Source organism: Trachypithecus francoisi, unplaced genomic scaffold, assembly GCF_009764315.1.
Source record: "Trachypithecus francoisi isolate TF-2019V2 unplaced genomic scaffold, Tfra_2.0 Lachesis_group1, whole genome shotgun sequence".
Taxonomy (NCBI): domain Eukaryota; kingdom Metazoa; phylum Chordata; class Mammalia; order Primates; family Cercopithecidae; genus Trachypithecus; species Trachypithecus francoisi.
This window is the reverse complement of record NW_022681454.1, coordinates 10343257-10415345: the sequence shown is the minus strand read 5'-3', so window position 1 is coordinate 10415345 and position 72089 is coordinate 10343257. Positions and strand designations below refer to the sequence as shown.

General features: G+C 42.5%; 1 protein-coding gene across 6 annotated transcripts; it reads left to right on the top strand.

Moving 5' to 3' along the window:
• The first annotated feature begins 16762 nt into the window (after positions 1 to 16762).
• HS3ST1 (heparan sulfate-glucosamine 3-sulfotransferase 1) lies at positions 16763 to 63168 on the top strand. Of its 6 annotated transcripts, none has more exons than XR_004437815.1 (4): positions 17969 to 18099; positions 47622 to 48687; positions 55249 to 55414; positions 62905 to 63168. XR_004437815.1 is itself a non-coding variant. In XM_033213760.1 (4 exons), exon 4 carries the CDS (start codon positions 47730 to 47732, stop codon positions 48651 to 48653), a length of 924 nt encoding a protein of 307 aa, XP_033069651.1. In that variant the 5' UTR covers positions 18032 to 18099; positions 29171 to 29259; positions 40284 to 40539; positions 47622 to 47729; the 3' UTR covers positions 48654 to 48713. The 6 variants fall into 6 exon arrangements, 5 of the variants coding, with proteins under 5 accessions (XP_033069650.1, XP_033069647.1, XP_033069653.1 ...); XM_033213760.1 differs by lacking the exons at positions 55249 to 55414; positions 62905 to 63168 and adding exons at positions 29171 to 29259; positions 40284 to 40539 and having other exon boundaries at positions 18032 to 18099; positions 47622 to 48713; XM_033213762.1 differs by lacking the exons at positions 55249 to 55414; positions 62905 to 63168 and adding an exon at positions 50276 to 52084.
• Positions 63169 to 72089: the final 8921 nt, after the last annotated feature.

Here is a 72089-nt window from a genome sequence, read left to right as displayed (position 1 = left end):
TATTTTCATCTCTGTCTATCATTTGGACTCCTAAAAGTCTAGACAAGGAGAAGAAGAATCATTCTCCTTGGATCGAGTGTCTGCCCTCCCAAGCCCAGCCTCCTGAGTTAGAACTCACCTCTCCTCCAAGTAACTGAGAGCGACTGACTTTCCTTTCTGAGCTTCAGTTTCTTTATGGCCTTTCAAAGAACACCATAGCTACTTTGTCTGAAATCAAGGCTGGATGCTATCATTAATTAACTGCATAAATTCTGTCTAGGCATTTAACCTTTCTGAGTTACTATTTTTCTGTAAGTAAAATTAAAGGTTTATATTAGAGTTTAGCTCAGTCCCATTTCTGATCTGTCTATAATTCTAGGGACGTCCATGGGCATGACTCAAATTGTTCATAGTATATATTATGCCTCAGCAGTAACACCTTAAATGAAATAGCCTGAACCTAAAAGCTCCAGTCTAAGAGGAGGGCTCACATGCCTAAACTCAAACATCCCTCTGCTTTTAGAGAGCAGGCCCAGTGTGTGGGAAGTGAGCTCTTGGATTCTCTACTTCTCTATGTATAGTATTTAAAATGCATTAGGAGTGAGGGACTCCAGAAGACCTCTCTCACTCTGGCAAACTTAGCTGCATGCAAAAATAGCATACTGGACAAACAGAAAAAGTGAGTCATCAGCTTCTCCCTCAGGCCCCCGTGTCCAGGGTCTGAACCATTAGAAATGAAAAGCAGGATTCAAACTAGGCTCATGGAATCAAGCAATTTTCCAGGATCTACAAACCATAATACTTACGACTTCCTTTTCATACATAATGTGTGCACGGGGCTTTAGTATGATGATGATGATAGTGCTCAAAGATGAAAAGAACCACAATGGAAATAACAAAATGGCTTGAGGTGTCTTCCTTGGCATCCCCCAAATCTATTATTTTGCTGAAGTTCACACTACCCAATACACGTTTTTTTATCATTAAAGGAGCATAGAGCATTAGATTCTTCTTTAACAGGAGGTCTATGAGAACTGGACCTAGAAAATATAGAAAAAACAGAAGCTAGATAAAAATACTTCCCAGTGAGAGTACGGAAGTGACCAAAACTGGGAAACCATGCTCCAATGATGAATCAAAGTTAGAAGGTTTGGAGGGCAGGAAGTAAATATTCACAGCTGGATATGGAACCAAGAAGCCCAAAAGGAAGGCACAGAGGAGAACTGGCAAATTGGAGAAGATGGGTGAGCAGAAAGTCAGTCTGGGGAAATACTAGAAAACAGCTCTACTGGCCAGGCATGGTGGCTCACACCTGTAATCCCAACCTTTTGGGAGGCCGAGGTGGGCGCATCACCTGAGGTCAAGAGTTTGAGACCAGCCTGACCAACATGGAGAAACCCCGTCTCTACTAAAAATACAAAATTAGCTGGGCGTGGTGGTGCATGCCTGTAATCCCAGCTACTCAGGAGGCTGAGGCAGGAGAATCACTTGAACCCGGGAGGCTGAGGTTGCAGTGAGCTGAGATCGCTCCATTGCTCTCCAGCCTGGCGACAAGAGTGAAACTCTTTCCCCCCCGCCCCCCCCAAAAAAAAAGAAAAAAGAAAAAACAGCTCTACTACTACTACTACTACTGATAAGTGGCCTTTTAACATTCTCATGGTGTAGGCCATGGAAATTGTCAGGAGTTCTATAAGTCAATACAACCGTTCAAAAAGAGACAGCAGGTTAGTGGGCTTTTTTTTTTTAATTTTTTGGCTACATGATGTCATAGACTTCCAGTTGAATTTGGTTTCTACCATTTAATTGTATATTGCTGATAAATAATTTACAACAAAGTTGGCAGCATAAAACACCACACATATATTATATCACAGTTTCCATGGAGCAGGAGTCAGGCCTGGCTTTGTTGAATCCTCTGCCTCAGAATCTCATCTGGAAGCTGCAATCAAGGCTTCAGCCAGTGCTGCAGCCTCACTTCAAGGTTGGACTGGGAAAGCATCCTTTTCCGGGTCCATTTGGTTGTTGATGGCATCCTGTTTCTGGCAAGCTGTCAGGTAGAGGGCCTTGGCTTCTTACTGGCTGTCGGCTAGAAGTTGCCCTCAGTTTCTGACTATGTGGCCTCTCCCAGGGACAGCTCACAGCCTGGAAGCTTGGTCCTCACAGCCAGCAGGGAAGCAATGTTGCAATCACATCAAATATAACCATGTACCTGCAATCACATATATTGCATCTCCTTTGCCATATTCCATTGGTGAGAAGCAAATTACAGGACATGTCCATAGTCAGGCCAAGGGGATTATCAAAGAGCATGATTACTGGGAGACAGAGGTCATGGGGAACACCTTACAGTCAGTCTGTATGTCACACATTGAGTTTCTTGTTGGTGTGTGCTATTGATGCTGCTCTTCTGTTCTCCTTGAGAAACCAAACAAAGACAGCACAGTACTAGAAATGAGCTACCTCTCAGAGTGAAGTATAGGCTGCCGAACCTGAAAATGGAGCTCTTTAGTCACACCAGGGTTAATGAGACACAGTTGTTTCTCCTTTCTGTGGACTACCTGCTGCATTTCCTTTTCCAGAAACCAAAGCCTTCATTTCCCCAAACATTATAGACAGAAATCACTAACTAGATTAAATGAGGGGAGTAAGCAAACAGGGAAGAGTATAAAGATCTACACTTGGGTTCCCTAAACCACCTGCACAAGTTGCGGCAGAGCTTGGCAATAAAGCCTTGTGGAAAAGACAAGGTATTTGGTTGACTAGACATGTGTCAGCAGCATGATGCGACTGCCGAGACCAGTGAAGGCAACTGGAGGCTGTGTTAGACTCGGTATAATTGGTCTAGACAGAGGAGACACGCCTTCCTCACTCTGTGTTACTCTGACCACACATGGAGAATGATGCTAATGGCAGATTTCATGTGCTAAGAGAGACATGCATCAAGAGCACCTGCAAAGAGGACCCCCAGGAAACCAAGGACATTAAAACCATGGGAGATAATAAAATGGATAAGGACTGGGAATACCCATTCTGCAAAGACAAAATCCTAAGCTGAATAGTAGCATGGCTGTCAGGCACTAGAGGGCTGTCATATGGATGAGATATTGGATGGTTTTATATGAGCCTAAGGGATATAATGAAAACCCATAGTGGAAGTACAGGAGGATTCAATTTCTGCTAAGAAACATTCTCCAGTCAGCACAATTGTCAAAGCAGATAATATATGCTTCTTATTGGAGGTCTTCACTGAGTCATTCACTTATTCCACAAACATGTATTAGCTCCCAGACTGCCAAGCTCCAAACTATGCAGACACCCAACAGAGAAGATGCATTTCCTGAATGCACCTTGAATAAGACAAGCAAACAATTTCAATACAAGACTAAAAATGCTAAATGCTGAAGTAACCAACAACCCCCAAACCTCAGATATTTCTTTCTTGCTCATGTCACATGTAGGAGGCTACAGCTCAGGTCCCATGGTTCTAGGTGCCTTCTCATTCTGGGGACCAAAACTGCAGAAAATTGGCACAGGAAAAGAGCAATGAAGCTGGTGAAAACTTACAATGCCTTTGAAAACGTCCTCTCAGAAGGGGCTAATGTGCTCACCCTCCATTGACTGAAGAATGTCACTTGGCCAAGCCTGGCACCAGTGACAGAAAAGCACAGGGGGCCACTGAAAGTCATATAGCAAGGTGCAGGTATGTCTCCTCCTCTATGGAGACGTGGGAGCAGATGATCAGGAAAAAATGAACTAATCAACTATAATGTCCTTGGAGATACGCTGGGGGAGGTGAAAGAGAAAACTCGTCCTTTTCCCCAGAAGAAATCAGAGATTGTGTGGAAAAGATAACACTTCAGAAGGATCTTCGAAGATGGTGGCCATTCTTCACAGGCTAGGACTATCACTGTCACTTTCGAAAGTCACTATATTCACACATACATGCATTATACAGAGTCATACATTTTAATGTGAATGTTTATAAATGAGTTAGCACTGGTCTAAGCAGGATAGTTTGATTGGCTGGAGAGAAAGGTGAAAGAGTGAACAATCAAACTTTTCACTTGGGGAGAGAAATCTACAGAAATTTAAATGAGGTAAATGAAATTTAACAGTTGAGAAATTATAGCTATGAAGATCTAGGTTAATCTGGGAACGAAAGTGGGTGAATCAAAAGAAAAATATAAGAAGCTGGATTTAATTAAGAAACCTAGAAGGAAGATATTAAGAGCTGTTGTCCATGAGGAATAATACATGAAAAATTTTTCTGTCATTTTTGGTTCTAAGGCCTAAATTATGGTTTTTCCATCCTCCCCACAAAACTGTATCTGTGAAAGTTCTGCAGATAGAAGAATAACCACGCTGATTGAAGTTTGTTTATTTCTTTATAGGAGATTTTTATTGTCTGGCTACTGAGAGCAAAACAATTTTCACTAGGGTGGAAGATAAAAATTGTCCCATTTTTCTTAACTGTGGCCAGTGAACCAAGGGAATTTGGATGAGACAAGAATGGGCACTTGGCCTAAAACACTTAATTGCTCACATTGTGCACCCTTTAATTTTTAATATATTTTATTTCTGCATTCAGGGAGTAGTTTTTACTTTTGTTGTTGTTGTTGTTGTTGTTGTTGTGTTGTCGTCGTCTTCCTCTTTCTCCTGCTGCAAAGCTATTCTTCTAAAACTTTTACAATGAACACACTAAATGCCAACTGTACCATGCAGTGCCTGTGAGAATAAGTGCTTCCCTATTCATTTTCAGCTTGAAAACTGCCTTCTTCTTCTCCAAGGAAAAATACAATTTTAAAAATTAATGTTGGGATCATAACAAAATTATCACAGTATTTCCCACTAAAGCTAGTACTGGGGCACAATTAGGGGCCAGCAGAGTGAGTTTCAGCACTTGTAGATTGGTAAAGTTGTTGTGCAAGGCAAAATACGTTGAATGGAAGTTAGAAGGCCTCTTTGGATTTCTGTGTCCACAGTTGCTAGCAACGTACTTTCGGCTAATCACAATAACACTGAGCACTTACTCTGTGCCACGTTTGGCTTGAAGCTTTTATGGTACTAACTCATATACTCCTCACAACAATATCCTATGTGCGGAGCATTATTGTTTCTATTTTATACATTAAAAAGTTGAGTCACAGCCACCTATCCCAAATATATAGAGACTTTATAGAAATCAGTAACAAAAATACAAACAAGTCAATAGGAAACAATAGGCGAAAGACAAGAATAGGCACGTCATGAAGAAGAGATCTGAATAGCCATTAAACACTGTAACTAATTAAAAGTAAACTAAACTAAAAGTATAGCTAAGTAAAAGTGTTCAACTTCATTTGTCATCACAAAATCCAGTGAAAACCAAAATGACACACACTACCCACTCAAAAAAATGGCTAATATTGCAAGGACTGATACTACCAAAACCTTTGAAAAAAAGCAGAGAAACATAACTGGTAGGGTATGAGTTGGCCTCACTTCTTTGGAAAGCAGTTCAACGTTAACCACTTAAGTTGGGCATGTGAAAGTCCTGTGATGCGACAATCTTACTCTTAGGTTTACACCAAACATATGCTTGAAATCGTGTACCAAACAGCATATATATGAGTATATTAGTCAGGGTTCTCTGGAGGAACAGAACTAATGGTATATATGTATATATGAAAGAGAGTTTATTAGGAAGAATTGGTTCACACGATCACAAGGTAAAGTCCATGATATGACTTCTGCAAGCTGAGGAAGAAAGAAGCCAATAGTGGCTCAGTCTGAGTCCAAAAGCCTCAAAACCAAAGAAGCTGACAGTGCAGTTTTCAATCTGAGGCCAAAGATCCAAAAGCGCCCAGCAAAATCATTGCTGTAAGTCCAAGACTCCAGTGGCAGAAGAACTTGGAGTCTGATGTCCAAGGGCAAAAACCACCCAGCACAGGAGAAAGATGAAAGTCAGAAGACTCAGCAAGCCAACTTATCCCACCTTCTTCCACCTACTTTGCTTTTGTCTGAGAGAGGACTGCTGGCAGTGGTTTGGATTGTTCCCAGCCACATTGAGGAACATGAGGTCTTCCTCTCCCAGTCCACTGACTCAAATGTCAATCTCCTCTGGCAACACCTTCACAGACATACCCAGAAACAACGACCAGCCATCTAGGCATCCCTCAATCTAATCAAGCATCACAAAGAATGTGCATGAAATGATGATTTGTGAAAGTCCTAACTGGAAACAGCACAAATACCCTCAACAGAAGGATGACTAAGAATATTTAGTATATTCATACCATATGACATGATTCAGCAATAAAAATGAGCCTTAGCCCATGCAACAACATGGATGAACTTCATAACAACGTCAAAAAAAGGACTGAGACACAGAAGGATGCTATATGACGGTAGTGAAATAAAGTGTCAAAGATTGAAAAAGTAAGCTCTAGTTTTAAAATTCAGGATAGTGGTGACTTTGGGGAAAGCGGAATATTATTTCTAATTTTTGTAAATTTCCCAATTAGCTATAGTGAACAGGTAGTAATATACAATAAAACAAATGCAAAAGTAAATTTTAAAAATTCAGCTTCACCCTTGAGTGCTGACATGTGGAGGCTGAAAAGCAATGCAGAGTCCTCTCGGGTATCATCTGGGCCTGCAAATGCTTCTTTCTCCCGTCTTGCTTTCAGCAAGTTCTGTGGAGAATTTTGCTATTCGAAACTTCTCCATTGAAACTAAACCTGTGCTTCCTGGATGCGTGTACAGATCCCATTTCCTTTCTGAAGCTTCCCCTTTTCTGATCAGCCAGCTAAAAGCAGAACTCCCTTAAGCCCTTCCATTAAAGCCATGTTATTTCCATAAGTATGTCAAACATTTTGAGAGTTGGTACCCATTTCTAGAACACAGTAGTATCCATTTCCTGACTGTTTAAACGATTTAATAATTGGTAAGTGCTCAAAATTTGATTTGGAGTTATTTTACTTTCTTTATTCCCTATTATAACGTATAATATAAAAGATAATGTAAAAGTCACACAAAAAATGATGAGAAAATGTTCTAAAACATGACTTCAGCATGCTGTTTCAAATGTTAAAAAATAACATTTTTTCTTTACTTTAAAACGAATTTTAACATTTTAATATTCATGAAATGAAGATTATCTCAAGATTGATGGCATTTTAGCACGGTTGTTGGTCAAGCAGTCTACATGATGTTGATGTCACTGCCTGACATTGATGGCCTTGCTCCTATTGGTAGGCAGACTCTAAGCTGGCCTCCAGTGATCCTAACCTCCTGGTATTTATGCTTTTGAGTAAACTCTTCCCTCGAGTATGGGATGAACCTAGTAACTTGGTTTTTTTGTTTGTTTGTTTGTTTGTTTGTTTGTTTTTAGGCGGAGTCTCGCTCTGTCGCCCAGGCTGGAGTGCAGTGGCGCAATCTCGGCTCACTGCAAGCTCCGCCTCCCGGGTTCACGCCATTCTCCTGCCTCAGCCTCCCCAGTAGCTGGGACTACAGGCGCCCGCCATCTCGCCCGGCTAGTTTTTTGTATTTTTAGTAGAGACGGGGTTTCACCATGTTAGCCAGGATGGTCTCGGTCTCCTGACCTCGTGATCCGCCCGTCTCGGCCTCCCAAAGTGCTGGGATTACAGGCTTGAGCCACCGCGCCCGGCCTGTTTGTTTGTTTTTTGAGACAGAGTCTCACTCTGTCGCCCAGGCTGGAGTGCAGTGGCGCAATCTTGGCTCACGGCAACCTCCGTCACCCAGGTATAAGTGCTTCTCCTGCCTTAGCCTCCTGAGTAGCTGGGATTACAGGCCTGTGCCACCCACTCGGCTTTGTATTTTTAGTAGAGACAGTGTTTTGCCATGTGCCAAACTGGGCTCGAACTCCTGACCTCAAGTGATCTGCCTGTCTCGACTTCCCAAAATGCTGGGATTACAGACGTGAGCCACCACACCCGGCCCTAGAAACTTGTTTCTAACAAACAGAATATAGCAAATATAACAGGCTATCACTTCTAAGATTAGAGTACAAAAAGACTATGGCTTCTATCTTGGGCATTATCTTTTGCTATGTTACCTACTCACTTTGATGAAGCCCGTATGAACAGAGGTCACACGACGAGATGCTAAGGGAACTTCTGGAACAGCCAGCAAGAAACTCAGTCCAACAACCTGCATAGAAATACATTCTATCAAAAGCCACACTAGTTAGCTTGGAGGCAGATCCTTCCCTGGCGAGCCCTGACATGACTGTAGTCCTGGCTACCACCTTGATTACAGCCTAGGACGCCAGGAGCCAGAGGACTCAGCTAAACTATGCCAAGACTCCTGACCCAAAGAAGCTGTGAAAGAATGAATATGTGTTGCTCGAAGGCACGAACTTTGGAGGTAATTTGTTTTTCAGAGAAAGTTAACTAACACACTCATGCTACCATTACTTCAATTGAGAAATCAGTGTTATTTGAAGTACGTATGGTGAGTATAACTGCTCTTTAAAACATAATTTAAAATGCACTATGATTTCACCTTGGAATGAAAAGGTAGCATATATGAAAGTAAACAAAAACCAGAAACAGAATACTGGGGTATACTTGTAGCTTTATAAAGTCAATGCCCTTATTTCTAGGAATAACCAGGAAGTATATATTCTCTTGCAAAGCAACAACCAAATCTTTGTGGGACTGTATTAGTTTGCTAGGGCTACCATAAACACAGTGTCACAGATTGGATGACTTAAGCAACAGAAATACATTATCTCTCAGTTCTGGAGGCTAGAAGTCCAAGAGCAAAGTGTCAGTGGAGTTGGTTCCATCTGAGGGCTGTGAAGGTGAATCTGTTCCACGTCTCTCCCTTTGGCTTGTAGATGGCTGACTTCTGCCTGTCTTCACATGGTCTTTCCTCTGTCCTTATCTCTGTGTCAAAATTTTTCCTTTTTATGACAACACAAGTTATATTAAATTAGTGTCTACCCTAATAACCTCATCTTAACTTGATTACCTCTGAAAACACCTGTCTCCAAATTTAGTCACATTTTGTGGTATTGTGGGCCACAACTTCAACATATTAATTTTGGCAGCATACAGATCAATCCCTAAAACCATGTAAAGTAACATTTCGTAGGTTCTGGGGATCCAGATGTGTACGTCTTTGTGGGGGCCATTATTCTGCCGACATCAAAAGTGAATGATGAAAGAGAAACCATGGGGACTTTCCTACTGCTGCAGTATGAATGGCATGTCACCCCTGTGAATGGGATACAGCTATCAAATACAGAAATAAAATAACGTGCCCTGAACAAGGAACACCTCCCAGCCTCGATCATTCAAACAAAAATGGACCAATTGTTTGGTTTTCCATTGTGGGCCTCTTCCTCTTGCTCTGCCCGTTCAAGGTCACTTGCTTTGCAGGTAAATACAAGTCAACTCAGGAAACATCCACAGCTCTGGGTAATGGCACTATTTGAAACCAGTGGCAGAAGGAATATTCTCTGGATTCAGTTATTCAACATGTATTGATGTACAATATGAATACATATTGAATAATGAACAATGAATAATGAACAATATTGAATACAACATATATTGATATACAATACAATATATTGATGTACAATATTCCATATGCCATATACTATTAGTGAGTTTCAACTGCACATTTAACCTAAATCTCAAAATATTATTTTATTTAAAAAATGAGGTTCAGGGAGGATATGTAAGTGGATTTGAAGGAAAGAGATTCAAACATAGCAATATCTGACCCCGAAATCTTGTTCTTTGAGAACATTCTTCTTTCACTATGATTTTCAAGCATCAGTGACCTCTGGAGCAGATGTTGTTTGTTCTCAAGAACTGTTCCCTTAAAGCAGGTGTTCCCAACCCCCGGGTTGTGGACCAATACTGGTCTGTGGCCTGTCAGGATCAGGGCAGAACAGCAGGAGGTAAGGCAAGCCAGTACTGCCGTCCTGAGTTCTGTTTCCTGTCAGGTCAGCGGCAGCATTAGATTCTCATAGGAGCCAGAACCCAACTGTGAACCATGCATGCGAGAGACCTAGGTTGTGCGCTCATTTATGAGAATATAATGGTAAATGTAATCAGCTTGAATAATCCCCAAACCATCCTCCACCCCACCCAGGTCTGTGGAAAAATTGTCTTCCTCAAAACCAGTCTCTGGTGCTCAAAGGTTGGAGACTGCTGCGTTACAGAGTCTGCAATACAGAGGTCATTCATTCAGAGTACTTAAGAGAGTTGGGGAGCTTTTTTTTCTGTATTAATTCTTTCTAAGGAAGGTAGAAACATCTGATTTAATTCCTTTTTGTAATAACAGCACACATACATTCAGTGCGTACTCTGTGTCAGGAACTTGATGTGTGATAATACGAGAAGGGTATCATTATTTTTCCCCATTTTCCAGAGGAAGAAACTGAGGTTAAGTAATGTGTGTGAAGTTATAGAGCTAATGTTGCAAAGCTAGAATCTGCTGGTTTCAGAACCTGCCCTCTTGGGGTTTGTGATGTTGACTGCGTGTCTATTTTGGGGGAGCTCACTTCCTGTTCTTTTTCTACTTATAAGTAGGACCTAAAAGACATAGGCTACAAACACGATAGACTCACAAAAACATCAAGAAAAAGCCATAGCCATGGTAACAATTAAAGAACAGGACAGTGCATAATGAGTGCTAATTATGGGCAAAAGATAAGTGAATTAGGAGCCAGACAAGAAAGGGATACAGAAAGCTCAACGGTTTTGCAGCTTTAAATCAGCCACAATGAATAATACCCCTCTTCCCTGCTAATGCAACAAAGACTGAGACAGATGAGAGCTAAGTATCTCCTTTATTACCAATAGAGGCTGTGATGGAGGGTATAACTGTGACAGAGCCAAGATACCCACTAGCTGAACCCCAGAACTAGGCACACTGACCCAGGGAGGAAGAGGCCACCCCAGACCCAGGTAGATCTCTCTCCTACAGGGAAGCATCCCTGAGGAGCAGCAGAGAAGCCTCGCAGGCTAAATGCTCCCTGATGCATCTCATTCCCAAGAGGAAGGACAGAGCTGATGGAAGCATTTATAGCCATTCTTCCCCAATTTATCAATAAATAAGTCCTGCTATCTCCTGAGGCAGGCAGAGTGTTTCTGCCAACTCAAAGTGGCTTCCAGGAAGAGGTGAATCCATAAAGACAAGCAGACTCCATAGCCGGAAAGGGCATTATATACTCCAAAGAATACACCAATACTTCTCTAATGTGTAGCTCCATGAGAATAAGGATACTGTCTCCAGCTTGCTTATGCATCTCCAGGGTCTACCCTAGTGCTGGATGGAGACTAAGAGCTAAAGAGTTAAGTGATGCTGGAATGAATGTGTGGCCCTTGACAAAAAAGCTGATCTGAAATACCACATAAAATCAAGGGCCTCAACGTGAGATCAAGTTTGCTGGAAACTGCATCTCTATAACAGCTTTTATATTTAAAGGATGATTATAGGTGGGGAGAGAAAAATAATTACACTGAGAACTGAGCTTTCAAGCATAGCATTTTCCTTTGTCAATTAGTTGACTCAGGGCAATTATAACAATATCAGGAATATAGGATTTAAATACCTTATGGATAGTTAAATTCCTGGAATGTAAGTACATGTTAAAGGCATGAAGAACTCAGATCTCTTCTTCATTTGAAGAAATGACGTAAAATATAGTGGAGTCCTCTTTCTAGTTTTATTAAGTGTATATGTGCAGGTAGAGAATGGAAGGAGAGAATTCTATCATGAGACAGGAAGAAAGCATAGAACTTGACTCTGACCTGTTTCTAAATCCAACACTGTTAGTTGCAAGCTGGAACATAAAACCTTTAAGAAGTTACTTCTCTGTACGTAAAACTAGGGGAAAGGAAAGGAGAGTATTCAAATCTCTCAGCATACAGCTACTCAATAAATGTCATGTTTTTATTTGCTGCTTCATTTCTCTTTCTTGTTTCCCATACCATCTAATAGATTTTTCTAAGATTGCACAAAATAGTTATTTTTCATTAGTTTACAGAATTACTTTACAATAATCATTATGGTGCATATATTGAAATATCCCAACTTGATTATTTTAAATATGAAAGCTTTTTTTTTTAAATTTAAGAACTAACTGCTGGTACATATACATCATGGAATACTATGCAGCCATAAAAAGGAACCTGATAGTGTCCTCTGCAGAGACACGGTTGCAGCTGGAAGCCATTATCCTCCACAAACTAGCACAGGAACAGAAAGCGAAACGTCACATGTTCTCACTTATAAGCGGGAGCTGAACAATGAGCACACATGGACACAGGGAGGGGAACAACACACACTGAGGCCTGTCAAGGGGGTGGAGGGAGGGAGAACATCAGGAAAATTAGCTAATGCACGTGGGGCTTACTACCTAGGTGATGGGTCAATAGGTGCAGCAAACCACCATGGCACATGTTTACCTATGTGACAAACTTGCACGTCACATCCTGCACATGTATCCTGAAACTTAAAAGAAAATTAATTTTTTTTAAAAAAAAAAAGAACTAATTGCCTAAACTTCAAAGCATTCTACAAAATGTTTATTTCCACCACAAAGCAGGTTTATATATGTATATAAACTATATATATGAACTATATATAAACTATATATAAACTATATACCTATATCTATATCTATATCTATATCTATATCTATATCTATATCTTATAAGTGTCATTGTAAACATTTCCAAAAGAACAGTGTTCCAAAGTCTATGGAAAGAGAACTCTACTATTGTCTAAGAGACTTCTTGTGGCATTAGTGCTATTTTAAATCTAGAATTAAAACAAGGCTTTGAAATGGAAAGCCAGCACCAATGGTTTTCAGGGACAATAGGGGCATACTCTAGAGGACTTCAGTGGGGACTCCAAGACAGAAGGCAGCTGCTAGAAACAGCATGTGCTGACTGAAGCTGAGAGTTCAGAGTAGGAGGTAAAGGTCTGAGAGTCACAGTTCAAATGCTCCTTGGACCTTCCTATTACAAATAGAACTAGGAACTCGTGAGAATGATTAGACTGAATTGTAATTTTTCTGTTCATGCACATCTGTGAGCTCCTAAGTGAGGGACTGAAATTCATTCTTCTTCATAAATCTCTACCCACGTACCTAGCACAGAGGCTGCTATTTGGGAGGTATCTAATACATATTGATTCAACTGAACTGATGGGCCTGCCAGGAGAGAAAACTTTTTTTTCTTCCTGAAGAGTGTGAGGTTCCCAGTATCCTTGAATAAGGCCCAAAAGAGCAAAACATCAAGATCTACTCATCAAAAGATCAGCCAGCTTTGGTCCTAAAACCTAAAATCAAAGAGAGTACCACAATTTACCATTGCCCTGAAGGTATTCCAGCACTCAGCAGGGACTAGTAATTTGAACAAGGGGACCGCTTCAAGCCTGAAATACTGCAATTTTTGTACCACTGATGTGTGTAATTTTGGCCACAGTTTAACACAGGATAACAAATAAAAACAGTATTTTATTTGTCTGTAGTTATTTATCTAACACAACAGACTATAGGCTTTTTTCTGAAATTGTATTTAATGTGATATTTTACCTAAATTAACTAAGCATTCCTCCTCTGCAGTATCCTCTGCACAGGGCCAAAGTCTCCATTAGAAGTCTTAGGCACATTGCCCAGAGCTTACGGTGCCTTGAAGGCTTCCCAAAAATGATTTAATTTCTTTCAAAAATCAGAAAAATATAAACTTTTAGGTTAAAGAAGATATTTAAATAAAGAAGAAAATGTATTCACCTGTATGCTAATGCAATCATAAAATATAATTTTAACTTGGCAAGGCAGGGAGCGGGATTCGTAAAGGAAAATATCATAAAAGTCATAACTGGACCTTGTAACCACATATGCCAAGATGTGTCAAAGTTGGTGTTATAAAGTAGATAATCTTGAAAATCCTGTTTTTGGAAGAAAAAAAAAGTCAGTCCATTTGTCATAGATGGATGGATTGTCATTACATACACAGAGACAAAATTGGGAGTTGGGATGGAGTGGTGGGGGAGGCAGGAGATGGGTGAGCTGAGTTGGAAGGAACAATGATCCTCCGTGTTTTATGACTGTGACCCTCATTTCCTCTCTCACTAGCAGACTGCTCTAGCTAATTAGCAAATCAAAAGAAATAGAAACAATTCTAGACCTCAGCACAATCAAATTAGTGGAGTTATTTGAGGATATCATTTTCACACAGTGCAATCATGCTCTCTTTGTTTTGGTCAAACGAGTGAAAATTATCTTTAAAACCCGACGCCCTTCCCTCTACCCAACTGGCTCTGTGGATAGTGGCATTTCCTATCTGCTCTCACAAGTTTTACAGATGATCTTTTTCTATTAAGACAGGAATGTACAATGTACAATTAAACAATACCCAACAAGCTTCCCTTTTAAAAATTCATTTGACTTTTAAGGTGATTCAGCAGTAAGAGCCGTTAGTACATCATCTAAATCAGGACTTGGAAAGTTTATTAAAATTGGATTTTTAACCTGATCCCAATTTCCTTTGCAGATAAAGAATCCCACTGGAGTCTTTAATATTCATGCTATTAACCTGAAAGATTCAAACAACCATGATGGGAAGAGAGGCTATACAGGGCTGCCCACTAGACTAGGGTTACAAATAAAACCCCATTGAGTCTGGGCAGGTAGACTACTGTGGATTCTGGACAGCTTCAAAAGGAGCAAATTCTCTCTTTTTCTCCTCTCCCCTCTACCTGACCTCCCCTCTCCTATTACATGTTTTGGGGGAAAGAGAAAAGTGCTCTAGACTCAGAGCACTGGACTAGGAGTCTAGTTTTTACCGGAAGGGCAGTTTCCTCCTCTAGTGCTCTAATGAACTCCTTCAATTATAAAATACGGAAGTCTGGGCTAATAATCTCTAAGATTGGTTGAGAAGATGCACTTTGGAGTCAGGTGAGAACTATTTGAATATCAGTCCTACCACTTATTAGTATGTCACCTTGAGTGAGTCACTAAACTCTTCTAAAGCTCTGTTTCCCCATTTATAAAATGAACAAAAGGTACAGCTCATATGATTCATTTTGCATAGTACCTGGCACTGTAAGCCTTATACACGTTAGCAGATGTTATTACTGATCATTGCCCAAACGCATAGGTCAGTGGCTTTTGTTTCTATTTCATGCCTTTTCACTCCTTGAGCCTTTATCTTCTTCAGAACAATTTACAACTGTATTAACTGATGCCTGTGAGTTTCTGTAAAGATAGGCTGTGAATGTTAGCCTTGTTTTTCTTTGAGATAAGATTTTATGCTCTTTTAGGGCAATGGAGATGTCTTAATTTTTCACCTCTCCCTTGGTAACTGACATAGTGTTATACACATACCAGGTGCTCAATAAAGACTTGGAGATCGTAAAATATCAGCAGTACAGAGAACTTCCATGAAAACCCTCTCATTTTTCAGTTGTTGGCACAGAGAAGAAGAATCTTGGGCCACACATCTATGACTGACAGCCACTTCGCCAGTCCACTACCACCGTGTCTTCCAGGAGCCTCTCTTCTCATGCCTCTGGCTTTGAAACAGAAATGTGTTTGACTTAAACCCTGACTCCTCCAGGGAAGTTCCATTTACAAACTTTTTTTTTTTTTTTTGAGAGCATAGTATATTTCAGATACCATACAGGATTCTGGGCTTCAGATACCATGCAGGATTCATCATTAAATCATGATACCCAAGCTCAAGGCATTTATAATCTATCAGGGAAGACAGATCCCTAAATAGATGTTTCAATAATGTGCTTGTGTTGTTACAGGAGAGCTAAGCTCTGGTACTATATGAACTTCTGGATAGGAAACCTAACTCATGACCAGAAGACTTTAGGAAGAGCTATTTAGGAGCAGTGGCAAATGCCTGGACTCACACATAAAGCTAAGTAAGAACAAAATAGCCAGTTGATAGTTTTATTCATCTGCATGTAAGAACATTGATTATTGAACAATGAACAATTGCTCAGATTTTAAAAGAAATGAGGAAAAGTAAAATGCTAGTTCTCAAATTCCTGTCACTTCACACATGTGCCCTGCAGTCATTGCCTGCAAATGGAAACTTCTAACAAAAACTCTGGGCTGGAGACCTGGGGTTCCAGTTTCTTTCAAGGTCTTGTGGTAGGGAACTAAGTAGGTCAGTAACCTGCCTTTGGCTTCCAGGGCGCAAACAGAATCATTGCTAACCCCCTTTGTGTCTCACAATGGGTAATGAAATTCATACTATGGCACCAAAGCACTTTGAACTCTTTAGAAAAAGTAATCATATCAACTTAGAGCATCAAAACCGCTCCGTATTTTGAAGGACTCATGATCTGCACTGTGCTTGGCTGCTGGTGGAAGCTTAAAGACACCAGTAATTGGCAGAGCTTTATCTCAGACTTCCATTTGACCCTCACAACCTCATACATAATGGGGGAGAAAAGCACTTCTTTTAAATCTAATGTTAGTTGAAATGCTAAGGCTTTCAAAGTGGGGCTTTAAAGTCACTTTGTAGAAATTGTATATATATTTTTTAACCTAAAATAGACATGCCAACATTATTCTGACTGAAAGAAGTAGACAAGGTCATTCAACTCCTAAAAGCTTATTTTCCAAAAGCACAGTTAGGTCTCAGCTTTCGGGGTGCTTCTGGCTTTATCAAAAAGACAGAAAATACTGGTCACTGTGTTGTTTTCTCAAAGTGCCGAGGGTAATCTGTGTATGAGTTAAGGGGCCAATTTCCTATAGGAACCTTCTCTTAGATGGGAGAACATTTTTAAATTAAACAATGTTGGTGAAATATATTTAAAGGTAAATCACAAATTCCAAGTCTTCCAAATATTTATTTACTAATATGTAAGACACAGAAACTATAGAAATCTCATTTAAAGGAAGTTACTTTGATGTACATTTGCTTTTTGCGGGGTATGATTGTTGTTTGCCCTTGAGGGCAATTTGCTTTGGCTCAGGTAAGCAGGCAAGCCCGTTTCTCCAAGGCGATTCCAACTCCACGCCCCTCAAAACCTTAACTCTTAAATTGAGTTATTGGGTGCAGGTCGGTTCTCCCACAGAACCTCCCAGCTTCCGGAACAGAGGGGCGGGGCAGAAAGACTCTGCTTTTTATTTTAGAGCTGACGTTTGCAATCCTAGTGCACTAGCAAAAAAAAAAAAAAAAAAAAAGCTGAATTTTCCGCGCTCTCCTGGCAAATTGGCGTCCGCTCTCTGACGCGAAACCAAAGGAGGAGTGTTCAATGGCGACAGGGCGCTCTTTGAAGCCGGCTCCTCGCGGGGATTCCGGCCCAGGCCGCCGCCGCGGTTCCAGTCCGGCTGCAGAGCGAATTGGAGGGGATGGAACCTCCTGCTTCCCGCAGGGCGGAAGGAGCGCCAGCGCCTAAGGTGGGTCACCTGCCGGGAAGGGAACACTGGTGGTGCAGACGCACGTGGGAGGACCACAGGTCCCGGGTACAAGTGCCGAGCTGGCGACTTAGGGAAGAGGTAGACTCGATCTCAGACCAAGCAGGCTTGAGGGAGTAGACCGGACGTCCCAGGTTTGCAGTGACGGCGGAATCACCCATCCCAGTCGCCTCACCTTCCTGGAGCGCTGGTCCTTTCCCTTGGACTGAAACCCGAGGGGCCGCCGCAGCGGGTGGGTGAGACCGATTACTCCGGGACCCGCCGCTGGAGCTGCGTGCCAGGCGGGGCTGTGAGGAGCAGCTGTGCACAGAGCTGTGCACCAGGCACCTAGCGGGCCGGACTCGGGGTGGCACCCAAGCGGGCCGGACAGCAGTGGGCGCTCGCGATCCTCCTCTGCCCAACGCGCTCTCCCTCCGGGCCCGGCCTCCTCAGTCCCCTCCTTCTGCTCCTGCTCCTCCTCCTGCTCCTCCCCTCCTCGGGATTGAGCACCAAAACGCCCGCCTGCAAGGTCCTAGGCGCGCTGGCATCCAGGAGTGGCTGCCACCACCACCGGGTCTCAGTGGGTGCCTGCGCCTTCTCCCCGCCCGCCTGCCCCGGGCCGCTCAGAAACTTGCTCCACCCACCGCGGGTGCTCGGCAGTACTGCCCATGGCCCAGCCCAGGAGCCTATTTAGGGCGCCGGACGGGCTGGACAGAGGCGCGGCTCAGGTGAGTGCGGCGCGCGCGGGGTGGGAGAGTGGCAGGACGCAGGTGTGGGGTGCTCCGAGGCGCCCTAGTCTGGCGTTCTGGACTTCGGGCAAGTGCAGAACCCAAGAAGAATCGGGGCTGGAGCAGGTGGAGTGGATGCAGAGGGAACCAGGAAGAAGAGGCTGGGGATTTTCCCATCCTCCTCACCTCTTGCCCTAGCACCTCCGCTCTGGAAGTCCCGAGGGACCGGTTGATCTGTAAGGACAAGGATCCAGATTTCTGACTCTTACTGGGTTAGGTGTTTTTCCCCCCAGCAGAGTCGGGAGGTTCGCTCCTGCCAGCTGCTTGGCGACTGCAGGTTCAACATAGGACCCTGTGGGGCAGCGAGAGCGCAGCACTCAACGGAGCCTGGGTACCACCTGGGGCCAGAAACTGGGGCGATGACACAGCCCGCAAAAGTAACTCGGTCGAGGGAGCCTTTGGGGGTGGAGAAGCCTTGGTCTGGTTTGCCTTTGCTTTTGGTTGGAGATAGGCATCTCCCAAGGGAGAAATTGAGGCGACAGCCCTGACAATAAGTAAACCTGCCATCCCCAATGCTAATTACGTGAGGGTCTTTTTTTTTCTTGTTACTTTTTACTGATATTTTTTCCCCCTCGTGGATTTCTATTTCCGGGCCCTTGGGCAGCGGATAGAGGTGAGGGATGGCGGGGCGCGAACCTGCGGTTGGAGCGCCTAGCCCCCAGATCCCAAGAAGGGTTTTATTCGCGGAACTTGACCTCGCCAGGTGCGCTCTACCAGCCAGGGGGCGGACCGCGCGCTGCTCCTCCTTCTGGCCCCAGCCCGTCCGGGGAAGCGGAGGACAGACCCAGAACGTAGGCGGATGATGGGAAGAAGAAGCTAGAGCCAAAGCCGGGTGCCGGCGCGGGATGGGGTGTGCTGGACTCTTGCAGTTATTTGCCGGCGCTATAGGTCTTCCATCTCTTTCCCTCCCCTGGGAGCCAGCGATTCATCGCATATTCAGGACGCTCGCTCTCTCGGGCCGGGGGTTGCATCCTTCTCTCTTCCTCCTCCTTTGCAGAGCCAGTGGTACCCTTGCCTCGCCTTGCACGAGTCTCGCTCCTCCCTTCCCCACAACGTTATCATGAGCTATTTTTATCTACAACTTATGCCAAGATGCTTTTGGGGGGATTCTAGGGAGGCCACTCCAAATCCACTGTCTTTGCGCTGCGCTCCGAGAAGCAGTCTCTTGCTAGCCTGGAGCAGCCTCAAGGAGTGGCGGGGAGGGGGGCCGAGAACGCAGGAGCCAGTCCGCCCTCTTCTCCTCCCTCAGCCCTAGCCCCGGAGGGAAACCCCGCCACCACCAGTTCGGTTGCGCCTTCCGCCACTAGCCCAGGAAGAGGGTCCCCAGACGAGTCCCCACGCTCTCGCTCTCAGGCACTGGGTGCTCGGGGACTGCTGAGGCAGCAGCCTGGCACAGGCAGGATCCTTCATTTCCACCCGTGCGTTTCTCGCTTTGCAGGCAAATCTCATTTTATGTTGTTGAAATGCTTCCACCCAAGGGTTAATTCCAGGAATTCCATCTTTAAAAAAAAAAAAAAAAAAAAAAAAAGGAGGGAGAAATAACCCAACTTCTTCTGCCTCCCTGCATTTCTAAAGCAAAGCGCATCCTTTGGCGTTCGGATTTTTTTCTTGCTTTCTGCATTCCTGGTAATATTGGGTAACACTGGCTGCGATTAGAATACGATTTACCTACTAAAATTCCAAGAAAGGCGCGCTTGGCTGCAAATCCCTGCCTTACCCTTCCCTTTGTGTATCCAGCGCTTAGATTTTCCCCCACAGGATTGCAGAAATAACATATTGAAATGGACCATTGTGTTACATAAGGTTTTCTCCAGCGTTAAGCGGAGAAAGAACAGCTTCTAAAAGAGTCTCTCCAGGTTTTGGTTAGCCCAACTAACTCTTTCAGCTGAGTTTGACAGGGATGGACAACTTCATGACTAAGCACTCTTAAGTGGAAGCAGTTCATTACAACAGCAGCATAGATGAAGATTCCTTAGTGAGGTTTATTAAGCTGTGCTTCTAGACTGTGGATCCTCTGTGAAGCCACAGGGTATACAATGCTCTGTAGTTTTAAGATGGGAGATTTTTGTTCTGAGAAGCTGGTGAGAAAGTGGCACCTTGAGATCGCATCGGAAAAAGCAAAGGGTTCTTTACTTTCCTGCCATTATACCTAGGATGAAGCCTCAAGTCCTTCCAGGGGTCCCCCAAAAGTTGGAGCATGTGCTTTTCTTATTAAAATAAGAAACTATTTGACTGGAAAAATCCGGGGGCTGGTGTCTCTGAAGGGAAAAGCCACATGGAAGCTTTTCTGGCCTTGAATTGAAACTTGATGTTGACTAGGAAGGGGCTGGAAAGATGGCCTGGGTGGTGTAAATTGTTTCATCCCTGCACAGTGCCTTTCGAGACCATGGCATCTACCCACGATGGCATATCCCCAACGTGGTTGCTAAATCGTGTCTGTCTATGGGAGCTAAGGTTTGGAGGAAGGAACGGTAAGATGTATTGGGTGTCCTGATGAAATTGAGCCTGTCCCCTGGGTCAGTGCTCAGGCACCAGGTTTCAGGGCCTGGATCTAAGCCTGGGTCCCTGTGTTAGAGACAGTTGTTGCAGGAGGAGTGGTAACATTTTAGCAGCTTCCAGGGAAATGCAGTAACTTTCCAGCTAGCGTTGGAAAAAATCAGTGCTAGTCCCCATTTTTTTCCCTCAACCTGACTACTTGACCTAGTGCTTTCAATTGAGGCTACTCTTTTCTTACGGCAGAACGCAAGAGAGTGCTAGCTGGATTTAAAGTCAACTTCTTGCCGCATGACCTTGGGCAACAATTTCTCCCTCCCTGAGCCTAAGTTTCTTCCTGTGCAAAATAGTGATGAAAAGATTATTATAAGAAAGTGAGAAAATGTATACGAAATGCATCTTGCCTATTATAGGACACTTGTGCAACTGTAAAAGGTAAAAAATACAAAAAAAAAGTTTTATCGTAGGTCTATTTTAATGTTCATTTTAATCATAGTTTGCATATGTCTGAGTAAATTACATATGCTAAACATTAAGTGGGAGAGATTTCATATAATTGGCCAGTCTCTTCTTGTGATCACTCCACCTGAATGCTACAAGCAGCAGACCTCACTGCTTCTCAGAATGATTCCTTTCTTGTTTACAGGATCACAGTCAATTTTTAGAGTTCTTTTCCTTTTAACATAATACACGTTACATGTCTTAAGAAAATCTATTTGAAGAGAAGGCCCTGATGTTAATTAATCAAAAAAAGGAGAAAAGTCACAAATGGGGAGGGATTCCATTGGGGAAAAGTAAAACACGACCAGTGTCACCAGATGACCAGGGCTCCCGTTGTCTGAATCTTTCATCAGTATAATGCACTGACTCCCCATTGCATTTTAGGTGTTGTTCCAAACTGTCTCCAGAACCTAACTCAGTGCCTGCCTGGCACTTAGAGATTCAATAAGTATGTTTGGAATAATTGAATGAATGATTGGACTGAATCTTCACAGCAACCCTGGAGAGCAGATGGTGTCATTTCTATTTTAAGGATTTGGAATCTGCCGATCGGAAAACTTAATTAATTTTCTAAAGGTACAAAGGATTCCAGACTAGAATTCAGGCCTGTCTGTTCTTATTCCACTCTGCAGTCGTGCCTGTAGTGCCCCCTCTCTTCAGGCTCACTTAAAATCCTTCTAAGCAGTGGGAACCAAACATCCTATTTAGGAGACACAACCTTCCCTTCACAGAAGGATTTTTTTGGTGGGAGAGGGGCCTCTTTCTCCTTGTCCATATCTCCCAGCCCTGAACTAGGGCTTAGTTGAATGATCCCACCTGGGGCCTGGAATCTTGAAAGACGAGCCAAAGGACACAGGGACACTGGAGTGTTTGTTTACCACCTTGGGTCATGGATCAAGTGGCATCGGCAGCAGTAGGCATGTCCCAAGCTGTGGTCCCAGAGGTGCCTTTTCTGCAACACCATCTTGATGTGCCCCTGGTGCCCGGGTTCCTTTCATTCCTTGTCATTTTCCAATCCTGGCTTTTCAGCTTCTCGGCAATTCCTAGAGGCAATCCACAGTCTTCAAGTGAATTCCCTTTCTCCCTGACTTAGCCAGAATTGCAACCTGCTGATGTACAGCTTCTCCCCATTCATCTTCAGGCCTGTCTCCAGCATGAAGCATCCTTAGCTTCCTCTACCCTTGGGGAATGAAGTCTATAGCTTTTTCGGATCGTTAGAATAATTTCTACTGGGCCGTAGTTTGTCAATAGTTATGTGCTACTACAAGAGGTCTAGAAAAATGAATACATTATTCTTCCAAGCAATAGCCTGAACATAACAGAAATAGATCCCAGTAGGCATCTTTCTTTATCTCTAATACATGCTTTTTGGTAGTTTTCCAGCAGGGGTCGCAAACTCTAATGCCTTCAGCCAGGCAAGTAACAGCTTGAGTGGAACAGGACTTGGGCCCTGTGCCTGGGTAAATGGGGGTTGTAGCCCAGATCCAGCACAGGGGTTGCAGGCGGGACTTCAGGTCTGCTCTTGCCAGATCTGGTTATGTTTTTTTCTTTCTTTTTTTTTTTTTTTTTTCAAGATAGACTGTCAATTCACAGTTTTATGTGAAATCTACTCACTTTCAAGTGCCAGCAGCTAATTCAATATTCCTCAATAACACCATGTGGGCCAAACCAAACATTTCTGTGTGTAAGCCTTGTATCTGTCACACGGGCCTCCAATGTATGGTCTCCCAGTTTCCAGGGATATAAGGGAAATTTGGAATATGAAATTCAGGAGAGTATGTTATTCAGAATATCGAGGCAAGAGTGTAGGGGCATGGAGTGCAGACGGTGCTCTGGTTAGTTACTGTTTACATTTACAGAGTGAACCTCTGTTCGGGGATGTTCCTTCTTCCTATCTCTGTGACCGTTTACAGCAATCGCATTTACTCCTTTAACACATGTTTATTGAGTTCCAGCCATGTACCGCGCATTGTTCTGCTCACTGGTGACACAGTAAGGAACAAAACAGATGGAAGTCCTAGCCCTTGTGCTTGTCTTCCAGCGGAGGAGACAGACAAAAAGCAAGACAGATAAGCAGAATCTCTCCTAGTTATATAGTGATGTGCTAAGGATTAAAAAATAAATAAAAACTCGGGGAAAGTGATAGGAAATATCAGGATACTGGGGAGGAAACTTAGGCTGTTAGCCAGGGAGCTTGCAGTTCAGTCTCTAGCTCAACATAACCCAAAGTTAAGTTTGATTATTCAACATAAATATTTTCTATGTGGGAGTTTGATTGTATCCTGGGACTATCATCTGGTGCGTAGTTTTGGATGTTAGGCTATACTCTCAATTTTAATAAAATTGACTATTGATCACGTTTATTGTCTGCCATGTACCTGGCATTGCATTACGTATTAGAGTACATTGATGAACAAAACCAATCAAAGAGTACTCTGCAAGGAAATTACAGAACAGCATGAAATACATTAAACATGATCTCAAATGATTAGGCAACTAAAGTGATTGAGGACTGTGGTAAGGATGCCTTAACTGTTGAGTTTTCATACTCAGAACTCTGACGTTCAGCAACCTTTTTTTTTTTTTTGACGGCGTCTCACTCTTGTCGCCTAGGCTAGAGTGCAGTGGCGTGATCCCAGCTCACTGCAACCTCTGCCTCCTGGGTTCAAGGGATTCTCCTCCCTCAGCCTCCCGAGCACCTTTTTAATTGATCTTTTATTTTGTTTCAGGAACAGTTTACGTCTGTGCTTCTTAACTTACTTTAAGCTTGCTCCCATGGTCCATGGAAATTTTTTTGAGGCTTCAATTTCTTTATCTGGCAATGATATTTTTATTATAAAATTTCATTTTGCATTATGAAAAGTATTTAGTTTTTAAAATGTGTTCCAAGTGTAAAATGTGTTTGTGCCCTTTGAGACTGTGGTACACCTTCTCCCAAATCTGCCCCCACCTTTGCTATTGATTGTTGTTCACAAGGCAGTTGTGCAGGAGATTAAAAAAAAGTTCTTGTCATTGATGAATCTGCCATTGAGTATGGGAGTCGGATAAATAACCGAGTCTCTGCCTGTCTCATGAGATGGACCATCTCAAGAATATTTCCCTTTCATCATCCTATTTCTTTCTTTCATAGCGATAATTTCTTCAGTAACATAGTTGGGTAGCAAGTATGTTTATCTGGAGTCACCTTGTTACTTGATTAGCTTATTTGCTTACTTTCTCATACTCTCCCACCAGAACATGTGCTCCAGGAGAGCAGGGGCCTGGAAGTATATGTTTGCTCCAGCTTCTAGAACAGTATATTGCTCAGAAAAGAAGAAACAGGCAGCATTTCTGTCTGGGGGAGTTAGGAAACGCTTCATGGTGGAAGAAATATTTAAGAAACGAGAGAGACATGGTGAGAACAGCCAAAGACGAATGATAAAACATAGTCAAAATTGCATAGCCCTCAAGCCTTTGTTGAAAACTCGTTTGTCTATTTTAGGGATTCCCAATACGGTCAGTCCAGCTGAATAACTGGCATATTAATACAAGCCTTTTGCTGAATAGATCCTGGTCTGCTTGTGCAAAAGCACTCTGGCATGAAAAGAATGTGGTAGATAATTCCTTACTTTCACATAATGTGACAATACCCACCACCTACTTTATCTCTGGTACCTAGTCCTGTGAGGGCCGCAAGGGAGCTCTTACCATCTTCATTTGCTATTGAAGGAAACTGAGGTCCAGGAATGAAGAAACTTTTCTTAGAGATGCCCGGAGTAAAGGGGGCAGACTTTCGAACCAGGGACAAGATTCTCTACATGCTATGAGCAGTTGGCTCAAGTTGGAGATTCGTTAAATCCCTGGAGAACTGAGTAGCCCACATTTTCTATAAGCAAAGAAATACATTTAGATGTGAAATAGTCACATCTCCTTTCATTCCTCAAGAACTTCTATTTCAGCATTTTAGGTCTTGTCGAATTTCCCCTAGAATTCCTGCAGATGAAGTACTTGTACACCCTGCAGTAGGTTGTTTTATGTAAATGTCTTCATTCTTTGGTTTAGGAAGGTAAATCAAAGTTCTGTATCAGCAGTTAAAATGCAGTGAGAGAAAGGTGATTTCAGATGCAGCTGAAATGAAAAGACATGCTTGCCTAGCTGTGCTCCGAAAAACCCATACTTGTGTGGCAGGGAATGAGAGTGGGCTGGGAGCCTCCTCTGGAAAACTGGCTTGCACTTTACTTGAATTACTTCTAAAACCAGATCTTTCCCAGTGTCCTGGGTAGGAAGGAGGGGGAGGGTGTTGGTTACAGATTTCTGAGATTAGATTTTGAAGCTATTTTTGTGGTTGAAAGAGCATGACTTTGGAAGTCATTTATGTTTGAATTTCTGGCCTTGTTCGTACTGGTTGTGTCACTCTGAGTAATAGACAATTTTTCTGGGCCTCAGTTTTTTTCCATACTCCCAGGAGGATTGAGGGAGATGGCCAATATGTAGTGCCTAGCACAATGCTCAATGTGTTTTGTCTTGTGTAGATTTGCCAGATTTAGCAAATACAAATACGGAACACCTAATTCAATTTGAATTTAAGACAGACAACAAATAATGTTTTAGTATAGTACGTCTCAGATACTAAAAAGTAAGAAATGTGTCACATTTATCTAAAATTTCAATTTAACTGGACATCCTGTATTTTATTAGCATCCCTATTCTCCTAGTAGAAGTTCTGAAAGATTCTTTTCTGAAAGTTCTTGTGCCATAGGAAGATAAAGAAAGCAGTGTAGTCTTCAAGGTGAAATGGCTTGTCCAGGGAGTACGGTCCAAGGCGAAAGAGAAGGGCTGTTTTCCTTGGTGAGCCAAGCAACAGAACAATCAAACCAAAGCAAGCTTATTTCTTTGCTTAAAAGGACCAAAAGAAGTGTAGACCAAAACAGAACTCTGGGCATTCAAGAAGTGAGCCCAATTCTTGCCTATGTCACCAAAGCACAAGCCAGATTATTCTCAACACCCTTCAAGAAGAAGGTATTTCAACCCTGTGAGGCCACCAGAGTGCTGTTCATTCCGCTAAGATAGAACCTGATTAAATACTAACATTGCTCCAAGCTCGTTACTGTAGGGCTGGAATTAGAAACACTAGCCTCACACAGGGTTCCACTGAGTACACTGAAGGGATCCTTTGTGCTTTGAAAACTCACACCTGAAATTGCTCCTGCAATAAAAGCTAATAAAACTGTTAGAGAGCTTTTCAGACTCGCTCCCCACAAATAGATGAACACAGATTATAAATTGAGTCTGAGATCTCTCCTGACTCCATGCTGTTCTGAGGAGGGCTGTGAAAATGTTGCATTTCCGTTTCAGGCGATAGTCTAATGGGGAACTAAAGTAACAAGAGTTTTGTTGCATGTGGACTTTCCAAAGCAGAGTTTCATGCTTTCTTTAGTGGTGAGGTATTGCTTATGCTAAAATAACCGGTTCCTCTTGTGTGTAATATCAGTGACTCCTCGTTTAACCTGAACTTCTCACTAGCAGGATGTTTACGTGAAATATGGGCCAGAAAGAAGGTAGAACAGCATTATGACTAGTGTGAAGGCTTAACCAGCCAGAGAGATCTGGTTAGAATCTGCTATGCTACTTTGCAGCCATGCCGTAAGAGGCGAGCTACTTTACAGCTCAACGTCTCAGGCTCCACCTCTGCAAAATAGGCTTAATTAAAATTATAGCACAGATTTTATTTCATGTGCATTAAATTAATAAGTTATGTCATGCACTTATACAATGTCTGGTTCACAGTCAGAATTTTTTTTTTTTTAACGATGCCATTAATGATGAGGGAAAGCAAGGAAGGCCTCTGGATTGCAAACTCAATGTTCTATCACAAAGACCACAGACTAATCTGTTTTTTCAAATTATATTTTTAATGGGTTAAACGTGCCCCTACCATATATGTTTTCTTACTAGAAGGCCCCTACTTTTTCTTTTTTAAAAATTTGATTGTATTTTATTTTACTTTAAGTTCCAGGATACAAGTGCAGAACACGTAGGTTTGTTACATAGGTAAATGTGTGCCATGGTGTTTTGCTCCACCCATCAACCCGTCATCTAGGTTTCAAGCCCTGCATGCATTAGCTATTTGTCCTAATGCTCTTCCCCCCATCTCCTGCACCCCCAACTGGCTCCAGTGTGTGTTGTTCCCCTCCCTATGTCCATGTGTTCCCCTTGTTCAACTCCCACTTACGAGTGAGAACATGTGGCGTCACAAACTAAATTTTATGCGTCATATTCATGGGACAGCATCTCAGTCTTCTGCCCTTTGTTTCTTTAGTCTTAATTTGTATCATGCAAGTAAGCACTGTTATTCATTTTCTCGGCCAACAAATGAGATGCAGCAATGTAGCAAAATATGGAAGCAACAGTGAGAGGAAGATGCAGGAAAAGTACAGGGAGAGGAAGAGAAGTGGGGAGATGAGATGGACGGAGGGTGAGAGAAAGGAAGAGATACAAGACAAGAGAACAGAAAAATCGTGAAAAGCAGAAAAAAGGATTTGAAGAGCATAGAAGTCCAGTGACGTTTTGTGGCAGGGTGGTCTTCAGCAGCCCCTGAGTAAACCCCAGTGCAGCCAGGCCACTGAGAGTGGCACATGCCACTCCCTCTCCCTGCCTCAGCAGAGCTGCTCAGAGCCCCAACACAATGCCTCATGACCTTGAGGAAAAGACATAGAAACTGTAGGGTTCCAACCAGAAAGCATATGGAGCGTGATAGGAACAGTGAGCCATGTACCTTCTCCCCAGTCTGTTTCTGTGACAGCTGAGCATCACAGATGAAAACTGAAGACAAGGGACCTGAGTGCCATCTTGTGGAGGGACAAGCCATGGTGCCCCTGTTGGTCCTCTCACTGTGTGTGGGTTTGGTTTGCTCTTAATGGCTTGCATGGTGTATCCTGGCCTTCCTCCTGTCCCTAAGCCCCACCTCCTGCACCGTGGGAACTGAGCCTTTCTGGGGTGATGAGTACATTGACACCAGTCATTCTGTGATGCAGGATCATTCTTGGGGCCAGAGCTCCATTTGCAGTTTGAAATTCATGGTGGCTCTGGGCACAAGAGACTTTTCCCTGATCCAGAAGGTAGTATTTGAAGCATTTGACGATGGGGAAGTGACTTGGCATCATTGAACTTTGGTCGCCTTATCTGTCAAATGGAATTATATTTCCTTATGGACTTTTGTTGTGGGAACTACATTTCATGATGTATGCAAAGCACCCATGAGAGAGCTTGATATGTAGTTAAGTGTCTATAATGTGGCACTTAATAGTAATGATTATTTTTCTTGCTGGTAAGCCTGATTTTGATTGAAAAGCAGATTACAAATGTCATCATCTATCTAGCTGCTTATTGCCTTCCAGTCCACCTCTGCCTTCTGGCCGATCCTCCCCTCCAGGTGGCTAAAGTGCCACAGTGTCCCAAAGCAGCCAATCTCATCACTCTGCTCTAAAGTAGGAGGAGAGCAAGGTGCAGGGGTGCTGCGAGGAGGGGTTTTCTCTTTTAATCACAGAGGAAAATCTTTCTCAAATGCCAGAACATATTCCCCTTGTGTCCTCTTGACCAAAAGCTAAGTCACAGGCTTATGGGTAAAATAATTACAGCATAGGAAACTGAGGCAGGAAGACATTTGAAGCAATGTAAAAGGAAAATGAATCGACTATGGTAACTCTGAATTGATCCTTCTTGCCTTTGGGCAACAATTACACTTCTGTTCATATATTACCATTGGAGATTGATCCTGCTTAGCTTCATCACTTCTCTTTTACTGCGGTCTTCAGCTAAAACACAAATCTTATATCTTTCTGGCTTCTGTTTTGTTTTTCCTTCCCAGCTCTGTCATTTTTACAGCCATTTGCAATCTGCAATATTTCTCTATGTTAATCTCTCTCGCTAACCTGTGAAATCTTTGTAAAACACAAATATAATCAGGTTATTGCCCAGTCCTGTAATTCAGAAAGTTCCATGGATTTCCATTATTCATAATATTAACGTTTAACTGCAGGACTTTTAGATGCAAGAAGAGGTCAAGTCCCAGCCACATCGCTTCATCACAGTATCACCTTGGGCAGGTGAATAATCGCTAAACTTCAGGTATTCTTCCATGATTATTATGAATTTTTCATACACTCATTATTAACATTTAATTTGTTCTAATAGATAAAATTGTAGGAGGACGGGGACTTTGTCTAGAGCTCCCCACTCCAAAAATCTGTCTCTAATCTGAACCAACGCCTGGCAGACAGTGGTCACCCAGGAAATAATTGTGGAGTGGAAAACCATGCAACCTAATGACCTCCATTTCGTAGAATAGCCAGGATTAAATACGATAATTCATTTACTTATTATTTTAATTATAATGTATTCGATTAACTTAGAATGTTTAATACACATAGTGGGTGCTTGAAAGCTAGCTCTCCTTTTAGTTTTTTTTTTTTTTTTTTAAGTAATAAAAGTATTGCTGAAATTCAAGTTCTGCAGGATGGTTCTCACATTCTAATTTATTAAGCCTCATCATTAGCCACTCTCTGTTCTGTACACATACCTCATCATCTGACCTCAGGACCACCCCTTGTTCCCAGATACATCAGGAATGTGAGCATTCACAGCCCTGCACATGCTGTTTCCTATGCCTGGAACTTCTGTACGTTCTTCCTTTTCTTATCAAGTTCAGACTGTATCATTCTTTACGGGCTGTCTAGCTCTGTCCCAATACACTGCTCCCTCTCCATGGTAAATCACGGCCTGTGTGCCTTTTGCCTTGGATCTCTCCCTTCCAGGTACTTGATGGAACGTGCTTTCCTTCCTAGTTGGAGTTCAACAGGGCCATGCAAAAGCGAGGGGAACTGATATGTGGTCACCTGGCCTGAAGCTTTAAGAGCCAGCCCATGCTTTGTGCCAGATCTCCTCCCCACCGGCCTGGTGACTGGCACTACTCCAGAGAGTACCTGCTTTGTCTTTCTGCCTCTCTGAGAGACAGAGCTGTGTCCTGCCACCAACCCTCGTGGGACAAACATCCAAAGGGAGGAGGGACAGAGATGTAGGTGCTGATCTCAGGCTAACCTGGCATACCCTGAACGAGGCACCACCTCTCCAGTCTTGGAGCTCTCCGACTTGTGCAGGTGGCATTGTTGTCATTGCTGATTGACTTGGCTGCATCCCTCAGGAGACAGCTCCCAGACAGCAGGACAGAACCCCGGTCATGCCTCTTCATGCCCCTTCACACCTCTTGTCCAGAGTACAAGTCCTCGATCCCTGAGTGAAATATGGATTTATGTATGGATTTACGTGGTGAGAGGGGATGAAAGGAGAGGTCTTTGGTCATGGTTGTTAGGAAGTGAAAGTACCATTATGATAAACAGAATTATCAGTCTTTGAGGGGAGGCGGATCTTTTCGCTCAGATTGCCTGAGTTCAGATTGGCAGCTGTCTTTTGTCATCTCATGAAGGGTTTAAAGTGACCTGAAAAAATGTCACCTGGGTAAGTCAATGCTACCTGCACTCTGCCCTTTCCCTGGACTCTCTCATAGGAGTTCTTATGTGCATCAGCCCTTCCCCAACCAGGAAAGCACCTGTTCTAGGAATGGTTTACACTTTCAGTCGCACTGGAGCAGACTGCTTCTGCTGGCTTCTCACCCCTACACAAGTCTTCTTAGCTGCACATGTTTCCGCAGAAGCACTCTCTCTGCAGTGTCATTGGGTCATTTGGTGACATAGACCACCAGGCCCTATTCATTTAGCCAAACCCGTGTTTGGTTTAAGATTGTCATCACCTGCTACTTTTTCTTACTTTAATTCTTAAGGTTCTCTGCTAAAGGCAGCACAAAGGCTAATTACCTTATAATAGTTGTCCTTTAAAAGCACTAGATTAAGAGCCACTTTATGCTTTTTATTCTGCTTTTCCTTTGTCATCTGTCTCTGTGTAGCTATCAATAGAGCAGAGTTTTTGTGCTTTCACTGGAGAATGTTTCTTTCCTGCTCATCAATTTTCAGAATGTTGTTTCTTTCTTTACTTATGACAATTATTTAAGCAGACAAAAATGGTTGTCGTTAAACCTAAATTATTACTAATATTTTTCTTTCTCTTTTCTCTTCAAGTTAGTATCATTGAACTATTATTGATTGAGTGAATACTATTGAGCAATTATTTACTGTGAGTCTATCACGTGTCAGGTGGGCTAAAATGTTTTTTCTGTAATATTTTACTTAATTCCACCTAAGAAAACAGGCAAGACAGGGAAATTAGGCCCAGAGTGAAAAACAGCTTCTTCAAGGGCATGTAACTAACCCAGAATGTAAATCCAAGATAATTTAAACATGATTGCTTTGATCTTTCTGCCCCATCCATTTGTTTCTCTATTTCCCTATTTACATACTTTAGCATGGACATTAGTTCAAAGTGTTGAACTTTGTTTTTGTCCTCACCAGACGCCTGAGCTTTCCTCAGGTGCCTTCTCCCAATATGCTCCGAATATTAGCATATTCCAAATTTCCTAATCCCAACCTCCTTAACGTTGATGAAATAGCGTCTATTCCACAGTTTCCTTCATCTCCTTGAAATGGCAGTGTTTGCTTCCATATCCATCTTTCCCCCTTACACAGTGAGTTCCCTGGGATGGGACCTAATTTTCTTCCTGTATTTCTGGGCTTGGTTACCTATGACCCGAGCAAATAACATCGAACCCTCGGCAGCGTCTGAATTTGCTAATCTTACATTGTGGGAGTGAAGAAAGGGGATAATAACTGTAGAAAGAAATCCTGGATCCTAACTTAGTGACTCACAGTATTAAAATTCTCTCTCTCTATGAATCTAAGCATTGGAGGAAAACCTGTGAGAAACCAATCCAGAGATTTCAACACAATTTCCAAGACTTTATTTAACATGAACTACTGTTCTTTGGCCAAGCCTACTCATCTTCCTTGGCAGGTTGAACACTAATGAATCTGTTGGATTAGATTTGATATCAATCTGCAATACAAAGCCAGGCCTGAGTGTTCACACTAGCTAGTGGGGGAAGTAAATATGGTTGTTAAAGTAGAAAGGCAATGGGACTGATTTGACCAAGGCAGCCGCAATCCATTTTATTCTTTAGATGCCTCTGAAAACTCATCTTTATGGTAGCATGCTATGGGCTAGAACATTTCAGGACTTCTAGGCATTGCTTCCTTCATTAATGTACTGATGACCTTGAGAAGGTTGTGAGAAGCAGGAAGTCTTGAAAACTTAGTTCATCATTGGAACAATCACACACATGTGTATATGTATACACACACACACAGAGAAAGACACAGCAATTACATGCCACAGGGCCCTCTTGAAAGGAGATGGAACCAGGACTTGATGAGTGAACCTTGCTGAGGTCCCGTCAAACGTAATGAATATGACAGAATAAAGATCCACATAGCCAAGGCTCTCTTGCCTGCAGCTATACCGCTCTGCAAGTGCCTGACTGCAGAAGCTAAGCATGGTCAGGCCTGGTTAGTACTTGGGATGGGAGACTGCTCAGGAAGATCCATGGTTTTATGTTTTAAAAAAAAAGAAAGGAAAGAAGCCTATCTCATGCAGCCTCCTGCTTGTCCTTCATTTCTCCTCCCAATATCTTTGCTTTTCCTTCTTTCTCATTAAGAGTTAGAGGAAGAGGCCGGGCGCGATGGCTCAAGCCTGTAATCCCAGCACTTTGGGAGGCCGAGACGGGTGGATCACGAGGTCAGGAGATCGAGACCATCCTGGCTAACATGGTGAAACCCCGTCTCTACTAAAAATACAAAAACTAGCCGGGCGAGGTGGCGGGCGCCTGTAGTCCCAGCTACTCGGGAGGCTGAGGCAGGAGAATGGCGTAAACCCGGGAGGCGGAGCTTGCAGTGAGCTGAGATCCGGCCACTGCACTCCAGTCCTGGCCACAGAGCGAGACTCCGCCTCAAAAAAAAAAAAAAAAAAAAGAGTTAGAAGAAATGCAATTATTAACAGGTGATAACTCATGTTCACATGGTTTTTGTTTTTATTTTGAAACACAAAGCAATCTATTTCTAATTGTAGCTCTGCTATCATTCTTATCTCATAACACATGAATAAGACCAAAATGGTTTTCATGTACATCTCTCAGTCCATTGTCTATGAGTCTCTGTGTTCTTCCCACAAGCATCCTGTCCTTAGCTCTCTCACAGCCCTAACCCTAATGTGATCATGGCTGTTTGTGTTTTGTTTTGTACCTTCTCTCTCTATTGTTCCCTCTCCACACACTATATACCCTGCACGGTCCCAAGCTGTTTGAGGGAAGAGACGGAGTGGGTGTCAACTGTGTCTCTAATTTCTTAGTGCCTGATGCACCGCACACTTATTTAGGCCTTGACTCTGAATTGCGGATACTCTCACACCCTGATACTTGACAAAGTTTGCTTCTCCATTTGCTGAGGAAGTGGCTGAGTGTCATATGTGGCACAAACCGGGGAACTAGACCCCTGTGGCAGCTCTCAGTCCTCGGCTCTTGTCCTAAGCAATTCTACTCACTCCCAATCGTCCATACCTCATTTAAGCCAGCAGAAGGCTTAGGGCAAACTGCCTTCCTCCAGCCTAAAAGGTGATTAAGCTGCCTGTTTGGTGTGGGGATAAGGGAAATCTTATCCCACCACATGCCCCAGGTTGAAAGGATTCTCTTCTAATGGTTATTGTCACTGATAAACTTTTTATAGAATACTTATCTTAGTTAATTAGGGCTACTATGACCAAGCACCATAGGCTGGATGGCTTATGAACAACAGAAACAGACTTCTTACGGTACTGCAGGCTGGAAGTCTGAGGCCAGGATGTCAGCATGCTTGGGTTCTGGTGAGAGCCCTCTTCTGGGTCGCAGCCCCTGCTGAATTCTCCTTGTATCCCCACATGGCAGAAAGAAAATGAGCCAGATTTCTGGCCTCTTATAAGGGCGCTAATCCCATTCATGAAGTCTTCACCCTCATGACCGAATTACCTCCCAAGGGCCTCACCTCCAATACCATCATGACGGGGATTTGATTTTAACATACTAATTTTGTAAGGACACGAACATTCAGTCCACATGAGTGCAATGCTTTCTTATTTGCCTTGTTTCATTCTAGTAATGGTTAAGCATTCTTCATAGATTATTTCTCAGTCTAACTGATCCACCTCTCAGTCAGGTCCTAGGTTCAATGAATAGTCATTGAGTGAGTGCTAAGTATGATCTGAGTAGAATCAGAGCAGCAAGTGCAGTTCGAGAGGACCTACCCGAGGAAACAGCCTCTTTTCCACTAAAGGCTGTATTCTTCCCCCTCCCCATCAAAAAGACCTCAGCAGCTTAGAAGTTTGATATATGGTGCTACCTTTAACCTATAAAATGTTAGACTGATGCCCACACTGGTGACAAAACTTTCTGGTTAGCTTTTAACAATAATCACTGTGGCTAGGAATTTTGGATTCCATAGCCCTTGAAAAATCCTCTTGAAATTTTGGATTCCAAGAGAGCTAAGCTCTCTTGGGGTGATCAACCCATATGTTTCTCAGTCCTCTAAAGCATTCATGTTTTAGATTGATCTTATATGATCTTAGAATTTGCGACCCAATCATTTTACTCTGTAAACAAGGCTTAGAGTATCCCTGTGTCTTGCTCACCATCACATGGAAGTCAAGACAGAACCAGGGACTAGACCACAGCTCCTATTTGCCAGTTCAGCACCCTCTTTACCCTGGTGCTTTGGCCCTTTCAAGCAAAGAAGACTTCATGGATATGCATATTATGTGTCTGAATTATTGATGACCTGAATTGAAGTTTTAGCATCTATTGGGATATGGAAGTCTGACAGTGACAAAAACGGAAATTTGGTGGGAGTTTTCTACGCCAGCCCCGCTCTTTAACAGTTTACACAGTCACATCTCCTTTGATCCCCGTGACAATCCCACGAGGTTGGTACTGTGACTATCCCCACATTTCAGATGGGAAGAGGCATATAGAGGTCACATGGCTTGATCTTGGTCCTATGGAGCCAGTATGGGTGCAGCCAGGACTCCAACCCAGGCCCTTAATCACCAGCCTCCCCACTCTGAACTCCTGTGCTTCATCTTGATGATTCCTGAACTTCTCCTTTTGCAATTACTTTATTTAAGTAACCATACATAACATTTTAAAAGTATAAAATGTAAATCATTTTGCATCAACATTCAGAAAGAACGAATGACCAGGCCACTGATGGTTTAACTTGACATACACCACGGCATTTAATCTGAAGATAGTGCAATTATAATACGAGATAACAAGAAATTGCAGAGAGGGCTGTGTGGAGTGCATGATCTAGGTGTTGTTTCTCTGGACAGATTACATGGCGTTTAAATATTTCAAGATTAGCAAGATGATAAAACAGGCATCTCCTGTTTAAAGTAAAGCTTGAGTCAGAAGCAAATGAGATACTAATTTATTTGTAGAACCTGAAGCATCAGTATAATGAAATATTTAACTTGAATGACATTTTAAAAAAATTTCAAGCAAGGGACAAATGGAAATCACAGTGGTGTGTATATGTAGGTGGACCAGAGGAAATAACCATGTACTACTGCTTTATTCAGTGCTATCATATGAACTGCAACAGTTTTTTCAGAAAAGGAAAAAATGTGGTCAATGTAAAATCAAAACCCACTAAGGAATACTACTTGTATTATTTCTATGCCAGTTTTCCCTTTGAGCTCTTTCAGGCATGGATGCCGCTTTGTCATTGCTCTACCCCTGATGTTTTTCATGGTGCCTGGCAATACGAAGCACTCTCTTAAATGTTTTGTTTTTAAATGATCATGATAAACCAAGACCACACATATCTAAAAAGAAAGATAATAAAAAGCTCCTGGGCCAAAACTGACCAAAAGTTTCCAAGTTACGCCATTAACTTTTCTCAAGTCAGAGCCTGTACCTAGTGAAGTGACATTGCTGAGATTTAAGTTCAGGACTGTATGCTTCGTCCTAATGCCAGGACTATTTTTCCTCTCCTCTTTTTTTGTTTTTTATTTTTTATTTTATTTTTTTTCTGGAGATGGAGTCTCACTCTGTCGCCCAGGCTGGAGTGCAATGGCGTGATCTTGGCTCACTGCAACCTCTCCCTCCCTGGTTCAAGCAACTCTCCTGCCTCAGCCTCCTGAGTAGCTGGGATTACAGGTGTGCACCACCACGCCTGGCTAATTTTTGTATTTTCAGTAGAGACGGGGTTTCACCATGTTGGTCAGGCTGACCTTGAACTCCTGACCTCATGATCCACCTGCCTCAGCCTCCCAAAAGTGCTGGGATTACAAGCATGAGACACCACTCGCAGCCTCCTCTACCCTCTTTCTAAATTTCTAGGTAGAGGACTGAAGCTTCTCAAGCTGTGGGTCCTGTAGCCTCATCCACACCAGCACCTGCCATGGCCCATGCTCCCCATCGCAAACCTTAGCATAGGCTAAGGTTTTCCTTGTACCCCATTTAGCTTTGTCTCCTACTGCCCTGAATGAATGCTCCCATGGGACTTTCTTCTGAGCATGGCCAAGTTTTCTCCAAGACTGTGTTCAAACATGGCCTTTGCTGTGAGGTCCTTCCAGGCCCTCCCTGACCCTCTGCCAGCTCCCATCTCTCTCCTCTGGGCTCTTGAGTTTCCACGGATGGAACTATATCTACTCTGAAGTCTAGTCATTCATTCTTTCCACGTGCATCTTCCACATTATAAGGTGCTCCTTGAAGACAAGGACGGGATTGTTTCAGTGTCCCCAGGAACTCAGTACAATTTTAGAAACATCGTAGATGCCCTGTAAGAGCTTGAGTGATCACCTATGGGCAAAGCATAGACCTTAGGCATTGCTCTCTGCAGACTTGCCATTCAGTCTTTTTTATTTTTATTTTTTTCCTTTTCTTCACTTTACTTGGCAAGTTATATCCATTTATGAGATTCCTAAAAATCAGCACTTTTCACATAAATATCCATAGTTGAGTTTTGAAAAATGTGAAGCTCAGACCACTCTGGTCCCTGGTCTCTGACAATATCTGCCAGAGTTGGCAGCACCTGCTTCTTTAGCCAAATCACACACACAGCTGCTTGCCACCATCTCCCACCAGCCAGCTGGCTTCACACATAGATGTCACCTGCCTAAACCTGGAAGCATTTGAGTGCTGCCCCTGGAAAGACACACAGTGGAGGAAGTCCCAGCCAAACTGTTTTGTTTTACTAATTCTTCTGAGGATCATGTACTAGTCAGGTAGGGCTGCTATCATCAAATATCATGCAATGGATGGTTTAAACAATAGACATTTATTTCCCACAGCTTTGGAAGCTGGAAGCTCAAGATCAAGGTGTCAGCAGAAGTGGTTCTTCATGAAACCCCGTTCCTGGCTTGCAGAGGGCCACATTTTTGCTATGCCCTCACATGGTGGAGAGAATGAGAGAGAGAGAGAGACAGAGTGAGCTCTGTTTTATCTTCCTCTTCTTATCAGGACACCAATCTTGCCAGGATCAACCCTGCGCTTACAACCTTATCTAAACCTAATCATCCAAACCCCCCATCTCCAAATACCATCACACTGAGGGTTAGGGTCTCAACCTATGAATTTGGGGAAGACAAAAACATTCAATCCATAACAACCTGGCTCAAGGAATGAGACAAATCATCTCTCCCTATTTGCCCATTTCAGGGGAAACAATTTCCTTCGGTTTGTATAAATTTATTTTCAGCTGTGAATGTTTCCAATCTTCCTTGCCCCCTCAAAAAAGGACAGATTTTGGAGGGCACATAACCTCCAGGTGTATGGAGGTTAGTAAGATGCAAATTGGGAGACCCATGTTTCTGAGTCAGTTCAGTCCCTGCAGGCCTGACCTTGGGGTTCTTGTTCTGTGCTTACCTCAGTTTCTCTATCTGCAAAATGATGCGACAGAGTAAGATGATGGCACGTGGCTGTTTTGCCTCTGATGCTTTGTGTGTCTTTCCTGACCATTTCTGGGTTAACACAAAAGATTTGTGGGTACTCACCATCTGCAGGGTGATCAATGACCATCCACTCCATCCAGGGGAGCTTCTTTAGCTAAGATGGCACCTCTCAGAGGCTCAGTCACCCCTGGAGTAGGGGCTGAAGCCATGCACCCCAGCGTGGGCCCAAGGCAGCCCCGTTCCTGTCTCCTGTCTGTTATGGGGCCCCTCTTCCACTCAGTTGCACTAAGTAATAGGAGAAGCCCTGTCTGTCCACCCTCCTGTCACAGAGCTCTGCTGCGCAGTGCCTGAGCCACTGAGTTTCTGCTTCTAATGAAGGATTTATTTAGGTCACTGCTGCCTTCTGCGCACAGCAATGCAGATTAAACATGTTGAGAAGTAACTCCTCCTCTTCCTTCACTGGAGGCCTGCCTCACCACTGCACACACCTGGCTGCTCATCATTCATTCAGGAGCCCTTTATGAAGGACCCATGGCCACTGCGTGCCCTTCCACAGAGAACTGAATTATTTCTATGTGTCACTGTCCTTTCTTCTTTGAGCCTCTGTCTGGTTGAGTCACTGCAGTACTTTGCATCATGAACAAATGTGTTTGACTAATTATCATCCCAGGATCCCATTTATAACACCCAGGATTTTTCTTTTTAAGGGACAAAAATAACTACCATGATTTGAGAGCTTACCACAGGCCAGACAGTATGGCAATACCCTAAGCATGCCACATGTACGATTTTATTTAATCCTCACAGTAAATATGTAGGGCCAGTGCATTCAATCTCAAGCTCCGAGTTTCAGGGCTGTCTTGCAGATTTCAAGTTACAGAGCTAAGATTTGAGACTGGATTTTTGGCTGTAAATCCTGTTAATTCCCAGCGTCTTCCCTCCATCTCCTGCCTCCCAAAATACAAACTCGGCAGCCAAAATAATCGCTGTCTATTTTGTCTACCACAATTGTTTTCAATCCTGGAATTAAAAATATACTACCCCAACAACAGTAGGAAACAAACAAATAGAAAACAAAAGACCTTGCCCATCTCTGCCCTGGGCCAAGAGTATCAGAATCTGAATTGGCACCCACATTCTAACCTCGCAGGGTCCTAGCCATTCCAAAGACTATTGAGGGTTAGATCAGCTCCTCTGGAAATTTATGAGGAATACAGAATCCCGGGCCTCTGCTCAGGCCTCTTGCATTAGAATCTGCATTCGTAACTGGCTTTCCAAGTGACATGCGTGCATATGCATGTTTGAAAAGCACTTTGCCTGATGGTTGTAACTTGCAGCCACAAGTCTCCCCCAGGAGGAAATCTTTAGTTACCTCTCATGTGAACTTTTTATCCAGATCCTTGGGCCCTAATCCTTCACCTGATCTGGGGAATAATGTTGTGTGCGTTGACTTCAGACTACCTATGGGACAGGTTGCATTTATCATTCTCATTTTATCAAGGAGCACTTAGAGGTTCACAAATAACACTGAGATGGGAATCCTTCTCCTGGTGAGCACACTATGCTACCTTCCTTGGCTTGCCAAGCATCTCCTTCCTTCGATTTCAGAGAATTCAATTTATTGTCCAGTTAAACTTTTGTAAATATGGCACCTCTCAGACATGCAGAGAATTCAAGGATGCATAGAAGTCTAGAGGAGGAGATATTCGAATAGTCCTCCTCTTTTTCAAGGAAACAATGGGGCCAATTACTCTAACTTATCCCCCACTGCAGAGTAAATTGGTCCAAGAAAGCTTATTAACACTATGTGGCCTGACTTATGATCCTTTCTACCCTAAACTCTTTTCACCCCATCCCACCTCACAGCAATTACCATAAGGAATTCCAAACAAAAGTGAATGTCAACATTCGTTGAAGATTGACATGTATAGGCAATTTCAAGAAAATAAATATTTATGTAGGTCTTGAAATATCACTGTCCTCTCATAGACTGACAGGCACAAACTGAATCTATTTCCAATTTCACTGTTTCCAAAATGACCTGCCAAGGATGAAAATCTGACACCACTGCGAGGTGCTCTTCAGTAGCTGTGCAAAGATGAAAGTGAAGACATTTTTCGTTCTTAACAATAAAAAAATAATCTTATACTTTTGATTGCCCAGAAGTTTGGTAGATTAAAAAAAAAAATGACAGTTCTGTTGTTCAACCTGTCTTTTTTATGTTTCAGTGCGTTCCAGAAAATTAAATCACTCAACACCATGGGATTCTTGGAAAGAAGCAGTTCTTGCATAACAGTATAATAAATCTCACACTTCTTCTATCTCATTGTGGTTTTAAGTAAGCTCTCCCTCGCCTGGAATGCACTCCCCACTGCCCAAGGGAAAGCATCACCATTCAAAGGGGACAAAGGCACACCATGGACTTTGAGGATGGCCAGTGGAATATTTTACTTTGATATTACCAGGTTCTGTGACCTTGAGGAGGTCATTTAACCTTAACAGCATGTTTCCATTTCTGTCATGGCAGATATGAATGTGAAAGGCAGGCCATTAACATTTGTTGAATGACTGTGTGCCACACACTGTGCCATGTATTTGGCATGGGTCATCGTATTTAATTATGATGACACCCCTATCAAGAAGATTTAAGCTCATACTTACAGAGGGGAACGTGGAGCCTCAGAGAGGTTAGACATTGACTGAGGTCAGTTAGCAATAAGAATTCTAGCCTGGATCTACCTGATGGCAAAATCTTCTTTGTTCATCTACTACTCTCCACCACATTTTTCTTGCTTAAAAATATAAAATAAAATGAGAGCAACCACCTCTTGTCTTGTTGCAAGTATTGGAAGAAATAATTTATACTCAAGTGCTTACCACCTGGCACCCAGTGAGTGCTCAGCAGGTAATCTCTTCCCTTCTAACCCTTTTGTTAAATCCTATAAGTGACTTGTGGTTGTATGTTTTGATCATCCCCGCTACCCTAAAGGAGATTCCTGCCTGTGACAGTGTGTCATCATCTCTTGTTGAGGGGCTGTGAAGGTGTCCTGCAGACCGACAGATGGCAGGCATCACTGTTCCAGATTCATTAAATGTACCGCTTGTGAAATATCCTAGTTATTTCATTTCATCTATGAATATGTTCCAGTAGTGGGACTGAGGGAATATATTATAGTTAATTACATTTGAAATCTAGGTCATGATGTGAATTATGTAATAAGGAGACATAAGGAGAAAATGAAAATATTTTTGAAGGGTTGTTTCACAGCTTCCCCTCCTTTTTTAATCCAAATATTTTCTAGGCTCTCAGGTGATGTTGCCCAATCACGATTAGAAATGCTGAGTCCCCCTTTCAACTTCTGGTTTCTGCTTGACTCTCTAGAGACAGAAGTTGCAAACCCTTAAAGTTTCTCTTGCTACTGTGTTAAAATATGTTCCCAGTACCTTCCAGCTATTTGCCTGTCTACTGCATTTGACAAGTTCATTCGGCAAACAAAATGTCTAGAATGTGCTATAGACCAGAAATCATGCCAGGCCCTAGAGGATAGAGTAGAGCAAGGCAAGACCTCCATTTGCAGGAAAGGCCTCCTTGGAAAGGAGTTTGGATGTAATTCCAAGTGCAAGGGAAGCCTCCATCTGGAAGATTCTGTGTACTCTCCGTTGGGTTTCCCATGCCTGGCATGTGGCTACTGTCTTCACAGTGGGACTTGAGGAAGTTCACTGTTGCTGATAGGAAGGACTTTAATCTTCTCAGTTCATGAAACTCAGGCCTTGGGTTTTCACTGTAGTACCCAGAAAACAGCTTCCCTGATAGAGGGAAGTAAACAGAGAGGTAGCTGGATCTCCCTTTGGGACCTATTAACCCATCTATAAAAGGAAGGCGGAGGTTCATTGTGCCCATCTTAGCAAGTCTCAAGTTTCATAGAAATTCCGTCCTTCATCAAAGAATTGGTGCAAGGCACAAACATTCAACAGGACCAAAGAAGTCGAGCCAAGTTCATTAACAACTTGCTCACTAACTCCAGACATTGCCAAGAAAAGTGAAAGGGACAGTGAAGTACCTGGCTTTGTCTGTTTAGACTGACTTTGAATCCTTTCACCTCCTCTAACTTTCTAGACACACGACTTCATTTCTCTGAACCTCACTTTTTAAAATAATAACATGACTTACCTTGAGGACTTGCAGTGAGGATTACAGCAAGCCCTGCATGGAAAGTTGCCAGCCTAGTGCCTGCTGAGTAGCAATTGCTGCAGATGGGAGCTGCGATCTTTGCTTTTGCCAAGGTTGTGGCCTCTGCTCCAGGTGCTATGGAGAATTCTGTATCCATGCCCATGTCAGCCAAGGGCTTCAACTGTCAAAAGTTCCCATTTGTTTACTTTTATCTGGTTTGTTTCTTGAGGGAGAAGATCAAATTTGCCTTTGTGCTGCCTGCAGGTTCAAACCTGTCTTCCTGGTTCTTCTCCTGTTCAGGAAGCTCCTAATCTGTGAATGGGTAGGGGATCTTGCTTTCAGGAGAGTGTGTTCCACACTTAAAAGAGTTCTCAGATTAAGAATTGCAAATGTGCCCAGTGCTCTCTGTCTCTGTGCTCTCTAACTCAATTGCCACCAGTCATATGTGTCCTTGATATGTGCTACACGGGTAAATATATACACACTTGGATTTCGAAGACTAGGTAGAAAAAATGCAAAATCCCTCATTAATTTTATGTAGTGATTAGGCCAGGTATGGTGGCTCACGCCTGTAATCCAAGCACTTTGAGAGACGGAGACAGGTGGATCACTTGAGGTCAGGAATTCGAGACCAGTCAAACCCCATCACTACTAAAATTATAGTACAAAAATTAGCCAGGTGTGGTGGCACACACCTGTGGTCCCAGCTACTTGGGAGGCTGAGGCACAAGAACCACTTGAACCCAGTATGCAGAGGTTACAGTGAGCTGAAATCATGCCACTGCACTCCAGCTTGGGCAACAGAGGAAGACTCTGTCTCAAAAAAGAGAAATTATATAGGTGATTATATGTTACAGTGATAACATTTTAGATATATTAAGCTATGTGAAATATATGTTTTAAAATGTGACCCTTGGAAAATGTCTGAATGCATATGTGATACAGAATATATTTATATTGGACAGTCCTGACACACATTGTTTCATTTCAGTCTCAAAGTAATCATTTGAAGCAGGTGGAATTTTTACCATTTTACAGATGAGGCAACTGAAGCTAAGAGAGGTTAAGTCACTTTGACCAGGGTCCAAACTGGAGACAAGAATCGTGACTCCAGAGCATGTGCAATTCATTTGGACCCTTCTACTGACCAGAACAAATCAGCAAGTTTGCCCCTGTACTGCACGTACCCTGTGTGTCAGCTGACACTGGAAATTGGTGGTCAGGGAGTTGTCATTGCTGGGTAGATTTTGTTGGGTTTTTCTTCTTTGGATTCCCCAAAACATTGTCATTATTTTACATTACAAGCACTTACTCGAAAGACAGTAATAACAGCAACTAGACTACAGAACTGGAATTCAGGAGCCAGAAGTCCTAGGAACAGATTTACTATGTGACACTGGGCAAGCCATCTTGGGGTGTGAAAGGCAGGGACTAAGTGACCCCCTTCTTCCTTGATGTTTATAATTTCACTGTCAAGATCAAGGTGGCCCACAGGAATGGCTTATAGGTTCACCTGAGCTTGGGAATCTTTTTGTTTCTGAGAGTATTACAAAAAGGACCAAAAATCCTTTCTGTGCCCCTAGGAAGCCCAAATTACAAAACCACAAGAGGAAGTTGGCTCCTAATGCTCATGGTGTGCATGTAATATAAAACAGGTTATACTATGTTTAGATATTAATATATGTGTGCATACATTTACACACACATATATATACTTATACACATTTTTACATATATACATAAAAGATACACATGGGGTATATTTCTAAACATGATATATATGCTATATATAGTATGCGTGTATGTATATGTGTGTGTATATACTTGCATATGTGTATATAAGATGTTAGCTAATTTCTTTCTCTATAAGCCTCAAATATTTTTGAATGAAAAAGGTCTAGACATGAGTAAATACATTTTTAGAAAGGATTAAAGTACAAACGAGGAACTTTTAAGCTACTTAACTTCCCAATATGTAGTTGTTTTCTTTCATGAAGGACAAACTATATTTAGTTTCTTCTCTACTGTCTGCTGGTAATTCCCCTTCAGGAAAGAAACCTCAGATGTACACTACACTAACCAGGATGCCTCAGGTTGGAGTGGAAGGAGCATAAACAGTCAGATAATATGAATTTCAGATCTGGCCTCTGCCTCTACACTTAGGTATCAAATCATATGGATGTGTTGTTCCCTGAGTCTGAACATGGAACTATAAGATGGGGATAGCAGGCCGGGCGCAGTTGCTCACGCCTGTAATCCCAGCACTTTGGGAGGCCGAGGCAGATGGATCATGAGGTCAGGAGATCGAGACCATCCTGGCTAACACAATGAAACCCCATCTCTACTAAAAATACAAAAAAAAAAAAAAAATTAGCTGGGCGTGGTGGTGGGTGCCTGTAGTCCCAGCTACTCAGGAGGCTGAGGCAGGAGAATGGCGTGAACCCGGGAGGCAGAGCTTGCACTGAGCCGAGATCACGCCACTGCACTCCAGCCTGTGTGAGAGAGTGAGACTCTGTCTCAAAAAAAAAAAAAAAAAAAAAAAAAAAAAAAGATGGGGATAGCAGTGAGCAACACACAGCATAGGTCTCTAAAGGGTAGTAGTTTGTCTGCCTCTCACTTGACCAACCTGTTATACCTGCACACACACACACGCACACACACACATACAGACACACCCAAGCATGCACATACAATTGCATACATTCTCATATCTCAAATATCTAAGAGCCAAGCACAACTGGTACATTAGGTCGAGCAACATGGATGACTTGAGAAGGAAATGAAATTCAACCGAAACACCCTGAAATCATCAGCTGACTAAAGCAATTGGCCCGTTAAATTGAGCTCACCAATCAGTAGAACCAACCTGAAACATCATTGTTCGTGGCTATCCTTTCTAAAGCATTCTTGATTTTTTCTTAAAAAGTTACATCACTGATCCCTCAGGTCCCTTCTCCAGTGCACTGTGGTTCTCTAAAGCCTTCCATCTGTTTGATTACTTGCTCTTTAACATGTTTTTCTAAACAGATAACACAATATCTGAGAAAGGTAGATCAGCTGATCATAAAAATGGATGTTCTGGAATTTGTTCTTCCTTTATTCATTCTGGACAAGTTTTAAACTAATGAAGTAAATTTTGAAACTACTGTACAAAAGATGATGGGTCCTCTTGATGGAGAGCATTTTTACTAGCTTTGTAAATCCCGCAATCCCCAAGCCAGGCCTGTCTCTTATCCTTCCCTTACTGTGTTTTAACAGAGATGACTCAAGTGAGAGCATCCAGTCTCCTCTTTAGAGGACAATGTGACACACAGACTGAGTATCAGCTCCTTGAAAACATAAACCATGAACTGGTCTGTCCTGTGGAACCCCACAACATCTAGGCCAGCAGTTCCTGTGTCCTTTACTGCCTAAATGTTATAAATCTTTTTTTTTTTTTTTTTTTTTTTGAGGCGGAGTCTCGCTCTGTCGCCCGGGCTGGAATGCAGTGGCCGGATCTCAGCTTACTGCAAGCTCCGCCTCCCGGATTTACGCCATTCTCCTGCCTCAGCCTCCCGAGTAGCTGGGACTACAGGCGCCTGCCACCTCGCCTGGCTAGTTTTTTTGTATTTTTAGTAGTGACGAGGTTTCACCATGTTAGCCAGGATGGTCTCGATCTCCTGACCTCGTGATCCGCCCGCCTCGGCCTCCCAAAGTGCTGGGATTACAGGCTTGAGCCACCGCGCCCGGCCATATTATAAATCTTAAACAGGTAAAGAGGAGAAGTTTTGTGGAAAAGAGGTGGTTTGTGGCTAAAGAATCCTGAGTTTAGAGTTTTCAATTTGGGCTCTGAATTTTGAAATAGACTAATAGAATTGTGTCCTTAGACAAGGCTACCCTCTATAAAATGGTGGTGACAGGCCAGGCGCGGTGACTCATGCCTGTAATCCCAGCACTTTGGGAGGCCAAGGTGGGCAGATCACCGGAGGTTGGGAGTTCAAGACCAGGCTGACCAGCATGGAGAAACCCGATCTCTACTAAATATGCAAAATTGGCCGGACGTGGTGGCACATGCCTGTAATCTCAGCTACTCAGGAGGCTGAGGCAGGAGAATCACTGAACCCCGAGGTTGCAGTGAACTGAGATCGCACCATTGCACTCCAGCCTGAGCAACAAGAGCAAAACTCCATCTAAAAAAAAAAAGAAAGAAAAAAAGAAAAAAAAATGGTGGTGACATCTGCCCTGCCTTCCTACCTTACAATGTAGGATTGTAGAGACAATAGCTGAGCATAGTATGAGACCCCATTATCAATAGTAAAGCTTTGGACACATGAAGGCTTTTTTGTACGTTGTAGTAATTTCACTTGTTTATCCCTCCAGGCCTACTTCAAATGCTTCCACCACTGTGAAACCATCCCCAATTATTTTAGGCAAAATGAATGAACATGTGTCTTCGTAGTACCCTACCTAAATTACAATCATAACATATATCACCCTGATGCCTATAATCAGGCTGCATCAATTAACTTTTGCCAATTTCCTGCTGCAATACAAACCACTCCAAAACTCAGTGGCTTAAAACCGCAATCATGCATCTTCGCTCGTGAGATGGGATGGCTGTGTGTGTCTCTCATCCTTCCCCTGGGACCATGGGCTAGCCAGGGCCTCTTCTTCTCATGGCAAAGGCAAGAGTGAGACTGATATGTTGTCACATCTGCTCATATGCTAGTGGCAAGGCCAATTCAAGGGTTGGACACAGGGTGAAGAATTGGGACTAATCATGAAGTCTTTCATAGTAATGTACATGCTTTGTTAGATTACAGCCCCTGGCTGGAAGAGTAGGGGCAGGAACAAAGCCTGCTTCTTTATCACCTACCCCTCTGCCGGGGACTGGTGAGTAGTAGATATTTTATTGATTTTTGCTGAGTTCCAAAGGGTCTTCCCAACCCTTTCCTTTATAGTAAGGGTTAGCACGCTCTGTGTGGGGGGCCAAACCTGGCCCGGTTGTATGCACCCAAACAGCTAAACATATAAATGATTGCAAAAAATAATAATAGTAAAAAGGAAAATAATATTTAATGACACGTGAAAATTACATGAAATTCACTCAGTGCCCATAAATAGAGTGTTCTTGGAACACAACCACACCCATTCCCTTGTGTGTTGTCTATGGCTGTATTCCATCTATAATAGCACGGTTGAAGTTGGAGTTGGCATAAAGTATGTCCCTTAAAGCCTAAAATACTTACTCTCTGACCTTTTGCAGAAAATGTTTGCCATCTGCTCCCGTATAGGATAAGAAACTGAGAGTCCCGGGGGGGTGAATATAGCCCTTGCTGCAGAGTGGCTACAGAGTTGTTAGTTGAATTATCCCTGTATTTGTTATATGTTAATATCTTCCCTTCTTGTTCCCTAGTAATTGAAGGCCTGAAACTCCCATGTGCCACTGACTAGGAGGCTTCCGTGCTGCGGCGCTTCATGACCCAGCGACGCGCGGCCCAGTGAAGCCACCGTGGTGTCCAGCATGGCCGCGCTGCTCCTGGGCGCGGTGCTGCTGGTGGCCCAGCCCCAGCTAGTGCCTTCCCGCCCCGCCGAGCTGGGCCAGCAGGAGCTTCTGCGGAAAGCGGGGACCCTCCAGGATGAGGTCCGCGATGGCGCGGCCCCGAACGGCTCTGCCCAGCAGCTGCCGCAGACCATCATCATCGGCGTGCGCAAGGGCGGCACGCGCGCGCTGCTGGAGATGCTCAGCCTGCACCCGGATGTGGCGGCCGCGGAGAACGAGGTCCACTTCTTCGACTGGGAGGAGCACTACAGCCACGGCCTGGGCTGGTACCTCAGCCAGATGCCCTTCTCCTGGCCACACCAGCTCACGGTGGAAAAGACCCCCGCGTACTTCACGTCGCCCAAAGTGCCTGAGCGAGTCCACAGCATGAACCCGTCCATCCGGCTGCTGCTCATCCTGCGAGACCCGTCGGAGCGCGTGCTATCTGACTACACCCAAGTGTTCTACAACCACATGCAGAAGCGCAAGCCCTACCCGTCCATCGAGGAGTTCCTGGTGCGCGACGGCCGGCTCAACGTGGACTACAAGGCCCTCAACCGCAGCCTCTACCACGTGCACATGCAGAACTGGCTGCGCTTCTTCCCGCTGCGCCACATCCACATTGTGGACGGCGACCGCCTCATCAGGGACCCTTTCCCCGAGATCCAAAAGGTCGAGAGGTTCCTGAAGCTGTCGCCGCAGATCAATGCCTCGAACTTCTACTTTAACAAAACCAAGGGCTTTTACTGCCTGCGGGACAGCGGCCGGGACCGCTGCTTACATGAGTCCAAAGGCCGGGCGCACCCCCAAGTAGATCCCAAACTACTCAATAAACTGCACGAATATTTTCATGAGCCAAATAAGAAATTCTTCGAGCTTGTTGGCAGAACATTTGACTGGCACTGATTTGCAATAAGCTAAGCTCAGAAACTTTCCTACTGTAAGTTCTGGTGTACATCTGGGGGGGGAAAAGAATTTTAAAAAAGCATTTAAGGTATAATTTATTTGTAAAATCCATAAAGTACTTCTGTACAGTATTAGATTCACAATTGCCATATATACTAGTTATATTTTTCTACTTGTTAAATGGAGGGCATTTTGTATTGTTTTTCATGGTTGTTAACATTGTGTAATATGTCTCTAAATGAAGGAACTAAACTATTTCACTGAAAAAAAAAAAGATTTTTCTGGAGACGCTATCTTTTTTTGAATATAATTAACTTGCCCCCAACTCAAAATAGCTGTCTGTGTTGCACTCATTGCAAAATCTAAATTCTTTTTTTACTTTAAAAAAACCATGTTTTTCACGGGTATTATAATCCTCTCTCTCCCCTTTCCTTTCTGCATTGCTCTTTTTAATTTTTAATGTCTCATTGTGATCATCAGATTTATTTTTACTTGGATTGTAAGATTTATCTCCTTGATGATTCTTTGCCATTTTTGGAGGTCACGGTTTTACCCATTCCCACGTGTAAACTTCAACTAAATGAAGCAATATTCAGGATGGAGAAGCAGTTAGTGACTGACTAGAGGTCCCTTGGGATCCATCTTGACCTCAAAGAATATTTGCATACGCTTCTGATCTCAGCAGTGGTTGAAACCTACAATAAAGAGGATTAAACCCTTGGCCTTCAGAATGATCTTGGGCCTGGGTACTTTGCCCCAGGTGGCAGTTGGCCTCCAGAAAGCAAATTAGAATAGAAAAGAGAAACTGCAAAATCTATGTGTGTCTTCATCCTGTTGGTTCTGTGAAAGGCTGACTAAAAGGGTAGTAGTCTTTGGCTTAGTCTGAAAGTGCTTACTTCCTGAAAGATACATTGGCATTATAGACATATATTCCATATGCACTGAGACATAAATATGTGTATGTTTCAAAATCAACTCTAAATTTGGAGTCCTGGATGTGAAAGAAAATGTAAACTCCCAAGGGTTGAAGTTAAAAAGAGAAAAGGGCAGAGTTGAGGGTAGCACCTAAGAGAGCCACTGTACCTGCCCCGAGAGGAGAGGCTGGAGTTCAGTTTTACTTCTGCCCCTGAGCAGCCAGGTTGTTGGAGATGGTCACATAAACCCGTCTTATCCTCAGTTTTTTCATGCATTCTTCATGCAGTCAGCCTTTTACAAAATTAAACACATCAGATTTTAATAAAAATAAAACATTCATTACAATAAAAGAGAAAATACAAACAAGCAAAATAAACCGGTTTCCTGACATAGTTTATACCGAAGGAATATGACAGAAATGGACGTTATTAATCATCTCCTACACTTAAGAACTCATTGAAATTTCTCCAAGCAACCGCAGGATGCAGATATTATTATGGAAATTTCAAGTAGGAGGAAATAGGCCCAGAGAACATGAGAAACTTGCCCAAGGTCACATTGACTATAAACTCAGGCGTAGAGGCTACTCAGAGTCAAAGCACAGGTTATTTATGTATTTACTTTTTACCCAACTCTTTCTGAGCTCAAAAGGAAAAGCCCAGACTCAGAGCCAGTTCTTCCTGACCTGACTTGACATTTCTTCCCAGGTGCCAAGTATCTTCCATCCTAAGAGGTGTGTCCCAGCTACAGGAAGGGCAAGAAGAAGCCTGCATTTTTCTCAGCAGTGTTATCAGGGAAGTGAGTCACCTTGGTATATTTCAGCAGCTCCAGCCTGACCTGACCTCAGCGTGGCCTATGCCCCACCCCATATCATGCGCAGACAGCGGAGAGGATGCCTTCCTCTTTATAATCCATTCAAGTTGTTATTAAACCATCATCTCCCCCGGAGGAAGTAGCGGAAATATTTACAGCAGGCCCCTGGTGGACAGGGTACTTCTCAATAGGCAGACAGCCTCCCTCTGCAGCGCATCGTTGGACCTTGCTTTTACCATACTCGTTGAAGAGCTGAAGAAATAAGAGGGCTCGGAAAGGTTAAGTAAAGTTTCCAAGCCCGTTCGGGAATATGGTGACTGAAAGGAAACTGCAGTGAGAGTCTCTGACTCTGAAGAAGATGCTCTTTGCAAATGGCCTGTAAATTCCTGTGCCCTGACAGGGATGGTCTGGTTGAAGCGTGAACTGTTGTTGTTGCAAGAGGCAGCGGGGAGGAGTGGAGGAAGACAGGACCGGCACATGGAACATAATCTGGCTGCTGGGACTGGCATAGTCAGTGGAGGGGATGGTCTAGTGTAAAATGATTAGTGAATGTAAACCCAACGTTTTCATTTGGGGGTGCAGAGCTGTGGCTAAAGGAATGTTCAAATGAGTCTACCATGAGCAAGGGGTCAGAGGTCCTAGTGGCACTGTATGTTCATTCATTTTTGGTACAACCCCAGCCAGTCATTGAGAAGGTACACGGGGTAAGAAACCTTCACTCCAGATTTACCCAAGGTATTTATTAATAGATATCACCGAGCATTGTCAAATTCAAAGGAGGCTCTGTAGTAGACCCTGGCCTGTCCTGATAGGGCCAAAATGCAGTGACTTGGGAGCCTAATAGGCACCCAGTCCCTCCCAAACATGCCTCCTACCAATTCCATTAACAGAGACAGATGTCAGTGGAAGGGGTGGGGCTCCTGTCCAGACCACTCCAGCCCAGGGGCAGCCTGGGGGATCTAGGTGGGTCCTTCCAGAGAGGCAGCTGAGAGCAACTGAACCAAGCCTCAGCTATTAGAATTGGAATATTTACACACTTGACACTCCAGAGTCAGAACCCTTTCCCTTTCCCTTTCCCTTCCTCTGGAATCAGATAGGGTTGAAATCTTTTTAACACCATTTGGTTATCAGCTCACAGCCTGAAGGTTTGCGAATTTAAGAAAAGTGACATGCCTCTGAGCACAGGGTGCTTTACTCCTTCTGTGCTGGGAGGCTTACCCAACTGAAAGGAGATGCAGGGTAGGGGAGGCCAATGCCTAGTGTGCCTGCTGCTTACAGGGGTGGAGTCACAGGTTACCATTATTCTTTAAAATTTTACTTTTTTGAGCCCCTACCATATGCTCAACATGGTATTAAGTCCTCACGAATATAAAAAGAAAATACAACAGGAACTAGTAGACATTAACTGTTTGTTCTGGACTTTAATACAAATCCAGAGGGTCTTGGAGTACAAGGGGAAAGACATTTAGCTGTGTATAGACTGGGTGGGGCAATGTCTTCCATGGTTTGACATTCAGTTCAGCAACATTGCTGAGAGAAATCAACTAGCCTCCTTATAGAGAAGAGGAAACTGAGGTTTAAAAAGTGGTCCTGGCCGGGCACAGTGGCTCGTGCCTGTAATCCCAGCACTTTGGGAGGCTGAGGTGGGTGAATACGGGGTCAAGAGTTCAAGACCAGCCTGACCAACATGGTGAAACCCCATCTCTACTAAAAATACAAAAATTAGCCAAGCATGGTGGTGCGTGCCTGTAATCCCAGCTACTCAGGAGGCTGAGGCAGGAGAATCACTTGAACCTAGAAGGAGAAGGTTGCAGTGAGCCAAGATGACGCCACTGCACTCCAGCCTGGATGACAGAGCAAGACTCCATCTCAAAAAAATAAAATAAAATAAAATAATAATAAAAAATAAAAAGTGATCGTGACCTCATGTCACTTTTTTCAGAAGAAAGGATTCTTGCTCACTCCAGGGAAATAGTCCAGAAATGGGAAATGTTGACATCACGTATCACAAAAGAAGTTGAAAAATACCAGAGACCCTCTCCAGAATGTCATTTGTCAGAAATGTTAAGAAATAGAGAATCTTCCCAGAGGTCGCATGGCGGGGCAGGTCACTTAACTTGTGGGCCACAGAAACCCTGACCTTCCTATGGGAAGCTTTCAAGAAGGAATGGCCATAAAGCTGGAGCATGAATGGCAGTGGTGTCACCAGAGCAGGGCACTCTGAACAAGGGAAACTTGAGACATGAAGACAGTGGTCATTGGGAGAGACCGGGGGTAGAGGGTAGAGGTAGGCAAGAGATTTGTCTAAGTGGCATGTCAAATGTGTTAAACTCAATGAGAAGCTACTGCTTTCCAAGGCTGGAGTGCTGGAAGCTTACTTAGCAGGCACCCTTGTGAATTTGGCTCCTGTGCAGGTGTATCTGTTGCATAAAAATAACTATCATTTGTTGCACACCTGCCATGTGCTTGGTATTTTAAATATATTGCTTCTAACCTATATAACAACTCTAAGAAGTAGAACATGGGCTACTAATTTTACAGAAAAATAAACTCAGAAATTAAAGGGCTTGCCCATGTTGATAGAGCCATTGTTTCTTACAAATGAAATTTTGTCTTCGGTGTCTCTGCTCCTTTTCAGTCCATCTGTTTGTGGGTAAGTGGAGGAAGACATAAAGCATATGTATCTGTCTATTAGGCAGAGCTGTAAGGGAAATCATGGGCATCTAGGGTTTGGAGTTGGACAGTTAGGGTGACGCCAAGATCACCTTCAAGCAAAGCAGTGGCTGGGATTTGATGCAACAAGGATGTGACAAAACATGCTCCTATCTGACAGCAGCTCATTTTGGAAGACTGAGCCTGAGTTAAAGGCCAGAGCAACGTAACAGAGTTCTCCAAACAGCACACAATGAGGGAAGGCCAAAGCTAAAGAGGACATCATCAGATTTAGCTGCTTCACTGAAGTGTTTTGATGTAGAAAATGACCTTGGTGCTTTAGTTCTCCCTGATGTCAAGACCTTTATTCCATTTTGCCCAAATTTCCCAGTTAGATAACAGTAAAGAGAGAGAGCCAGAAGACCTGGGTGTGCATCCCAGCTGTACCAATCAGTGGCCATGGGATCTTAGATTCAGATTCTGAGAACCTCCATTTCCTTCTCCATAAAAATGGGCAGATATATACTGTACTCTGTTTTGGGGAACACTCAAATTCAATGAGATAAAGTAGGTAAAAACTATAAACTCAGTGCATATGTTATTTAGTGCTTAAAAACATTTGGGACTTTAGGAGACAGACCAAAACTGGTTTTGAACCAGTCGACAGAAATGCACTGCCTTTTTTCCTCCTTTGCTTCCCAGCTATGTGACTGTAGCTATTGCTGTTAATGCTTCATCCAGACCTCATTTACCATGGAAGTGCTCTCAACTGCGGCTGCCACAAATATTGTCTTCTGATGACTCGCCCTGACTATTTTCTGAAGGATTTCTCTTAGTTGACAGGAGTTTCCTTACCTGAAGATGCCCGGGAAGTGTTGCCCACCCAACTCTCCTGCTTTCCTAGGGTTAGGGCATGACTAATGATTGACTGATCGATGTGGGATGAGGCATGGGGGGTAGTAGGGTAACAGTTCACCCTCATTGCCTCTGGGCAGGACAATCTCTGGTGCGACTCATGCTCAGAGCTCCTTGTGAGATCAGGCTGAGGCTAGACTTCTTCTGAAACCCTACTTTTACTTATTTCTTCTCAAACTTCATCCTTTTCCCACATTACCTTACCCATTTCTTCTGCTACCCTATTCTCAGTAAATGTGTTTCCCAAGAATACAGGAATCCCCCCTCAGGCTTTGCTTCTAGAGCATCCACTCTAAGGTTTTAACCTTGCATGAATGTTTTCTTCTCTCTGTATTTTAAACGCATAATGTGATCAACCCACAGAGTTATCAGAATTCTTCCAATTAAATGAGATACAGCAGAGAATGAGTCTATTTTATTGACTAGCAAATAGCAAAGTGTTAAATACAATAATGGACGAAATTGTTACCAAGTAGTAGGCTCTTTAATTAGCTTATCAGACTACCAAAATAGTATAATGCATCAATATCAAACTTAAATTCCAACTTCATAAAACAATTCTGGGCCCAACAAAGATGAAGGTATTACTCCATCTTATGTAGCAACATCTTGTGTTTCTATTGTTTGATAGATATTCCACTTAGAACTAACACATGGATGTCTCTTCCTTTTAATTGCAACCCTCTGGCACTTAACACTGTGCCTGGCACATGGTAAGTAAGATATATTACTGCTTGTTTGTGGATTGAAGGGTAACTCTAGACCAGCTGTCAGTTTTATGTGAAAGCCCCTTCTACCACATCCCAACTTCATGATCTGGCCCGCCTTCTGGAAGTACCCTTTCTGGCCCAGACACTGGTAGATACTTTATAATATGCTGTTTTATGTAATCTTCACAAACCTCAGGGGAAATAATCAATTCAAGCTTCCTGTGTTTGCTTACCATTAGATCCCCAATAAATAGTAACAATACTTGACATAGGAGCTGTAAATATTTATTAATCAAAAAAATCACCCTAATACCCAAGCTCTTTTCACTATGCCTTACTATATGACCTCTTCTTGAATACTGAAACAATGAATAGTTCTCCAAGGTAACCCGTGATATCTCCAAATTGGCTATTGAAATTCATACTTACTGTACCTCGACCTACATTCTCTCGTGAATCTGAGTTCTACCACACAGTGCCATAATGAACAGGTCTAATACCACTTTCTCACGTTGGCCTACTGAAAAGAGCTCTGACCTTGGATTCTGAAGACCTGAATTTAGAAGTTTATCTCCCATCCTTTTTTACAGCTATGTGACCTTGGACAATTTCCTTAACTGCTCTGAACTTCCAGTACCTTTCCGTAAAATAGGGATAATGATACCTTCTTCACAGAGATTCTATGAACATTTTATGGAAAGTGGACAATGGACATATAAGAGATCACAATTTCATCAACTCTGCAAATATGTAAAAGTAAGTCTTTCTAATTCCTAGTTAGCTCTCATGACTGGTATCATCTTTGACAGAAAGTAAAGGAATAATACTCACGTGTTTATTAAAACCTAGGTATTATCTCATTTAACCTTCATATCAACCTATGAGATAAATGCTACTATTTCACTTATTTTATATATGGATGGGGAACCAATGCACAGAGACATTAAGCAATTTGCCCAAGGTTACATGTCTAGTAAATGGTAGAGCCAGATTTGTCTCCTGCGTATTCTCTTCATAACTAAAATGCTTTACCTCTAGGCTATAATGCCTGTCAATGCAAAAGAGAATCTCTTCTCCAACATGTCTGTTCATAGAAAGAGCTAGAAAACAAAGAAGGCAAAGATAGAGATCAGAAACTTAATATAAATATCAGAAAAAAGGCTGTGGCAGGCAGAATTCTACAATGGCTCCCTTGGTTTCCACCTACCTATATACAAATCCTGCACAGAACCCTCGCCTTGAATATGAGCAGAAATTATAAATAAGATGAGGCATTCACTCTCTTGGTTAGAGTACTTTATATGGCAAAGGTGAAGGGCTATAAAGACATTGTGTTATGTAAGACTTCTCACACTGGGAAGATTCTTCTACTGGTTTTGAAGGCATCACCTGCCATGTTGCGAGAGTAGCAAGGGACTGCAGTGGCCAGTAGTAGCTGAGAGTGTCCCCAGCCAATATCCAACAAGAAAGCAAAGATCTCAATACTCCGGTTTCAAAGACTAAATTTTTCCAACAAGTGAGCTTGGAAGATGGCCTCAAGCTCCGCATAAGAAAGTCATCTGTCTGAAATCTTGATTGCTGCTTGGAAAGGCTACAGCAGAGGTAGGATGTGCTTGAACTCCTGTCACAGGGAAATTGAGATAATAGGTGTATATTGGTTTAAGCTGCTAAGTTTGTAGTAATTTGTTAGGTAATAGGTAATTAATTCAAAGTGTAAGTCTATTATCTGGTCTATTCATCTTGCCTCATGCTCACTTTTCTATATGCTCCCTTGAAAACAAACAAAATGTATGGATTTTTGTTGCCCAAGGCATGCGTTCCCATTGTATATTAACCAGAGCCTTATAGCAAGGTTATTCAGAGATGACAACTGTCAAATTTTTATTTATATTCTTTGAGATAAAACACACACACACACACACACACACACATACACACAACTGCGGCTTCATCAGTTGATAGAGTTGAAAGGGAACTTACAGGTCATTTTAGCCAAACTTCTCTTTTTATAGAAGGATTTGAGATCTGGAGGAGTAAAGTAATGTAGGTAGCAGCAGAATCCAAGGGAGAACTCAGAACTACTTTATAATATCTATCACACTGTGTATCTGTTGTCTAATCCCTTGCTCTCCAAGTGAAGTTCTGTTGCTTCCTGTGGAAACCAATGCGCCACACAGTTCTCTGCATAAAGCAGATACCCAGCTGAGAGTTGATTGAAATTATGCTCCTCATTTAGTCGTGTTTTTGGTGCAGCAGGAAAAACAATAATGGCTAAACAGACCGGGTGTTCCAGTTACCTAAGGCTATGTAACAAACCACTCCAAAATTTAGTGTATAAAGTAACAATCTATTACCTCTTATGGTTCTATGGGTAAATTGGAAACATCTGGGAAAGTCTTGCTTGGGGGTTTACCTGGTTGTAGTCAGGTGGTGGTTAGGACTGTAGTCATCTGAAGACTAACCTCATCTGGATGGCCAAGATGGCTTCTTTAATCACATGTTGGGATGACTGCAACACCTCCATGTGGCCAACTTGGGATTCCTCACAGCACAGCCAACTTAGAGTTATTGGTGGAACTTTTTATGTGGTAGCTGGCTTTCCCTAGAATGTTCCAAGAAACCAAGGCAAAAGTTGCAAATGTTACGTAGTGAAACTATTGCCACATTTAATGTTTCAACAAGACCAGCCCAAATTCAGTGTGGGAAAAGACCACATAAGAGGCAGAATAATAGGAGGAGTGGTTCACAGGGGGGCCCTCTGTGGAGACTAGCTTCCATACCTGGTTGTTCCTCGACAATAAAATGGACAGAACACCTGCTTAATGGTTATGTGGTCATACTTAAAAAGGGAGATTAATATAAGTGTAAGCTTTCAGGATATTAGTGTCCATTACACAAATGTAAGTTATCATCATATAAGTCCTTGGGCTTGCTATGTAATTTCAACTATTTTGACCTAAGGAATGTGGCCAGTTCACTCCTCTTTTGATCCTGTGTGATGGTGATTAAGTGATTTTGCATAGATCAATTTATTCTACAAGTAGAATCAGGCATGCACAGTATGTTGCTTCCCCTGAATTTTTTTATGGCTCAACCAAACCACGTGAAGAAAAGATACACTTAGAACAAATTACAGGCTGGAGTCAGCTTGGAAAACTGTGTTATACGAAAGCACAAACCCTGACAGACCTGCAAAACCTCTTAGACAATTTGTCAGACATAAAAGACTATTGCTGAGACATTTAACACTGGATATTAAAAGCTGTGCACAGCATTCAAAAGACAATATATGGCAGACTCTATTTCTACTTTCTTTAATTTGGAAGTTCTATCTTTAGTAGCAATTTACATTTTCCACACAATTAAAGACTGTACCTACTTCTGATTTGCACTTCAAGTATCCAATTCGACTGTGATTTACATTTTCTTCTCTGTTTATCTGTTTATTTTCCTCTCAGTCAGAAAACGAGGTTTTAAATTTTGGCATCATCACTTAAAATCTGGGTAATGATGGGCAAATTTGATTAACCATTTCAGAGGGTCAGTTGGCTGATATGTTAAATGGGAATATGATTTTGTTTCAGGAATTGTGGCTCTTAAAGGCTATGAGCACAGCCAGGCGTGCAGTAGATATTGAACACGTACATATTCACTGATCTTTTAATACACTTTTTGTTGGTGGATTCAAAGGGTCTGTAAATAGGAATTCACTTGTGACAATAGAACAGCCCTTCAGATATCATTTTACCACCATGAATGTCAAGGCCAATACATCTAAAAATCAATGGAATTTTATTGTGCCTCTAATGGTAACCATTTACATAAGTCCAAGCCGTGGGCAAATGTGATATAGTGGTATAGTAAGAATTATGTACAAATGCTCCTTGACTTCAATGGAGTTATATCCCAATAAATCTGATTTATTGAAATATCTTGATAAGTTGAAAATATTGTAAATCAAAAATGCATTTAATATCCTAATCTATTGAACATCATAGATAAGCCTAGCCTACCTTAAACATGCATAGAACACTTACCTTAACTTAAAGTTGGGCAAAATAATCTACCACAAAGCGTATTTTAGAATGAAATGTTGAATATCTCATGTCATTTATTGAATATTGTACTGAAAGTGAAAAACAGATTGGTTGTACGAGTAGCCACCACTAGCACATACAGCTGAAAGCACACTGGGCCTGAAATATGTTTGAAGCGTTGAACTAAAATTAATTTTTGAATGATGGGGATGCTACAGCACCAGGGTCATCAATTTCTCTCTCTTCCAGTGAGGCTTAAGAAGAGCTGATAGAAGGCACTGGAACATGGATGCTTGTTTATGGGTCAGCAGCAACAGGATTTTTCAGGACTATACCAAATGTCAGTTTACCCCAGTGAGCATGTGGCTGAATGGGAACTACTACTCACTGCCACTGCTCAGCCTTGCTAGAGAGTATCTTACTGAATATCACTAGACCAGGAAGATACCAAAATTCAAAATTGGAAATATGGTTTCTACTGAATTTGTATTGCTTCTGCTACTATCACAAAGTCAAAAAATAGTAAGCCAAATCATTGTAAGCTGAGAATCATCTCTATGTTGGTCTTCAACTTGTTCTTAACATAGAGCTTCTAAAACCCTTGGAATTTCCTAAGGAATAAAAAGCAATAAAGCACAGAAAGGAGCCTTTTGTTATTCAGAACAGGCCCCTTTCAACCACACCTGAGTTAACATTGATGAGATGACTTTTCTAAAACTCCTGGATAACCACAGGATGGGAGGTGGTTGCCAGGGGAACCAACCACGTGATTAAAAGTTCTGAACTTTCAGCCCTAGCTCCCACACTCCCCCACTTTCGATCTCCATGAAGGAAGCGGATGAAGAGGGACTGAATGAGTTGATCACCAGGGGTCAGTGATTTAGTCAGCCATACCTACTTAATGATGTGACCATAAAAACCCAAAAGGACAGAGTTCAGAGTTTCCAAGCTGATGAACATTTGGGGGTGCTGGGAGGATAGCAAGGGCAGAGAGGCCATGGACACTCTGCACTCCTTCATTCTGCATATTCCCATGGCAGAAGGTGGAAGGGCAAGGGACGGTGAGAGCAAGAGAGCAAAATATGCTGAACTCGCTTTTAAAAGAAACCCACTCTTGTAACAGCTATTTCGCTCCCTAGATAATGACATTAATCCATTCCTTCAGGCTGAGCTCTCACGACATGATCACCTCTTATGAGGCCCCACCTTCCAACAGTGTTGCATTGGAGATTAAGTTTTCAACACATAAATTTTGGGGACATATTCAAGCCATAGCATTCCATTCTTGGTCCCCCAAATGTATGTTCTTACAGTGCAAAATATATTCATTCTATCCCAATAGTCTCAAAAGTCTTAACTTGTTCCAGTCATCAACTGAAAAGTTCAAAGTCCAGAGTCTCATCTAAATCAAATATAAGTGACACTAAAGGCACAATTCATTGGAGGCAAATAATTTTTCAGTTGTGAGCCTCTGAAATTAACAAGGTACATGGTTCCAAAATACAATGGTGAAACAGGCACAGAATAGACACTCCCACTTCAAAAGGGAGAAATAGACAAGAAGAAAGGAGTAACTGGGCCCAAGTAAGTCCAAAACCCAACAGGGAAAACAACATTCAGTCTTCAATCCGGAGAATCATTTATTTTGACTCCATGTCCTGAATCCGGAGCACAAAGTGGGTTAGGAACTGGGTCCCCAAAGTCTCCGGCAGCCCCATGCCTATGGCTTTGCCGAGCACAATCCATCCAGAAGCTATCATGGGTTAAAATCTTGCACCTGCAACTGCACGGCTCCTGGAGCTACACTCCGGTGGCTTTACAGTTCTGGGGTCTCAGGGGCTGTTCCACTCTCATAGCACCATTAGGCTTTGCACTAGTGGGTGCTGTCTGTGGTGTCTACTCCTGTGACAGGTCTATGTCCCCAGACTGTCCAAGACATCCTTTGAAATTTAGACGGACGCCATCTTGGCCACACAGCTCTTGCATTTTCTCTGTCTGCGGAATTAGAATCGCATGAGTTCTCCCAAAGTTTATGACTTGTAACTTTGGGAACAGTGGGTAAAGCCACACCTGGACTCACCTGAGCCACAGCTGGGATGGCCGAGGGATGCTGCACCAGAATTCAGGGATCTCTGAATTTTAGATGTCACAGGGCAGCAGATTCTAAGGTTCCACGGGCATTTCTTTGAAAACCTTGCCCTCAAGTTTCTGGCTCACCTGGGATAGCTCTGAAATGCTTCCAAGAGCATTCTCTCATTGTCTGGTTAGATGGAAGCTGGCTTCCTTCTATCCATATTAATCACTTTAGCAAATGGTCACTTGGTCACACTCTTAGTGTTCTCTCCCAAGCATGTTTTTTTGTTTGTTTGTTTTGTTTTTTGTTTGTTTGTTTGTTTCTTTTTTCTCTTCCTGACATGGCAGGCTAAGCTTTTCCAAGTCTTTTCATTCTGCTTCCCTTTTAGTTATAAATTTCCTCTTTGAATCACTTCTGACTTCTATCACTTCACTGTAAGCAGTTACAAGTAGCCAGGCAAGTCTTTCAATATCTTGCTTAGTAATTTCTTCTACCAAATATCCTATGAGGTTGGTGCAGATGTAATTGCGGTTTTGCCATTATATCCAATGGCAAAAACCAGCCTAATAGTTTATCACTCTTACTTATATTGCACCTTCCATAAAGCCCTTGAAAATGGACACAGTTCAACCAAATCCTTTGTCAATTTATAAAAAAGATAGGCTTTATTTCGGTTTCCAATAAATTATTCCTTGTTTCTCTCTCAGTCCTCATCAGAATGGCTTTTACTGCTCATATTTCTACCAACATTCTGATCATGACCACTTAAATAAACTTTAAGAAGATTCAGACTTTTCTTACAGCTATTCTCTTCTTCTGAGTCCTCCCCACAACAGCCCTTAATGCTCTGTTTATGGCAATCTAGGCTTTTCCTAGCCTGCTTTCCTAAATTCTTCTAACCTGTGCACATTCCCCAGTTCCAAAGCTGCTTTCACATTTTCAGGTGTTTGTTATAGCAACATCATCACTTGTTCAGTACCAATTTTCTGTCTGAGTTCATTTTATTTTGCTATAGCAGAATACCACGTACTGGGTAATTTATAATAAACAGAAATTTATTTGGCTTATGGTTCTGAGGACTGGGGAGCCCAAGAGCACTTGAGAGCCTTAGTGCCATGTCATCCCACGGAACAAGGCATATAGGTGAGGGTGGGAGTGAGAGAACATGAGGGGGGCAAATTCACTTTTCTAATAAATTTAGTCTTTGGTAACTAACCCACTCCCTTGATAATGACATTCATCCATTCATTAGGGCAAAGCCTTCATGACCTAATTACCTCTTGTTAGGCTCCAACCCCAATCATCGGAGATTGAGTTTCCAACATATTAATTTTTGAGATACGTTCAAACTATAACACATATCTCCCATTTGTCAGCTTCTGAGTTGTATCTCTTATAATAAACTTGTAATCATATGTAAAGCGCTTTTCTGAGTTCTACACACTATTGTAGAAAATCATTAACCCTGAGAAAGGGGGTTACTGGAACCTCTGAATTTGTACTTGCCAAGTCAGAAGCAGTGATGACACCCTAGATCTTGTTACTGACTTTTGAAGTGGGGGCAGTCTTGTGGGACTGAACGTTAGCCTATGGTGTCTGATACGATCCCAAGATCGTATGAGTTAAATGATTGAGTTAAATCATAGGACACCCAGCTGTTGTCTGCCAAGAATTTAAAAATTGTTTGGTGTGAGGGAGAAAAAAAGCACACATTTGATGACCAGAAGTGAAATAGTGGTGTGGAAGTTGAATAAGTATAAAGAAAAACGATTTGTTTTATCCTGTGTAACAAACACCATTTTTGAGATAATTATCAGGATTATAAAGATCATTTTGTTTTTCTGAAATATTCCAATGATGAAGCAGAAAAGGCTGATGATTTTCCTGTTCTTTCTTCTTACACACAGACAGATGCTGATTAAAGGTAATTTTCTTGAAAAACTTCTTCTACTAACTAGTAGAGAAATGTACTTCTTTTTCTAAAGATGATTGTTAACTGTTTTTTAAGGATGTAAAATGGCTATTTTCAATTATCTATCAAATTTTTTTCATTTTTACCAAGGCGATTCCTTTAAAATTAAGTTTTTTCCCTCTCCAAAGGAAATAACCCTACTTATTATTATTATTTTTTCTAGAGAGGTGGAGGATGGCAAGTTTGAAAAGGACAGAAAGAATTCTAAAGGTCAAGGAATATCTCAACTTTGCCCATCTATTTATTAAAATCCAATCTTACCCTTATTCACAATTGTCGAAATGTAGAAACAGCCTATGTCCATCAACTGATGCATGAGTAAACTAAATGTGACGTATTTACACAGTAGAATATTACTTAGGCAAGAAAATGTATGAAGTTCTGATAATGCCCTGCAGCAAGGATGAGCCTTGAAAATGTTATGTTAAGTGAAATAAAACAGACAAAAGAATAAATCTTGTATGATTCCACTTATGTGAAATATCTATAATGGGAAAATCCATAGACATGGAAAGTAGATTAGCAGATACCAGGGGCTGGCGGGTGGGCGATGACGTGTTATTGCTTAACTGGTCTACAGTTTCTGTTTGGGTGTTGAAAACTTTTAAGAAATAATGGTGACAAATGCACAACATTTTGAAAGCAATTAATGGCTCTGAATCATATATATAATCATACACAGGAGATTAAAATGGCAAATGTATGTTATGTAAATTTTACCATTATGTGAGTGCGTGTGTGTTTCTGTGTGTGTGTCCCAAAAGAGGGGAAAACATTCATCTTAGGTTCTATGTGAACTTCGAATTTAATCGCAAGCAAGTCAACTATGTTCTCGACTCATTTGTAGGATATGCATAAAATCTTCTATAAACTTGCTAAATCTATGCATCACTGTTGCAAGACAATTTCCATTTCCAATGGCTGCATTATTTATCAGTTTATAGATGGGAAATAAACATGGTACTTAATGTGAAACAGGCCTAATTACACCCACATTTCATGTGCCTAACTTGTGACTTAGCTTCAAACCAAATAAGTCATTTACACTTATAAGTTAAACTACTGTACAAGCAGTTTTCAATTTCTCCTCTCCTGAGAAGTATGTTATTGCTTCTCTAAATCACGTTGTTCCCAATCTACCTGTGAAATGTTCAGCAACACAGCCTCAGCGTGAATACATCATCAGTCAGCCATTTCCAGGGTGGAAATTAACCCCTTGCCCTCTCAGTTCTGTTAAACAAAAATTCCTGATCATGGGTTGAGCATAGCTGCCCAAACTGGAATAAGTACTAAATAGATGAGTTCCTTAGTAGTCGAAAGCAGATAGTGTACTTGAGCTGTAATAAAATTAACCAAAACAATACATTAACAAGGGGTGGGTGTACCTTAAAATTCTTTTTGTTTTGTTTATCTCCATCAGGCACACAGGCTAATTGAGCAGGTATCACTTTGTCTTGTATGCCAACTTCCTGCTAGATAGTAAGTGAAAATGTTATATAATTGGAAACAAGACTGACTATATATTTAACGTTACATAGAGTTAAGTGTATATATATGCAGTCTTACATGGAGAAAATTTGACAACTTAGAATCTGATTTGATTCCTTAAATAATAGTTCAGTTGTTTAAAGTAAGTCCTGGGCAACTCTGGGCATTCTCATACTAGAGGCCAGTAAATAGGAAGTTCAAGGGATTTGGAGGCTGATCAAGAAATAGGGTATGATCCTGAAAGGCTGTAACACACAGCAAGCCTTATGGGGCAGTACTTGGACAGGGATGCATAACAGGAAAGTCCTTACAGCACGAGACCATCCAGTGGTTTGCGTGCCCAGGTAATGTTGCTGAACAGTAAGGCTGGGTCAAAAAGCTCCCAAGGGTAGCAGCTGCTTCTTCTGATGTAATTACAAGGCCCTGTCTTATCAATGGGTAACGACTATCTGGTGAGGTTTCCCGGAGTATGCAAAACAAACAGGCTACAAATGACTTGTTTGGGTTATACTTTAAACAACTGGATATGCAAAATATTTGACTTTGGAGCGAGTGGAGTTTTGAGCTCAGGGGTCTCAGCTTTCTGCGAAGAAATAAACAACCCAGTAGCCAATACGTAGAGGCCATCTTTGGCTCACTTATATAGCCACAAGAAACTAGAGTGTCTACCTTACATAGGAATGGATTGTTCATCTTCGAGTGGACTTCTGTCAACTCAGCAGATCCATCGTATGGCTCGTATCAGTTTTCTATCACCACGGAAACACATTACCACAACTTAGTGGCTTACACAAGACAAATGTATTATCTTACAGTTCTGAAATTTGGATGTGCAAACTCGATCTTGGTGAGCTAAAATCAAAGTGTTGTCAGGAATCTGTTCCTTCTGGAGGCGATGGGGAGACTGTTTCACAGTCTTTTCTAGGTCCATCCTCATTTCTTGGCTAGCGGTCTCACATCAAATCACCTTCCTTCAGACTCTGAACTACCTCTGCTTCCCTCAAGATTCTTGGGACCACATTGGGTTCACCCAGATAAGTTATCTCCCCATTTCAAGATTCTTACCTTTGTCATACCTGCAAAGTCCCTCTGCCATGTAAAGTAACATATTCACAGGTTCCAGGGATTAGGATGTGGACATCTGTGGTGACATTACTCAGCCCCCGCAAGGGGTACTGGGGAAGACACAGACTTCAGGTCTGTGAGGAGCCTCAGGTTCAGGACACAGAAAAAAAGGAAGATCAGTGGATTCCCTTCAAGGCAGCCTCTAAACTGCACTGAGTGACATCTGGAAGACATCTGGAAGGGGGTATAGCTATTTTCAAACATACAGGTGGTGAGGATGAAATTTATGGTTTTAACAACTCAAGTTCTTCTAGCCCATGGAAGCATTCTGACTCCCAGCTCTGGAGCAGTTTAAGAAATGGAGCCAATCAAGTCAAGCTTGTCTTCCTCAGGTTTCTTCCTCTTTGAACCATACTGTTCTGTGTTCCCTTTTCAAAGTTTGGGCCTCTCTGTACCCTAAAATCCCAGTGACTGGCAGGTGGCTCAGATGCGGTTCTCGTCCTGGTGGAGCCTATGGTCCGGTTGGAAAGACATAAATATAAATGGAGACTCCATTTCCTTCCAGGACCCTGAGCATCTAGCCAAACTATTGGTTCTGCAGCCCATGCATTGACGCATAATTGCATGTCTAGCCGTTTCTTCTTCCAAGTAAAGTGCACAACCAGGTGCACTGCCCAATGTTCTATTCACTGGGAGGTTTTCCCTTTGCTACTGTCCTTCATGGATGTTCTGGAAAGAAGCTGTGGTGCAGCAGCTGTCCACATTTGGTGGTGTCTGCATATTATACAAAACCATCTGAAGCCAGATTCAACTGTTCTGTTCCTCTGTCAACTGATCATAGGGTACTATCCATGAAGCCACAGGTGCAGGTTAGAAGAGAGAAGGCAGGGTAGCCAGAGTAGGGACCATGGGCATTTGGGTCACTTCTTCATGTAATTTACTTATGCCTTCACGACCTTCTTGGGCCTGAACCAGTATACAGAATTTCCTTTGGTGATGAAGTATTGTACTGCATGCCTAACCTTATGGCTTCGTAGGTCAGGTAACACCCAGTTCATGATAGGTAGCTCAGATACTTAGTGGCCTATGGTCAAGCAAGTTTCTACTAAGGCCTAATAGCTGGCAGAGAGCTGTCTCTCAAAAGGAGAGGAGTTTTCTGTGGATGATGGCAGAGCTTGCTCCAAAATCCTGAAGCCTATACTATTTGCCTATGGGGGCAACACACATTTCCATCTGCTACTAACACTTCGAGCATAGGTTATTGTGAAACACACAATATGATTGAACTGTTATTCTATAATTTGGATCTGAGGGGTCCAAGGCTTGAGAATGTCGCCTAACCTGCTGATGGAAGTGAGCCAGTGCCACAAGAAGGCTGAACACACAAACCTAGAGTCAGGGTTATGGGTTCAAATCTCATATGGGTTCTCTTCTGTCTATCTAGAGTGGAAATGCCACTAGACAGATAGAAGAGAGTTTGACCCTGGACAAGTTCTTTGACTCCCAGTGCTTCGTTCCATCAGTGTTAGGATGGCGATGATAATGGCAATCTCTCACTGGATTATGGAGAGTTTAATAATTGAATGTATGGAAAACTCAAGAACTCTTCTCGTATGATTAGGTGATGAATAAATATTCATTATGATTGCTGCCTCATTTTAACTTAGCTCTCTACTCAAATACCTCCTCTGTATAAAGGTTTCCCTCACCACCTTATAACTTCTGATAACTTTTGATTTTCACTGTACTTGATTTTTCCTTATAGAACTGATCATTACTAGATATAGTAATAACATATACTTATAGATTAAAAAATATTTTAAATGTTGCCTCTTATGTTTTAATTTTTTTTTTTTTTTTACCAAATGTAATTCATTTAAATCATTCTACAGATATTAACTGACCATCTACTATGTGCCAGGAAAAGAAATTTAACAGTAACTAAAAGGTAAAAGTTTGTTCACTTTCCTTTCTGGTGTTGACTTACTGACCTTCACTACCAGGAGCCTGTCTCCATGAGGGTAGGCACGTTGTGTCTTCGGGTCATTCCTGAAAACTCAGAACCTAGAACAGTTGACTATCCCATGAAGTCAACACTTAGTGAATAAACAAATGAGTGAATGAAAAATATTTTTATCTGGCACATGGAAATTGTCACCAGGGAAGAAAAGAGGAGCAAACCTTGAAGCTCTTTAACACACAGAGAGCTGGGTAATGGAATGCATCCGAGATTTCCTCCTTATGATTCTGCAGGGTCTGCACTTTATGTCTATTCTTAGTGTGGAAAGTGAGAATCAGAGACAGCAAACAACTTCTTCAAGGACACACAGTTAGATGCAGAGTCAGAATTCTAATCCAGGTCTATTTGACCACCAGGTCTGCACTTTACTTACTCTATCTGTGCAGAAGAGCATTGAGTTACAGACCAGTAATGAGAAGAAATAGTGGAGGGCTGGTAAACACCTCAGTTACATAAGGAGCTTCTCTAGGCTGTGTGCATCACCCCACACTCCATCTAAAATAGATGTTGGAGATTTTAAACATCTAGGGTTTAGATACCTGAAAAAAATAAATCATTTTAGTGGTTTATGGAAAAAGGAAGGAAGAAGAAGAGAAGCAGCAGCAGGAGGAGGTAGAGGAGGAGGAGAAGCCACAGGAAGGGGAAGAGGAGGGAGGAAGGGAGTGGAAAAGAAGAGAAAAAAATGAGTAACCAGGCGGACATTTAATTGGCCTTTTGCTCACATCAGTATTTCATCCTTGGCCACCAATTGCACACTTGAAGTTGTTTACCTTCCTGGAGGGATTTCTCAATCGTTCATTGTGAAGGATTCCTAGCCTCTCCTCAGTGGACAGCCAAGAGCCTCCTCTCAGCTGGGAGCCTTCCTCCCATTCACTGCAGTCTCCCTGAACTGCTTCCAGAGCCCAGCTTCTCTGGCCGATGGCCAAGGACTCTAACAGGCACTGCTCTTTCAGCACAGAAACACAGAAACCAAGTGCCTTGGTACAAACAGAAGGCTGCATTCTTTGGCTGGGATCTGGGAGAGATAATTACCCCACAAGGTCTTCCTCTCATCTAAGCTGTTGTTTAGCTAAACAGCACAACAGGGTTTGTGGAAAGTCCTCACAAAGGTTCAGTTCACTCATTTGTTGAGCCTGTGATTAGTGACAATGAGTCTCACCTCCCTGAGCTACAGATTTCCTTCTCTGAAAAGAGTCATAGAACTAGATTATCTTTAAATTTCTGGAAACTTCCAAAACATGATAATTTATCCTAGGTATGAAAGAGGAAAATGTAAGAAAAAGGGAAATTTTGTTCCTTCCTCCCTGCCCCCTTCCCTTCCCTTCCCTTTCCTTGTCTTCTCTTCCCTCCCTCCCTCCCTCTCTCCTTCCTTTCTTCTTTTTCTTCTCTCTCTCTCTAATGTATCAAGATTTTAAGTAAATAATTTCTGGATGAAATTAGTACCTTGAAATTTTGAAGTTGTCTTGGGTAGAAACCAGAAAGACATCCTCTAAAAAGCTGTAGACATTTTATTATGCTCTTTACATGGCGAAGCTTGAGGACTCCTTTGAGGTCACCTTTTTCTCTGTTCATTATTTACAAATCTCATTTCTTGAGACATCATAGAGGAATTCAGCGATGGGTTTGGTCATGGAAACCTATTTTTCGTTTTCCATTTTCCACGCTACACTTGTTAGTCGTTTCGGTGGTAGGAGTTGCTAAGTCAGTGAGTTAACCTTGTCTTGGCCTAGAGTTGGAGCCTGGTAAAAACTGGTGAAATTGATTTAGAATGTGTTCTGTGGTCTATACCTTATCATTGTAGAAATGGATAATCTTTTTTTTTTTGAGACAGAGTTTAGCTATATATAGACCCAGGCTATAGTACAGTGGTATGATTTCAGTTCACTGCAGCCTCAAACTCCTGGGCTCAAACCATCCTCCTGCTTCAGCCTCCTGAGCAGCTGGAACCACAGGCACACACTACCACACCCAGCTGGAGATGGTTTTTGAAAGTTCGTTTACTGATATTTACATACAGGAGAAAACACAAATGAAAGAGAAGTTGAAGACTCTGATTTCATTAGAGATATTGTGAAGTTCTGGGTAGAGAAAGACTTCTCTGGGGTCCAGTGAAAAAGTAGCTCCAAATGGGGCAGAGCCAGGGTCCACATCCCAGCCCCCTTCCTCCTCAGACTTGGAGACGGTGGGGGCAAGTGGCATGAGGGATAATTGTGCCAACGTCACCTGGATTCTCTGTTGATTTTGTGTGAGCTGGAAGTGTAAACCCTTTGGTATTTAGGGGTGCTGCTGTTGTAACACAGCCAAAGCTTTACCCGATTAACATAACCCATAGGACAAGGGCAATGAGTGGAGTAATCGTAGGCACACGGTATTCTCTTTTTGCAAATGGAAGAAAGAATCAGAAGATGCTGATGAGAGGAAGGACACCCTGCAATCAAGCGAGAAGGGCTCAATGTCACTATCCGTTTGGGTTAAATGTCAGTGTGACCTTGCTTGGGCAGAAATCATGTCTTTGGTGTATTCTGTCTCCTTGAAGTTTAGCAATGATTCCTTAGAAGGAAATGAAGGCTGGGGTTTGAGCCCAGGACTGTCTCACACTAAAGCCAATGTTCTTCAGAGCACACAACACTGACTCTATTTTTCCATTTTGCTCTGTTCTGGACTCTGTGCCTGCATATGCATCATTTTAATATATGTATAATTATATCATGTTATGTATTTTATTATCATTGCACTAGAGATAATGGACTTTCCCTACTAAAGACTTTGACATGTTCAGAGCTTAAAAAACAACACAACAATAACTAGTGTTTGAAATACTTCACAGTTGGTCCTTCTATAAAAATATTCTTCGGAGTTTGAAAATCCTTGAGCTCTTTTTCCATAGCTGTGGGGGTTGGTAGGACTGAAAGGATTTCAAATGTAGAGGAATTTTTATTTCCTTGGCAATCTCATAATTCAAACAACTTTAACTTTTAAATGTCACACTTGTGATGTACTATAGGTAGTCATTAATAAACATGAATGGGTTTTTGAGGTTCAGAAAAGTGGCAGTAAATAAAGGGATGAAACACTGACGCAGAGAGCAGGTGCATGCTATAGGGAGCTCCACTTTCCTTGCTGGCTGACATTTGCACAGAGTTAAGGTCAGCCATGTTGGCTGTGATCTTCACAGCCAGCAGGGGAGTTTTCTAAAAGCAAAAGGCTCCTGGTGTCATTCCCCACTTACACACCTTGATGGCTACCCATTGATAGAAGATCATTTTGCTTTTTTTGTTTCTTGGGTTTTATTTTCAATGTAGCATTCAAGGCCTGCTGTATGCCTGGCCAAACTTAACCTTTTCTGTCCTCTTTCCCTGCTCTTCTATATGTTGGGCTGCAGTTCAAGCCACGGGAGTACTAGACACACTAGCCTGCATTCCCAAACAGGCCATCCCTTTTCACATCTCTGTGCCTCACTCAAAACACTTTCCTCCTCTTGCTTCCCGGAAATGTCTTGAGTGACTTTCAGAGTCCACCTAACACATCACCTCTTGGGATTGACTTCCCCTGGTATTCCACAATAGAAGAACTCAGCACATCTGTGACATCCACCAAGCACTTGACTCTCATCTGTGGAGAAGACTTTACCATTCAGTGTCATTGTCCCTCCTGGGCCTGGGTCTACAACCAGGCACAGAGCCCAGCAGCTATGCCTTCACCACCTTGTTTTGCTGCATTTTACACAGCACTGGCTCATAGATGGTACTCAACAAATGTTTGTTGAAAGAATATTTAGATAGTTGATAGATAGATCATAGATATTGAGGTTCCTCTGCATTCCTTAATTTAATATTTTCTTTCTCTGCATTAAGCAGAAGATTCGCTTGTAAGTCCAGTGGTATATTGCAGGGCAATGGGAACAGTCTTCCTGGGGTGCAGGCAATGAGGGGTACAGTGTTTGTGTAGAGTTTAAAAACAGTAATAAAAACAATTAAAAGTGGGTCTACTTTTTGTTATTACCATGCACTCATAATGCTAATCAATGTCACTGGTAAAATATCCCCCTCTTTAGGCCATTCCTGCCCTCTACCCCTCCTGGTTAGGCCAGGGTCAGGATCTCTCATTATTTCCTCCCCTATGCAGAATCCTTCTATCCTCTAACATGATTCTGTAGGGCTTCTCCTAGAGATCATTCATCCATTCATTCATTTAACACATGTTTATACAGTTTTTCATATACAGCAGCATTGCTAGACAAAAATGAGCACAAAAGTGGTACTCTTCCTGTACCACTTTGGGGGTAGACAGAAAATAAAATGCATTTGGGGGAGACAGAAAATAAAACAAGTATGTATCACACGCACACAAATACACACACATACACATGCTTTGAGGTGGTAATTGTTTGAGAACAGTAGCCCAAGATGATGTGATCCTGATGCAGGAGGGGTGCCTTCAGAAGGGTTTTCAGTGGCAGCCATTGTGTCTGCGATGGAGCAGAGTAAGCTGAGGTATGAGTGAAGAGAAGGGGCCAGAGATGTGAAGAGCCAGAATAATATTTGCAGCAGAGAGAAGAGCAAGTGTGAGGACATGGAGTGGGACACAGGTATTATAGAATAACACCTGCCAAATACTCACGTGGACAACAGGTAAGTTTCTGCTGTCTTTAAAATCCCATACTTAGACCTGTCTTTTCAGATCAACTGTTGATATGGTTTGGCTGTGACCCCATCCAAATGTCATCTTGAACTGTAGCTCCCATCATTCCCACATGTTGTGGGAGGGACCCGGTG

Coding starts and splice junctions, on each gene's coding strand:
- HS3ST1 (XM_033213756.1), top strand. CDS start 47,730: ATGGCCGCGCTGCTCCTGGGCGCGGTGCTGCTGGTGGCCCAGCCCCAG.